This window comes from Stomoxys calcitrans, chromosome 1 (genome assembly GCF_963082655.1).
Source record: "Stomoxys calcitrans chromosome 1, idStoCalc2.1, whole genome shotgun sequence".
In the NCBI taxonomy this organism is placed as follows: Eukaryota; Metazoa; Arthropoda; class Insecta; order Diptera; family Muscidae; genus Stomoxys; species Stomoxys calcitrans.
Window position 1 is genome coordinate 177,590,283 of NC_081552.1, and position 72,089 is coordinate 177,662,371.

The 72,089-nt window shown below is 36.2% G+C and overlaps 2 protein-coding genes and 1 long non-coding RNA gene across 3 annotated transcripts; 1 reads left to right on the forward strand and 2 right to left on the reverse strand.

Annotated features, from left to right (window-relative positions):
- The first annotated feature begins 14,542 nt into the window (after positions 1 to 14,542).
- Positions 14,543 to 15,023, forward strand: LOC106093311 (uncharacterized). The gene has a single exon (XM_013260363.2). It carries the CDS (start codon positions 14,543 to 14,545, stop codon positions 14,936 to 14,938), a length of 396 nt encoding a protein of 131 aa, XP_013115817.2. The 3' UTR covers positions 14,939 to 15,023.
- Positions 15,024 to 43,286: 28,263 nt separating this feature from the next.
- On the reverse strand, positions 43,287 to 47,531 carry LOC131997276 (uncharacterized). The gene is made up of 4 exons (XM_059367957.1): positions 47,396 to 47,531; positions 47,050 to 47,334; positions 44,351 to 46,645; positions 43,287 to 44,193 (listed from the first exon to the last, which is right to left on the reverse strand). Exons 1-4 carry the CDS (start codon positions 47,529 to 47,531, stop codon positions 43,979 to 43,981), a joined length of 2,931 nt encoding a protein of 976 aa, XP_059223940.1. The 3' UTR covers positions 43,287 to 43,978.
- Positions 47,532 to 57,080: 9,549 nt separating this feature from the next.
- LOC131994055 (uncharacterized) lies at positions 57,081 to 59,196 on the reverse strand. The gene is made up of 4 exons (XR_009396401.1): positions 59,158 to 59,196; positions 58,863 to 58,920; positions 58,091 to 58,158; positions 57,081 to 57,196 (listed from the first exon to the last, which is right to left on the reverse strand). It is a non-coding gene; the product is annotated as an uncharacterized LOC131994055 (long non-coding RNA).
- Between the last annotated feature and the right edge of the window lie 12,893 nt (positions 59,197 to 72,089).

Genomic DNA, 72,089 nt, shown 5'->3' on the forward strand with positions numbered 1-72,089 from the left:
CGAAATCGATAAAAAAAATTAAGCTTTTATGGGCTTCACACCCTTTATCGGAAGATCGGTCTATATGACAGCTATATCCAAATACAGTCAAATCTGAACCATGTTTGGGTCGAATGTTGGGAGGCCTAAAACTACTCACTGTTTAAAATTTCAGCGAAATTGGATAAAACATAAAGCTTTTTTGGCTTCAGACCCTTTACCGGGAGATCGGTTTTTATGGCAGCTATATCCAAATATGGTACGATCAGATGTCGGAAGGTTCAAGATAACTCACTGTTTCAAATTTCAGCGAAATCGGGTAATAAATAAAGCTTTTATGGGCTTCAGATGCCTTATCGGGAGATCGGTCAATAGAGCAGCTATATCTTAATATAGTCCGATCTGAACCATATTTGTATCCGATGTCGGGAGGCTTATAATTACTCAACATTTTAAATTTCAGCGAAATCGGATAAAGAATAAAGCATTTAAGGACATTGGACCCTTTATCGGGAGATCGGACGCACAGACCCTTTATCGGGAGATCGGACGGACAGACACACGCACATCGTTAAATCGCCTAAGAATTTTATTACGATCCGTGGTGGGTATAAAAATGAGTTTGTGTTTGTTTGTTTGTTTTATATAGACTCAAAAACGGCTGAGCCGATTACCTCGAAATTTTCACAGATTGTGTAGGTTGGTCTGGAAGGAAACATAGGCTATATAATTTTTTCATAACGGAAGGGGGCGGACTAAACGTGTACCGATCAGGACATAAATGGTACCCAAATGAAAGGTATTCAGGAGTAGAGTACGAATTTCATATTGGTATTGGTATTGAACAGTAGAATACGAATATGGTATTAAAAATTGGGTTCAAATACCCAGGATGTCGCCCTAACTCCAAACCGACTTTCTTCAAATTTTCACAGATTGTGTAGGTTTTTGAATAAGGAAACATTAGTTAAATTATTTTTAGATATCGGATGGTGGCGGACCCTGCCCCATACCCCAAAAATGCCACCGAAAGTGAACTGATAGGAACAATATGGGTATCAAATGAAAGGTATAAAAGACTAGATAAAATTTTGGGTCCCAGTACCCAGCTCCAACCCCAAAACGCCTCTAAACAGAGATATTCGACGTTCCTATTAATATGGGACTCGAATCAAAAATATTCTGCAGTAGATTACAAATATGACATAAAAAATTACGTTCAAGTAATGGGAGGTCGCCCCACCCCAAATACCCCCAGCTGGGCATATCAGCCGACCATGGCTAAACGGGATTCAAATGAAATATATTTAGCAGTCGATTACGAAATTTACATTAAGATTTGCCTTCAAGTCTAAATGGCGCTTTTCCTCCTAAAAATACGTGGAATAGGTTAATTGACCCTTTATAGCAATGTGGGGCTCAAATCAACGGTTTTTTTTTAGTAAAAAACGAATTTGACATCAATTTTCAGCGCAAAGTGCTGGTGGCCGCGCCAGCCCTAAAACACTCTCCAAACGGTTCATGTTTACCGACCATGGCAATATAGGGTTCAAATTAAAGGAATTTGGGAGTGAAGCACGAATTCAATACCCATATTTGAGTGGAAATATCTCCCCTAAAAAGGACTTCTCAGAACTCCTATTTTCAAAAATACCAGATCTCGGAGATCTGTAATGTGATCCAAAATCCGCCAAATGGATATTTAGACCAATCACAACAATATAGAGCCATGTGTTTGGGTAGCCGCCCCATCCCAAAATACCTCGATATTATATAAAAGCTATTTGGTGTGGAAATTGATTGACTTTCTGTAATTTGATATTCAATTTCGGGACAAAGACTCTGTGATCCACCCCACCCTCAAACACAACTTATTTACCGATCATGCCATTATGGGACTCATATGAAATTTTTTGAAAGTAGAGCACGAATCTAATACTAACTTTAATAAGTAAGTAAAATAAGAAAAATACCCCCTAAACCGGAAATATTTACCAAGACGGTAAAATAGGACTCAAAAGAAAGGCATTTGGGAGTACAGTAAAATTTTGCCCGGAACCGAGCAGGGTACAACTTTTCATACATCCAGTAGTGCTTTTCGATTCAAGTTGAGTTTATCAATTATAAGGGACCTTTTTTATAGCCGAGTCTGAACGGCTTGCCTCAGGGCGACACCTCTTTGGGGAGAATTTTTTACATGACCATGCATGGCATGATACCTCGCAAATGTCCATTACCATTAAGAGGGGATAACCACTGCGTTAAATTTAGTTTGATGTTCTCGCCAGGATTCGAACGCAGGTGTTCAGCATAATAGGCGGACATAGGCTACAATGGCACGAATTCGATATATACATTCAGGGCGAGGTGTCCCCACCCCAAAAAGATATTAGAGAGTTAAAGAAGGCGCACCGGGGCCAGTTCGGTTAGTAGCACCATATAAACCGATCTCCCGATTTGACTACGTAAGCTCTTACAAGCCGCTATTTTTGACCGATTTGGCTATAGTTTTCCACATAGTGTTCTGTTATGGCTTTCAACAACTGTCTAAATCGGTACCGTCTAAATCGGTCAAGAACCTGATATAGCTGCCATTTAAACCGATCTCCCGATTTGACTGCTTGACACCGAGAAGCCGAAATGTTTGTCCGATTTGGCTGAAATTTTGCAGTTTTGATTTTCAACAACTGTGCCAAGTACGAAATAAATCGGTCTAAAGCCTGATATAGTTTCCATATCAACCGATCTTCCGATTAGACTTCTTGAGCCCCTGGAAGCCAAAATTTTTGTCCGATTTGGTTGAAATTTTGAACAAAGTGTTCTGTTATTACTTCCAACAACTGTTCGAAGTACGGATTAAATCGGTCTCGAACCTGTTATAGCTCTTATATAAACCGATCTCCCGATTTGACTTCTTGAGGCCGTGGAAGCCTCAATTCCGATTTGGATGAAATTTTGCGCATAGTGTACTGTTATGACTCTCAACAACTGTGCCAAGTACTGTCCAAATCGGTCTATAATCAGATAAAGCTCCCATATTTTAGCAGAATCCATGGTGGTTTTACTTTTTTATGTTAAAAATGTTTTCAACTTGTGTGTATGTTTGAAATACAGAAAATTACGACATAGTTGCACAATCGAAAATACAAATTGGTAGCAGATTAGGCGAAATCGAAAAAACACCCCTAACACAGCAATCCCAAAATGGTAAGAATGTGAAAATGAAAACATTTAATTACGTATGTGCAGGCGAAAAATTGAATTCGACATACACAAACCGAAAAAGGTTCGATTTCGGCGATTGTTATTTGTTTGTCTCGATTATTGTTCGGCATCCACAAACAGGCTATTAGTTTATATCAGGTTATGAACTGATTTAAACCACACTTGGCACAGTTGTTTTAAGTCACACCAAACTACCACGTGCGAAATTTCTGCCAAATCGGATTAGATTTGCGCCCTCATGTTTTGAGAACTATATCAAAACATGAATCGATTTGGCCCATTCACAATCCCTAACTGACCTACACTAATATTAAGTATTTGTGCAAAAATTTCAAGCGGCTAGCTGTTTTCCTTGGAAAGTTAGCGGGCTTTCGACAGATAGACGGACGGACATGGCTAGATGGACTTACAATTTCATGACGATCAGGAATATATACTTTATGGGGTCTCAGACGAATATAACGACGTGTTATAAACGGAAACTAGTATACCCCCATCCTATGACGAGGGTATAAAAATCATACCAATATCTTTGGCGGTTTAAAAATGACAATCTTTTCAATATGAAAATTATTTTTATACCCTACACCATAGGATGGGGGTATACTAATTTCGTCATTCTGTTTGTAACTACTCGAAATATTCGTCTGAGACCCCATAAAGTATATATATTCTTGATCGTCGCGACATTTTATGTCGATCTAGCCATGTCCGACCGTCTGTCCGTCTGTCTGTCGAAAGCACGCTAACTTCCGAAGGAGTAAAGCTAGCCGCTTGAAATTTTCCACAAATACTTCTTATTAGTGTAGGTCGGTTGGTATTGTAAATGGGCCATATCGGTCCATGTTTTCATTTAGCTGCCATATAAACCGATCTTGGATCTTGACGTCTTGAGCCTCTAGAGTGCGCAATTCTTATCCAATGGGAATGAAATTTCGCACGACGTCTTTTGTCGTGATATCCAACAACTGTGCCAAGTATGGTCCATAACCTGATATAGCTGTCATATAAACCGATTGTAGGTCTTGACTTCTTGAGCCTGTAGAGGTCGCAATTATTATCCGATTTGCCTGCAATGTTGCATGACATATTTTATTCTTACTTTCAACAACTGTGTCAAAAAAGGTTCAAATCGGTTCATAACCTGATATAACTGCCATATAAACCGATCTTGCATCTTGACTTCTTGAGCCTCTAGAGGTCGCAATTATTATCCGATTTGCCTGAAATTTTGTACGACGGATCCTCTCATGACCATCAACGTACGTGTTTATTATGGTCTGAATCGGTCTATAGCTTGATACAGCTCCCTTATAAATCGATCTCTCTATTTTACTTCTTGAGCCCCCAAAGGGCCCAATTCTTATTCGAATTGGCTGACATTTTACACAGGTCTCCAACATATAATATAATTGTGGTCCAAACCGGACCATATCTTGATATCGCTCTAATAACAGATCAAATTTTTTCTTATATCCTTTTTTTGCCTAAGAAGAGATGCCGGAAAAAGAACTCAACAAATTCGATCCATGGTGGAGGGTATATAAGATTCGGCCCGGCCGAACTTAGCACGCTTTTATTTCTTTTTTTTTTCAAAAATATTTCGTAAACTTTGATCATCAAAGCATAATAAATTATTTGTACCTTCATAAAAAAAAGGGTATTAAGAAAAGTTGAAGTCATTTCGATATCAAACTAAACTGAAATATTAAATTTTAAAAGATTTACACTGAAAAAAGTGTCACTGTGTTAAATTTCGGTAAAATTGGATAGAAATGCGATTTCTATTCATCCAAGGCCTTAAATAGGGCGATCAGAATATACATAAATATATATGGTCGACTAATCAAACTAGCCTTTTCGCGCTGGTTTGTGCTGAACCTAGTGAATTATGTTTGACTTTTTTCTTCGCCGTTTTTGCATGTTTCTTTCACAGAAAATTTTTCATATGATTTTTATACCCTCCACCATAGGATGGGGGGTATATAAATTTCGTCATTCTGTTTGTAACTACTCGAAATATTCGTCTGAGACCCCATAAAGTATATATATTCTTGATCGTCGCGACATTTTATGTCGATCTAGCCATGTCCGTCCGTCTGTCCGTCCCTCCGTCCGTTTGTCTGTTGAAAGCACGCTATCTTCCGAATGAGTAAAGCTAGCCGCTTGAAATTTTCCACAAATACTTCTTATTAGTGTAGGTCGGCTGGTATTGTAAATGGGCCATATCGGTCCATGTTTTGATATAGCTGCCATATAAACCGATATTGGGTCTTGACTTCTTGGGCCCCTAGAGTGCGCAATTCTTATCCAATGGGAATGAAATTTTCACGACGTGTTTTGTTATGATATCCAACAACTGTGCCAAGTATGGTTCAAATCGCTCCATAGCCTGATATAGCTGCCATATAAACCGATCTTGGGTCTTGACTACTTGAACCTCTAGAGAGCGCAATTCTTATCCAATGGGAAAGAAATTTTGAACGTAGTATTTTGTTATAATACCTAACAACTGTGCCTAGTATGGTTCAAATCGGTTAATAACCTGATATAGCTGCCATATAAACCGATCTGGGGTTTTGACTTCTTGAGCCTCTGGAGGCCGCAATTATTATCTGATTTGCATAAAATTTTGTACGACGGATTCTCTCATGACCATCAACATACGTGTTTAATATGGTCTGAATCGGTCTATAGCCCGATATAGCTCCCATATAAATCTATCTCTCTATTTTACTTCTTGAGCCCCCAAAGGCGCAATTCTTATTCGAATTGGCTGACATTTTACACAGGTCTCCAACATATAATTTAATTGTGGTCCAAACCGACCATATCTTGATATCGCTCAAATAGCAGATCAAATCTAAGAAAAGATGCTGGGAAAAGAACTCGACAAATGCGATCCATGGTGGAGGGTATATAAGATTCGGCCCGGCCGAACTTAGCACGCTTTTACTTGCTATACCCTCCACCCTACGATGGGGTTATACTAATTTCGTCATTCTGTTTGTAACTCTTAGAAATATTCGTTCCCATAAAGTATATATATTCTTGATCGTCATGACATTTTAAGTCGAACTAGCCATGTCCGTCCATCATTCTGTCTGTCGAAATCATGTTAACTATCGAAGGAGTAAAGCTGGCCACTTGAAATTTTGCACAAATACTTCTTATAAGGGTAGGTCGGTTGGAATTGTAAATGGGCTATATCGGTCCACGTTTTGATATAGCTGCCATATAAACCGATCTGGGATCTTGACTTCTTGAGCCGCTAGAGGGCACAATTCTTATCCGATTTGGCTGAAATTCTGCACGAGGTGTTTTATTATGACTTCCAACAACTGTACTAAGTATAGTTCAAATCGGTCCATAATCTGATATAGCTGCCATATAAACCGATCTGGGGTCTTGACTTCTTAAGCCACTAGAGGACGCAGTTATTATCCAATTTGGCTGAAATTTTGCATGGGGTATTTTGTTATGGCTTTCAACAACTGTGCTAAGAAGAGTTCAAATCGGTTCATAACCTGATATAGCTGCCATGTGAACCGATCTTGAGACTTGACTTCTTGAACCTCTACAGGGAGCAATTCCTTTCGGATTTGGCTGAAATATTGCATGACGTGTTTTGTTATGACTTCCAACAACTCTATTAAGAATAGTTAAAATCGGTCCATAACCGGATATTGCTGCCATATAAACCGATCTGGGGTCTTGACTTCCTGAGCCTCTAGAGGACGCAATTATTATCCGATTTAGATTTGAATTTGAAATTTTGAAATTTTTTTAGATTTGAAATTTTGTACAACGGCTTCTCTTATTACCTTTAACATACGTGTCGAAAGTGGCATGAATCGGTTTTAGCCTAATGCCGCTCTTCTATAAACCGATCTCCCTATTTTACTTCTTCAGCCCCTAAAGTGCGCAATTTTTCCGAAATGTACCATAACTTGATATTGTTCCAATAATATAACATATCTTTTCTTTTATCCTTTGTTTGCCTAAAAAGAGATACCGTGGCAAGAGCTCGACAAATGCGATCCATGGTGGAGGGTATATAAGATTCGGCCCGGCCGAACTTAGCACGCTTTTACTTGTTTTGCATTATTTTTTGTTCATTACTTAACATTCACCTACTTTTAATTATTTGGTTTTTGTAGTTTTTTTCATGCGAGTTAAGCTTTGGTTGGTAATTTTTTTGTTTTTCGCTTTTTTTTTTTTTGATTAAAAGTTTGTTACCATTTAATAGCCAAAAACTCATTAAGTGACCATTGATGGTGGTGATTGTTGCGGTGAGGGCTGCAGCTGGTGATGATGACGATGTCGTTGATGAATGTTGATCGCCATCACCATCATCATCGCTCATTTAACTTTACATGGTTTTGATTACGAAAAAGAGACTTTTTTCTGTGCTGCGAAGGTTTTTTCCGGTATGCAAATATCTTTGGCATGTAGCAAGCAACGCTTTTTTTGCCACCGTCATGACTTTTTCATATAGCCAAAGTGAATTTTATTGTATGGAGAGTTTAATCAAATATTAAATTGGGTGAAAGGGTAATTTTGTACAATTTAAGTCTTTGTATTGATGATTTCGAATTGCTTCAGATGTAGAAATGGAAATTTTTAAGCAAAAATACAGAAGGGAAACTAAGTAAAAACAGCGTTAATTGTAGGAGGGCGTTCTACATCTGCCAATATAAATACATTTGCAGAAATCGAACCACTTGTCACTGATCGTACTCCATATTGCTATATGGAAGAAAGGTTCTTTGCCCAAATTGGTTCTTTCCGTGTATTTCTTGTTATCGGGTCATGTGGTATATGTGAGGTTGCGTTGCAGGGGGGTTGTAGTTGTACCAAAGCCATCAATTTTATGTTTCATTCTTTGAAAAAAGTTTGTAATCAATTGCTTGTGCCTTTTACCCCCTACGGAATAGACGTTTTACCATCTTCTTTTACTCATTATCCAAATATGGTTCAGATCGAACTGCTTTTCGAAATAGCTGTCATAGAGATAAATCTGCCGATTAACGAACTGAAGCCCATTAAAGCTGCATCTAATATCCAATTTCGCTGAAATTTTAACCAGTTAATTGTTTTATCCCTCCCATCATCCGACCCAAATATGGCTCAGATCAGACTATATTTAGATATAGCTGCCATATATACAAATCTGCCGAGTAATGGTCTGAGATCCTTAAAAGCTTTATTTATTACCCGATTTCGATGAAATTTGAAATAGTGAGTTGGTTTGAGCCCCCCGACGTTCGACTCAAATTTGGTTCAGTTCGGACTATATTTAGATATATCTGCCATTGAGACCGATCTTCCAATTTAAGGTCTTCATCTCATAAAAAGCAGATTTATTGCCTGATTTCGATGAAACTGTGATTTGTTTAAGAGTTATCGGGATCTGAATAAAATATGATTCAGACCAGCCCCTATTTATTTATAACTATGGATATGGAGTAGTGTCATAAAAAAAACATACAAAGCGTGCTAAGTTCGCCCGGACCGAATCTTGGGAACTATTGGGTTGCCCAAAAAGTAATTGCGGATTTTTTAAAAGAAAGTAAATGCATTTTTAATAAAACTTAGAATGAACTTTAATCAAATATACTTTTTTACACTTTTTTTCTAAAGCAAGCTAAAAGTAGCAGCTGATAACTGACAGAAGAAAGAATGCAATTACAGAGTCACAAGCTGTGAAAAAATTTATCAACGCCGACTATATGAAAAAAAGAACTCGACAAATGCGATCCATGGTGGAGGGTATATAAGATTCGGCCCGGCCGAACTTAGCACGCTTTTACTTGCTATACCCTCCACCCTACGATGGGGTTATACTAATTTCGTCATTCTGTTTGTAACTCTTAGAAATATTCGTTCCCATAAAGTATATATATTCTTGATCGTCATGACATTTTAAGTCGAACTAGCCATGTCCGTCCATCATTCTGTCTGTCGAAATCATGTTAACTATCGAAGGAGTAAAGCTGGCCACTTGAAATTTTGCACAAATACTTCTTATAAGGGTAGGTCGGTTGGAATTGTAAATGGGCTATATCGGTCCACGTTTTGATATAGCTGCCATATAAACCGATCTGGGATCTTGACTTCTTGAGCCGCTAGAGGGCACAATTCTTATCCGATTTGGCTGAAATTCTGCACGAGGTGTTTTATTATGACTTCCAACAACTGTACTAAGTATAGTTCAAATCGGTCCATAATCTGATATAGCTGCCATATAAACCGATCTGGGGTCTTGACTTCTTAAGCCACTAGAGGACGCAGTTATTATCCAATTTGGCTGAAATTTTGCATGGGGTATTTTGTTATGGCTTTCAACAACTGTGCTAAGAAGAGTTCAAATCGGTTCATAACCTGATATAGCTGCCATGTGAACCGATCTTGAGACTTGACTTCTTGAACCTCTACAGGGAGCAATTCCTTTCGGATTTGGCTGAAATATTGCATGACGTGTTTTGTTATGACTTCCAACAACTCTATTAAGAATAGTTAAAATCGGTCCATAACCGGATATTGCTGCCATATAAACCGATCTGGGGTCTTGACTTCCTGAGCCTCTAGAGGACGCAATTATTATCCGATTTAGATTTGAATTTGAAATTTTGAAATTTTTTTAGATTTGAAATTTTGTACAACGGCTTCTCTTATTACCTTTAACATACGTGTCGAAAGTGGCATGAATCGGTTTTAGCCTAATGCCGCTCTTCTATAAACCGATCTCCCTATTTTACTTCTTCAGCCCCTAAAGTGCGCAATTTTTCCGAAATGTACCATAACTTGATATTGTTCCAATAATATAACATATCTTTTCTTTTATCCTTTGTTTGCCTAAAAAGAGATACCGTGGCAAGAGCTCGACAAATGCGATCCATGGTGGAGGGTATATAAGATTCGGCCCGGCCGAACTTAGCACGCTTTTACTTGTTTTGCATTATTTTTTGTTCATTACTTAACATTCACCTACTTTTAATTATTTGGTTTTTGTAGTTTTTTTCATGCGAGTTAAGCTTTGGTTGGTAATTTTTTTGTTTTTCGCTTTTTTTTTTTTTGATTAAAAGTTTGTTACCATTTAATAGCCAAAAACTCATTAAGTGACCATTGATGGTGGTGATTGTTGCGGTGAGGGCTGCAGCTGGTGATGATGACGATGTCGTTGATGAATGTTGATCGCCATCACCATCATCATCGCTCATTTAACTTTACATGGTTTTGATTACGAAAAAGAGACTTTTTTCTGTGCTGCGAAGGTTTTTTCCGGTATGCAAATATCTTTGGCATGTAGCAAGCAACGCTTTTTTTGCCACCGTCATGACTTTTTCATATAGCCAAAGTGAATTTTATTGTATGGAGAGTTTAATCAAATATTAAATTGGGTGAAAGGGTAATTTTGTACAATTTAAGTCTTTGTATTGATGATTTCGAATTGCTTCAGATGTAGAAATGGAAATTTTTAAGCAAAAATACAGAAGGGAAACTAAGTAAAAACAGCGTTAATTGTAGGAGGGCGTTCTACATCTGCCAATATAAATACATTTGCAGAAATCGAACCACTTGTCACTGATCGTACTCCATATTGCTATATGGAAGAAAGGTTCTTTGCCCAAATTGGTTCTTTCCGTGTATTTCTTGTTATCGGGTCATGTGGTATATGTGAGGTTGCGTTGCAGGGGGGTTGTAGTTGTACCAAAGCCATCAATTTTATGTTTCATTCTTTGAAAAAAGTTTGTAATCAATTGCTTGTGCCTTTTACCCCCTACGGAATAGACGTTTTACCATCTTCTTTTACTCATTATCCAAATATGGTTCAGATCGAACTGCTTTTCGAAATAGCTGTCATAGAGATAAATCTGCCGATTAACGAACTGAAGCCCATTAAAGCTGCATCTAATATCCAATTTCGCTGAAATTTTAACCAGTTAATTGTTTTATCCCTCCCATCATCCGACCCAAATATGGCTCAGATCAGACTATATTTAGATATAGCTGCCATATATACAAATCTGCCGAGTAATGGTCTGAGATCCTTAAAAGCTTTATTTATTACCCGATTTCGATGAAATTTGAAATAGTGAGTTGGTTTGAGCCCCCCGACGTTCGACTCAAATTTGGTTCAGTTCGGACTATATTTAGATATATCTGCCATTGAGACCGATCTTCCAATTTAAGGTCTTCATCTCATAAAAAGCAGATTTATTGCCTGATTTCGATGAAACTGTGATTTGTTTAAGAGTTATCGGGATCTGAATAAAATATGATTCAGACCAGCCCCTATTTATTTATAACTATGGATATGGAGTAGTGTCATAAAAAAAACATACAAAGCGTGCTAAGTTCGCCCGGACCGAATCTTGGGAACTATTGGGTTGCCCAAAAAGTAATTGCGGATTTTTTAAAAGAAAGTAAATGCATTTTTAATAAAACTTAGAATGAACTTTAATCAAATATACTTTTTTACACTTTTTTTCTAAAGCAAGCTAAAAGTAGCAGCTGATAACTGACAGAAGAAAGAATGCAATTACAGAGTCACAAGCTGTGAAAAAATTTATCAACGCCGACTATATGAAAAATCCGCAATTACTTTTTGGGCAACCCAATATATCAGGTTACCACCACCACGCGTTCTGTTAAAAATGTATGCATAATAATTTTATTCTGTATTCAAAACCTCTGCCAAACCAACAAAAATTAAAGCTTCTAGGAACCGAAAAAGAATTATCGAGTGACTGGTTTGTATGGGTGCTATATAAGGTTATCGACCGACTTGGGCCGTACTTGGCATAGTTGTTGGAAGACATAGCAGAACACCACATGCAAGCCAAATCAAACAAAAAGTGTGGCTTCCAGGGGCTAAAGAATTCAAATCGGAAGATCGGTTTATATGAAAGCTATATCAAGTTATAGATTGATTTGCGCAGTATTTCACTTGTTATTTGTTTTACCCATCACCGATGGGGGAAACAAAAACATATAGAAACTTAAGATGATCTAGCCATGTCCGCCCGTCCGTCTATCTGAGTGTCTGTTGCAATCAAGCTACATTCTTTAAAGATAGAAATATTGAGCTGAAACTATGCACAAATTCTTTTTTATTCATAGGCAGATTAAGTTGGAAGATGGGTTACATCAAACTATATCTTCATATAGCCTCCATAGAGACAGCTTTCCATATTTAAAGTCATAGGGCCATAAAAGCCACATATCTTATCCAATTTTGCTGAAATTTGTGACAGTGAGTTGTGTTGGACCACTCGACATTCTTTTTAAAATTGGCCCAAATTGGTTCAGATTTGGATTTAGCTGCCATATAGACTGATCTCTCAATTAAAGGTCGTGGCCCTATAAAAGTCGCATTTATTATCCGATTTCGGTGAAGTTTCGGACAGTGTGTTGTGTTAGGGCACTCAACATCCTTCTTCAATTTGGTCCAGATCGGATCAGATTTGGATATAACTGCCATATTTTCCGATCTCTCTATATTTGAATATACCTGCCAAAAAATGCCAATATTGTTCCAATTTTGAATAGTTACTTGTATTTGTTAGACCACTCAATGTCCATGCCGAATTTGATCCAAATCGGACCATATTTCGATATAGCTGCTATGGGTACATAAATAATGCATTTTTCAGCGGATTATGACAAAAGGTGGTTTACATATATGCCCGAGGTGGTTTGTCCCAGCCAAAATCAGTGTCTTTTTATCAAATCGGATCGGACCACAATCGTAAAACTTGCAGCCCCAACAAATTTTCGAAATACCGAGGTGGCCCTTGGTTGTACGGGCCTGCCGATTTTCTCCCACTGTGTGACGTCACTCATGAAGGAGCTGGAGTTTCTAGACAACTACACTACCGTGAGAAAATATATTAATAATTTACTTACTAAAGATACATTACGGCAGACTTGGAATCTGTAGATCTACAAAGGGGATCAACAGAGGATCGCCTCTAAGAGGTGTACTGGCTCCACTACTTTTTAATATAGCCATTGACAAAATGTTATTGTCTCTAGAAAACATGGCATGGCTTGAAGAACTGTCAACTAGATAGATGGCCTATATCTTGATATAGCACTCTTTATACCGATCGTATTTTTGCCCTGATTTCAATGAACAATCGTATCGAATTTGGATAAGGGAATCACCCGGCGTAAATGCGAATTTACTATCCATATTCGCTGAAACAAAGAGTTGCATGTACCCCTCAACAGTCGAGTATGGACCAGATATTTGTATGTAGCCTACTTATGTATGGCCTACTTATCGATTGTCATTAAACGCACAAAAGCCGTAATTATTACCAAGAATTTACAAAATTTAGAACAGATCCTTTAACACTCGTACGAATACACAGAAACGACACGAAGTGAGTTATTCCTTTATTATCTTCATACCCTAGAATTCTATGCCATGGCAAAATACATTTAAATGAAATTTTTAAAATTGTATGCCATTTTTTAGCTTTTCAAAGGTCACCCACAGCTGAAAGGAGAATCTTTAACGTATTGAATTGCAAGCAACGCAAATGGTTTCATTTGTCCCGGAAACGTCTGTCCGAGAGAAAAATCGCTAGTTTATCACAAAAGCAAAACTATGCTGTGCTGTTGTTGTTCAGCTTAAAAAAAATGCTAATTATTCACACCAATAAAAAAATGCAAATATTTGTACATCAGCAATTTGCACATTGCAATTTAATGCAATGTGTTTTTTTTTTTTTTAATTTTCTCTTGGCCTTTTTCGGTGTAGGCCACCAAGCCACATTTACACACACAAAAAACTTTATATGAGAAAAACGGTAAAACTGGTGTTCAAGGCAAAATCTTTGAGAAAAAACAAACAGAAGGTCAGCGAAAATGTGATTTACAGCGAATTTTTGTAATATGGCGAATCGCTTAGTTTATGGCTATGTAAGAGTTGTTTAAAAAGATTTCTTTTTTACCCATAATAAAAACTTACCAATCGGATTAGTTGAAGGTAATGGTAGTTTTTTGTTTTGCAACAGTACAAACAGTTTTTCTTATTCGTTTAATAGATATCCCTTTTAATCTCCCTTTACACTTAACACAACACTTGGTTAGCTACCCTAACTGGCCCTTAACAAAATTACCTGACTTCCAACAGGATTATGCACAATCCATTACCCTTTTGTACGAGGCTCAAAGCCCTTTTTAAAACACACATAGGTATTGCCTTCGAAAACAAATGTCTACCTGTTAACATATAAAAGCACTTTTCACATTGTCAGATCATTATCAGTATCCTTTGAACTATCAACGAGTGAACAACAGTGTCTAAATCAACTATTGCGCAATGCCTGCCAGGTCTATACAGAAAAAGGATTCCGTCAACTATGCATTGTTTCTGCATCGCGAAGAGCTAAGAAAAAGGCGAGCCTCCGCCTCCAGAGTTTCCCGCACCAAACTCCTACTAACCCACGAACTAATTTCGAAGACCTTGAAGAACATCGACAAGTGTTCACCCATGGATTTGTTGATCCTTGGCCGTGAGACAATTTTCAAAAAGAATCTTTTGCGACAGATGACCCATGAAAGACAACATCAACAAAGCAAATATAGAGGTCAACAGGAACAGCAGCGTCAACTTATGCAGCATGAAAACAGACGTCCTCTCCAAAGGACATCATCTTCTCTGGGCAAACAACAGCATTGGTATAACAACGGACGAAAACGATCTTTGAAATTCTAAGCAATTACAAAATTTTCACAACGGGTTTTATCTTAAAGATATTTTACTCAATTTTAAGTACCTTATTTTGATAAACTAATTATTTTTTTTGGAGCCTTATACAATATATTAAAAATATATAAACAATATACTTAAAATATATCTACATTGTGTTATATTTGATAATATTTTGTAGAGGGTACTGCTTATTAATACCACTCATGTTGGGTTAGGGTTATAGCTTAGTTTGGTTTAGGGTTTTAGATATTTAGCTCAATGTTCAGAAGCTTATTTTAAAAAACCAATTATTTTTTTGGAACCTTCAGTATTAAAAATATAAATTAGTCGGCGAAGTCTGGTGTATCAGTGACAGTTTTTTATAGGGAATGCTTTTCCTTGTGATTTAAAAATCTCCAGCAACACTTATACGTTTAAATACAGGATACAAACAGGCTTCCATTAATTTAAACTTTTTTACACAGAGAAAAATAAAATCGAGTTCAATCACGAAATTAATTGACTCAATTAATTTTCTAATTGAAACTGGTTCAATCACGAAAATGAAATATCGATCAAAATTTTGGAAAAGGTGATTAACAAATTTTTCATGAAAAAAAACTGCATATTCAATTAAAACTAGTAAAAAGGCGTTAAGTTCGGCCGGGCCGAACTTTGGGTACCCACCACCTTGGGTATATATGTAAACCACCTTTCGTCAAAATCCGATAAAAAATTCATACATTATGTCCCATAGCAGCTATATTGAAATATGTTCCGATTTGGACCAACTACCAACAAGTACAACTCATTGTTTAATAAACCGATCTAAACCATATACGACACGGATGTCGAAAAGCCTTACATATGTCACAGTGTAAAATTTCAGTGAAATCAGATTATAAATTAGCCTTTTATGTGGCCAAGACTTTAAACCGAGAAATCTGCACCGCTTTGGAACAAGTTGCTGAAAAATGTCGAAGAGCCTAACACAACTCACTATCCCAAATTTCGGTGAAATCGGTTTATAAATGCGCCTTTTATGTGCCCAAAGCCTTAAATCGAAAGATCGGTCTATATGGCAGCTATATCCAAATCTGGACCAATATAAGCCATAATTAAGAATAATGTTGAAGGGCCTAACACAACTCACTGTCCCAAATTTCGGCGATATCGGACAATAAATGCGACTATTTTGGTCCCAAGACCTAAAATCGAGAGATCGGTCTTTATGGCAGCTACATCCAAATCTGGAACGATCTGTGCCATATTGCAGAAAAATGTTGAAGCTCTTTACTAAAGTAATTGTCCCAAATTTCGGCGACATCGGACAATAAATGCGCCTTTTATTGGCCCAAAACCTTAAATCGATAGATCGTTCTATATGGCATCTATATCTAAATCTGGACCGATCTGGGCCAAATACAGTAAGGATGTCGAAGTGCCTAACACATCTCACTGTCCCATATTTTGACAAAATCGAACAATAAATGCGCTTTTTTTGGGCCCAAGACCTCAAATCGAGAGATCGTTCCATATGGCATCTATATCTAAATCTGGACCAATCTGGGTCAAATTGAAGAAGAATGTCGAGTGGTCTAACACAACTCTTTGTCCCAAATTTCTGCAAAATCGGGTTATATATGTGGCTTTTATGGGCCTAGGACCCTAAAATCGGCGGATTCTTATATATGGGGGCTATATCAAGATATGGTCCGATATAGCCCATCTTCGAACCTACCCTGTTTATGGACAAAAAAAATGAATTTGTGCAAAGTTTCAGCTCAATATCTGTTTTTAAAGACTGTAGCATGATTGCAACAGACAGACGGACGGACATGGCTAGATCGTCTTAGATTTTTACGCTGATCAAGAATATATACTTTATAGGGTCGGAAATGGATATTTCAATGTGTTGCAAACGGAATGACAAAATGAATATACCCCATCCTTTCGTGGTGGGTATAAAAATTGACAAATGCGATCCATGGTTGAGGGTATATAAGAATCGGGCCAGCCGAAGTTTGCACGCTTTTATTTGTTATACCCTCCACCATGGGATGGGGAACTGAAATATTACACAATGAATTCTATGAATTCAATGTTCAGCATTCATTTATGGTCCGAATCAAACTATAATTTGATATAGCTCCATTAGCATAAAGTTCTTATTCATTATTCTCTGTTTGCCTAAAAAGAGATACCGCGCTTAGAACTCGCCAAATATGATCTATGGTGGAGGGTATATAAGATTCGGGCCAGCCGAACTTTGCACGCTTTTATTAGTTATACCCACCACCGAAGGATGGGGGTATATTCATTTTGTCATTCCGTTTGCAACACATCGAAATATCCATTTCCGACCCTATAAAGTATATATATTCTTGATCAGCGTAAAAATCTAAGACGATCTAGACATGTCCGTCCGTCTGTCCGTCTGTCTGTTGAAATCACGCTACAGTCTTCAAAAATAGAGATATTGAGCTGAAACTTTGCACAGATTCTTTTTTTGTCCATAAGCAGGTTAAGTTCGAAGATGGGCTATATCGGACTATATCTTGATTTAGCCCCCATATAGACCGATCCTCCGATTTTGGGTCTTAGGCCCATAAAAGCCACATTTATTATTCGATTTTGCTGAAATTTAGGACAGTGAGTTGTGTTGAGCCCTTCGACATCTTCCGTCATTTTGGCCCAGATCGGTCCAGATTTGGATACAGTTGCCATATAGAGCGATCCTCAGATTTAGGGTCTTAGGCCCAACAAAGCCGCATTTTTTATCCGATTTTGCTGAAATTTGGGTCAGTGAGTTGCCTTAGGCCCTTCGACATCTTTCTTCAATTTGACATTGATCGGTTCCGATTTGGATATAGGTGCCATATAGACCGATCTCTCGATTTAAGGTTTTGGGCCCATAAAAGACGCATTTATTGTCCGATGTCGCCGAAATTTGGGACAGTGAGGTATGTTGGGCTCTTTGATGTTGGTCTTCAATTTGGCTCAGATTTGGATATAGCTGCCATATAGACCGATCTCTCGGTTGAACAATGACTTGTACTTATAAGCATTTGGTCTAAATCGTTTGATATATCTGTATAGCTGCTATGGGGCATAAGGTATGCATTTTTTACTGGATTTTGACGAAAGGTTGTTCACATATATACCCGAGGTGGTGGGTTTCCAAAGTTCGGCCCGGCCGAACTTAACGCCTTTTTACTTGTGTTTATTTTATTTTTTACATTTTCGAAAACTTAATTTGCCTACTCTGGGATTTGATCTACTAACCCTCTGTTTGATAAGCAGATGTGCAATCTCTGGGTACACCGAACCATGATGTCATCAAATGTGTTTGAAATGGACTTGCTTTTTATACCCTCCACCATAAGATGGGGGGTATACTAATTTCGTCATTCTGATTGTAACTACTCGAAATATTCGTCTGAGACCCCATAAAGTATATATATTCTTGATCGTCGTGACATTTTATGTCGATCTAGCCATGTCCGTCCGTCTGTCCGTCCGTCCGTCCGTCTGTCTGTCGAAAGCACGCTAAATTCCGAAGGAGTAAAGCTAGCCGCTTGAAATTTTGCACAAATACTTTTTGTTAGTGTAGGTCGGTTGGTATTGTAAATGGGCCATATCGGTCCATGTTTTGATATAGCTGCCATATAAACCGATCTTGGGTCTTGACTTCTTGAGCCTCTAGAGTGCGCAATTCTTATCCGATTGGGATGAAATTTTGCACGACGTGTTTTGTTATGATATCCAACAACTGTGCCAAGTATGGTTCAAATCGGTCCATAACCTGATATAGCTGCCATATAAACCGATCTTGGGTCTTGACTTCTTGAGCCTCTAGAGTGCGCAATTCTTATCCGATTGGAATGAATTTTTGGCACGTAGTATTTTGTTATGATATCCAACAACTGTGCCAAATATGGTTCAAATCGGTTCATAACCTGATATAGCTGTCATATAAACAGATCTGGGGCTTGACTTCTTGAGCTTCTAGAGGGCTCAATTTCTATCCGATTTGGCTGAAATTTTGCAAGACATTTTTTATTGTTACTTTCAACCACTATGTCAAATAAAGTACAAGTTGGTTCATAACCAGATATAGCTGCCATATAAACCGATCTGGGATCTTGACTTCTTGAGCCTCTAGAGGTCGCAATTATTATCCGATTTGTCTGAAATTTTGTACGACCGATTCTCTCATGACCATTAACATACGTGTTTATTATGGTCTGAATCGGTCTATAGGCCGATACAGCTCCCATATAAATCGATATCTCTATTTTATTTCTTGAGCCCACAAAGGGCGCAATTCTTATTCGAATTGGCTGACATTTTACACAGGTCTCCAACATATAATTTAATTGTGGTCCAAACCGGACCATATCTTGATATCGCTCTAATAGCAGAGCAAATCTTTTCTTATATCCTTTTTTTGCCTAAGAAGAGATGCCGGGAAAAGAACTCGACAAATGCGATCAATGGTGGAGGGTATATAAGATTCGGCCCGGCCGAACTTAGCACGCTTTTACTTGTTGTTTGTATTTTCTTTTGTTTACTTGTGCAAAGGCATGATGAACTCAATGCTAAGAATTGCCATCAGAAAAGTTGCTTTTGAACGAAGTGAAAAGATTCGATACAAAATAGTGGTTGCTTGAGATGGAATTATGGGTCTTATGGAAGGTTTCTAAATGTAGGTCCTTCTCAAGTTTCCCGCTGGGTGCCACATGTCTTGGTTCGATTTGTCCCATTGACAATACCAGGATACCAGCATCATTACTGTACAAAATTTGAAACAGATACCTAAATTCGCTAATACGATAGCATGTTTTTGACAGACGAACACAAACGCACCGACTGATACAATTTGTAATATTTTACTACATAGTAGTTTAATGATGATTTTCTAATTCTAATTTCCTTCTCTTTACAGGTAAAAATTTCATTAATCAAACATTTTTAACAATCCATAGACGGTGATTTCGGTAAGTTTATCCACAAAAAGCTTGTACTGCTTAGCTGACGCGAAATGTGAAAAATTCAAATTCACGACCACATTTTTATATGGGAAAATATTTTTTTATACCCACCACTATACAAATATACTAATTTCATTTGCAACACCTCGAAATATTGATCTTAACTCCATAAAGTATATATATTCTGGAACGACTCGATATTCTGAGTCGATCTATCCATGTCCGTCCGTCCGATAGAAGTAAAACGCATAAAGCCAACGGCTTGAAACTTTGAACAGATATTTCTTTTTAATGTAGGTCGATGGGGATTGCTCATGGGCCATATCGGTTCAGATTTGGATATAGCCCCCACAGAAACCCAACCCCGGATTTGAATTCTTGAGCCCTTAGAACCCTCAATTTTCATCCGATTTGGCTAAAATTTGGAACAATGTCTTCCAACTTCCATGCTAAGTATGATCTGAATCGATTCGTAAACAGATATAGCCCCTATTAAACCGATCCCCGGATTTGACTTCTTCAGCCCTTAAAAACCTAAATGTTAAACTGATTTGGCTCAAATTTGGCCCAAAACCTATCTTATGACTTGTAACATTAGTGCTAAGTTTTATCCGAATCGATTAATATGGTGATATTGGCCCCCCTTAGTATCGATATCCCGATATGTCTTCTTGAGAACAAAGTAATTGAAATACAAACACTGTTAATAAGGGCACATTTTTAGCTGAATCCATGGTGGTGGGTACCCAAGATTCGGCCCGGCCGAACTTAGCACTATTTTATTTCTTTTGGATGACAGAAATGTGAGAGTGTTACCAAAATTTCATTACTTTTGCTCTATAAAAGCAACTTTTGGTCTGACCATTGGTCCGAGTAGGTCAAAAACGCGTTTCAAGCTGTACAAATGTACCGTGCCAGTATTTCAGTCCAATCCGGAACAATGGCTTTCTACAGCGCATCCATACTGATATATTTTTATAGCATCCATACTTGATCGCCGTGACTTTTTAGTTCGACGTGGCCATATCTGTCCACCTGTCAATCCATCCGTATGCTTTCTGTCTGTAGGAAGCATGCTAACTTTCGAAGGAGTAAAGTTACGCGCTTGCGATATTGCACAAACACTTTCTATTAGTGTAGATCGGTTGGGATTGTAAGTAAGCCATATCGGTTCATGTTTTGATATAGCTTCCATATAAACCGATCTCCCAAATATTCTTCATGAGACTCTAGAGAGCGCAGTTGTTATCGAAATTTTGTAGTATGACGTTTTGTACGACATTTGAAAGATGTGCCAACTAAATGCGAACCCCATTGCACATACACTAATTTAGTCGATTTTTGTCCGCTCCTTGCAGCATATCAATCGGTATGTTGGCCCTGGCGTCCAGGGATTTGGATATCATATAAACCCATAAAAAGAAATAGCTCGGACTTAAATCGGGGGACCGTGCAGGCCATTGGAGATCGCCTCTGAGAGAGATGAGGGGGTCAGGGAAATATAGTCGCAACAAGAAAATGAATGATTTGCTTGTTGACCCAGCAGGAAATTGGGGATCTCAAAGTCGACTTTCAACTAATGGATTAGTCGACTTTAGGTGTAAAAAAGTTGCAAAGTCGAAGTCGACTTTCAATAATTAAAAAGTCGAATAATCGATTCTGAAGTCGAATAGTCGGAAAGAAATCTGGCCAGAGCTACAAGTTCCGCTTTGCTTATTTTGCTGCTAAATAGTTAAAAAAGATTTGTTTTCAAATTATATATATATATATAAATATAAATATATATATATAAATATATATATATATATGTATGTGTACTGAGACTTTTGGGGACACTTTTCCTATCTACCGGTACTTTTGAGAACATTTTGGCTTTTTGGGGACAGTCCTCAAAAGTTTTGTCATGTACCGTGACTTTCGGGGACACTGGACTTTCGAGGACATTTTAAAAAAAAATTTGTTTATTGGTTCGTTTGAAAGCTCTATTATTATTAATTATAAAATTATTATTTTTTTTCATATGTACACGCTATTTCCATCCTTTTTTTCCATTTTAAAATTATTTTTCTCAACCCAGGGTTGCCATCCTCGTTACTAATTATCACGGGTACAACGCCGTTGAACTACAAACATTTCATGTGGCTTTGTACTCAAGTGTCCTCATAATACCCGATACATTGCAAGGAAAAATGTCCCCGATTGTAACGGAGTACATATATATAAATATGTATTCATAAATATTAATTGCGACATGGACGACAATGTTCTACTCATTTACTTAGTGGTCGATTTTAGAGGAAACGATTATGGTTATAAAGACACAGCTAATTAAACATATTAACATTTCTATTTGTGTTTAAAATGTCAAAAAATACATTCTTGAAAGGATAGACAAATAGAACACTATAAGTGTGTTCGCGTACTTTTCAATATTGGTAGGTCACTATAGGTCAGTTCGCGTATTGTTTCAGTAATATTTGCAGAAGAATGAATGCGACCTGTACCTTGATTACAAGAAAACATGGACAAACAGACAAACGCACATAGTTAAATCGAATCAGGAAGTAGTTCAAGCCAATCGGTATGCTTAATGGTATTTTTTTAGCTTTGCAAATAAAAGCACTAAGTTATAATACTCTGTTCCACGGTTGTGGTGTGGGGCTTAAATATTTTAATATGTATACTTAAAATTGCTTTGTCATGGATATTATTTAAGAATCCCTTACTTAACTAAATTGTGTTGTGGAAAAAATTTTGGTTTTTAGGTGGGTATTAACTTCGTTCACCAGGGAAATTTTTCACAAAACGTTGTTTCACTATTTGTTGAACCTCAATGAAGTCTACTCTCATTTTTGATCTCATATGAAAACACCGTCAAACATATGATCCACCACCAAAATTTACTTTGCTAAACTGTATTGTTTGTGTAGTTATATTATAAAAAATAAAAATGTAAGAGCTATATTTGCCAACAACAACTGTTTATTGAAACGACAATGATCGAAAAAGCGACTAAAACTCTTTTGTTATCATGTTGTCCCAAGTTGAAAAACGCTTCGTCCACGCTTTTAGAGAAAGCTAGTTTTTCACTCAATAAAGAACTTAGTAGCACAAATGAAAATGTTTTCACAGATTTTTTTCACTATTTTTTTTTATATGGAGTTTCACTGTGAAAACTGAAGTTAATACGCACCTTTAGAAAAAAATTCCTACTAAAACATACACAAATGTCGAAGCGATTTCAATTTTTTTAATTGCAAATCACTTTTTAGTAGTCTTTTCATTTTTCACTGCAATTTTTGCTTGTATTTTCACAGTTTCTTTTGGGAACTTCTCGATTTCAACCCCCTTTTTATATATTTCTAATTTGACAAAGAAGTTTCATTGTCTTTTCTCAATATCCAAAATCCCATCAGTTTCTTTTCGTCTATAGGGGGCTATACCGAAATCTGCACCGATCTGGGTCAAATTAGGCTAGGATTTTGAGTGGCCTTATATACAGTTATGTGCAAAAAAATAGGGACAACAGATAGACGGACAAATAAAGGATTCCAAAGCGAGTAAAACGACAGCTAAATCGATTCTTTATAGAATTTTTTTAATGCACCGCCATTGCAAAAACGATTTTTGTTACGAAAATGTCAAACATGTACTGATATTTAACAAGAAAGCTCTATTGCTACAAGCAGTCCAATTTTTAGTTGTGCAAAATAATAGGAACACTTCGGGTTTTAAAACAAAAATCACAAAACTAGAAAAAAGGAAGGCAAGTTTTGAGTTACAAGTGCAGCCAAATTGTGTTCTAACAGCGTTGTTGTAACTTAACAATCTCTTGTGCTTAATAAAGGCTTGGACCATCCTGGGCATAGAGTCGGTTCAGTTCAGGCGAACCGAAACTGATATAATTAACTGCAAATGCAAATTTTGCCCATGAACACTCCATTGAGGAACAGGGGCAAACTTCTCACATATCAATGAGTGCAGTCTGATTCAAGTTTAAGCTCAATGATAAGGGACCTCCTTTTTATAGCCGAGTCCGAACGGCGTGCCGCAGTGCGACACCTCTTTTGGTGAGAAGTTTTTCATGGCTAAGTACCTCACAAATGTCGCCAGCATTAGGAGGGGATAACCACCGCTGAAAATTTTATGATGGTCACGCCAGGATTCGAACCCGGGCGTTCAGCGTCATAGGCGGACATGCTTACCTCTGCGCTACGGTGGCCTCCAATAATTAACTACGGAGCTAAAATGGTTAACCAAAATTCATGGGAATTGAAATGAAGTATTCCCCTTATATGAGTTTTAATGATATACCAAACATTTTCAATCGAATTTAGATTCGGAGACTTTGGGGGCCACCACAGAACAGACATTTTATTGCTTCTATACCTAGGTTGTCTATAGTAAGAAGTGTGCTTAAGGCTCTTATCCGGTTGGAAAATTTATCCGACTTGCCTACAGTCTTCAAATAATCCAAGGACACAATTCTGTAAATTTTCAAAATAATTTGTAGATATAACGATATCCTATATACAATACAAGAGGTCCACTTTATTGTATAGAAACATTCCCCTAACCACGATAATTCTACCGAGATGTTTGATAGTTTAAACGGTGTACTTGGGGTTTGCAGAGGCTTGAGCCGGTCTCATTACATGATATTATCCCCTATTTAGGCTATTCAAAATAATTTTTATTTATCAACCAAAAAATATTGCGCCATCCTTTTTGTGGCGAGTTGAAAATATCATATTTGATATATCCGATATATCAACCTTTGTTGAGTAATCTATTTTGACAACATAGGCGTCATTTTTATTCATAAACTTTTAAGAAATTAGAGTTTTTCGAAGAATTTAAGTAACAACTTTTACATTTACCAAAGTTTTTTTTTTTTTTGTTTAGACGATGTAAACAGTTTTTTGTTCTAAAAGTTCAACATTCCGCCTCATAATTTTCGGTTTCTTGACGCAAGTTTCTAATTTGAGGATCCATTTCACAGCATTTTCCACAAGAATTTGCGAAACCGTATGCAATTCTGCAACTTTATGGTTGTAATTTATCAAGTTTAGTAACTTTTGAATATTTTTTCTTGTAACTACGTTACAGTACCTCGTTCTGCCTATATTTGCCTAGGGTCTTCTTTATGGTCTTCAGCCCATAAAAGCCGCAATTTTTGTCCGATTTCGCTGAAATTTGAAGCAATGAGTTGTACTAAGAACTTTGGCATCCGGTCTGAATATGGTGCATATCGGTCTATATTTACATATAGCTGCCATATAGACCGATCTGCCGATTTTGGGTCTAAAGCCCATAACAGGCGCATTTATTGTCTGATTTCACTGAAATTTGAAACAGTAACGTTTAGCCTTTGGATATTCAGTTTTAGTTTGGCTCAGATCGGTCAGGATTTGGGTATAGCTGTCATCTAGACCGATCTCCCGATTTACTGCTGATTTAAGGTCTTGGGCCCATAAAAGGCGCAATTATTGTCCGATTTCGCTGAAATTTGAAACAGTGAGTTGTGTTAAGTCAGTTGATATCCTTGTTTAATTTGGCTTAGATCGGTCCAGATTTGGATATAGCTGCCATATAGACCGATCTTCCGATTTAAGGTCTTGGGCCCATAAAAAGCGCATTTATTGTTCGATTTTACTGAAAATCTGGACAGTGAGTAGTCTTAGGCCATTTAGTATCTGTTTTTAATTTGGCTCAGATCGGTCTAGATTTGGATATAGCTGCCTTATAGACCGATCTCTCGATTTAAGATCCTGGACCCATAATAGGCGCATTCATAGTCCGATTTCGCTGAAATTTGAAACAACAAGTTGTGTTAGGTATCATGACATCATTGTGCAATTTGGCATAGATCGGTCTGGATTTGGATATAGCTGCCAAATGATCGATGTTGTTGTTGTAGTAGCCACATTTGCATGTGGAGATGGGTGGCGATCCTCGTCAAGCTCTTTCAAGATGAGCAAGCTCGTTCCGGTCCAAAGGACCAATCGCCGCGGGAACACAAATAGATCGATCTCTCAGTTTGAGGTCTTGGCCCCATAAAAGGCGCATTTATTGTTCGATTTCGCTGAAATTTAGTTTAATTTAATTAATTTAAATTTAATTTTAGCCTTTCGACATCCTTTTATCGGTCCATATTTGGATTTTGCTTCCAAAAAGACCCATTTTGTTCTAAAAATGTCCGTGTCAAATTTGGTCCAAATCGGACCATATTTCGAAATAGCTGCGATGAGTGCATGAATTATGAATTTTTCACCGGACTATTACGAAAGGTTGTTTAGTTATATACTCGAGGTGGTGGGTATCCAAAGTTCGGCCCGGCCGAACTTAATGCGTTTTCTCATTGTTTTGTGTTCTTTCTCAAATCTCAAGCAAATAGCCATTGAGCTTGTTCTACAGGTGTCATTGTATAACATAAGATTAATAACCATAACAGCAGTGAACACAAACATCAATTTATAAAATGTTTATTTTGAAGTTTACATTTTTGTAAGGCGAATTCAAAAACTAATTGACATAAAATTTTATCAGCTGGGTTGATGAGACCATCTGATAAATACACCTAGGATGATTCTAAATGTTTATTTCGATATCGACTTTCGCCTAATCGATTAGTTGACTTTGTGTAAAAAAATCGAAGTTCACTATCACTGATTAAAAAGTGGAATAATCGATTTATAGGTCGATTTGGTCTCATAACAATGTACCCCAATTTTTTGCCAAAATTATATCGCTAATGGGAGCTTTAACAGTTTTTGGACAAACTCAATGGCAAAACAGAATGAAGACCGAAACAGAATGAGCGCAATGAGTATTATTTTGAGTGTCGCGTTGCAAAAATGCAACGCTGCAAAAAAATTTCAAAAAATCTACTCACAAAAGTTGAACAATTTTTAACATTGACGACTACAAACACTACTTCACGTGTGCCAGCAATAAATGATGACCATTTTCAAGCGCCAAATTTTAAAAAATTTTAACTTTACCCCGTGACTGTGGTCTAGGTGTAAATCCGTGTAGACAGAAGTAGTTCTTTTCAGCTGGAGATACAAATTGTCCGCGTGTCAAGGCAAAGCGTGCCTCCTAGAAGCTTTTCTGCGAACAGATCGATAACGTTAATGATGCCTTCAAAATGAAAAAGTTTATTTCAAGAACCTATGTCTATACTGAAACGTTGGTAGACGACATGGAAGTGAGAGCAGAGACAGCGGAGTATATTTTGAGGCTTTTGGTGAAAACCCATTTTCCACAGTATACTGAGAGTGATCGAAGGATCATCATCACAAAATTTATGGTAAAGAAATCCCTGAGGAGCTTTAAACCATTTAAATCACCCGGACCTGATGGAATATTTGCGGTGTTAATACAGAAGGAGGCTGACTATCTGGCGCCTCATCTGGCCAATATTTTCACAGTGTGCCTAAAGGTACGTTCAGATTGATCAAATATTTGATCCATCTTGCATCTTGTTTTGTTATTTATGCCCAAAATATGTCAAATTCGATAATTCTTGCTTTTGCATTTATATTAAAGTACGTTTACCATGGTCACTAAATCCGGATTTAAGGCTCTCATCAGCTGATTTTATTAAGGGAAAACAGGTGATCGAGCCACTAAATCCGGATTTAGTGGCCAATGTAAACGTGCTTTTAGACACATTTATTTAACACATTTTGTTTGTTCAAAAACGAATCAAATAGCGTTAAGGTACGTTCAAATTTATCAAATATTTGATCCATCTTGTTTTGTTATTTATGGCCAAAATATGTCAAATTCGAAAATTCTTGATTTTGCATTGATATTAGACACATTTATTTGACACATATTGTTTGTTCAAAAACAAATCAAATAGCGTTACCATTAAATACAAAAATGCTTTTAAAAGTACGTTTACATTGGCCACTAAATCCGGATTTAAGGGAAAACAGGTGATCGAGCCATTAAATCCGGATTTAGTGTCCTATGTAAACGTGCTTTTATATATAAACAAAATTAGATTACACATATATCTTGAGCTAAAATATCGTCTTGTTTTGTTTCTAAGTTAAATACTTTGCGTATCTGGGTCGATTCGATGCCAAGTATTGTCAAAAATTCAAAAAAAAAATTTATGTCGGCTGATAGCTTAAGCCGCTTTTACACGGAATGTAAATGTCTTATGACCTGTCACTTTTTGTACTCACATGTAATTGAAAATGTCTGTTAAAATTTGTGAATTTACATATGATTCATAATTTTTGCTATCACACATGCATTTTATGTCCGTATGACATAACCTAAAAATTTGATCACAAGCTGATTTTTTTATGCGTAAAAATTGTTAAAGTTGTGGAAAAGCTGGTTAATTTATAAAATTGCGAAAACAATTTAATTTTGAGTTACTTTCATTCGACTGATATCAAAAACCGCTGATTTCTTTATGTTTTTGTCAGAAGGAATAGGGGGCGCTCTAATCGAAAGAAATTACATGGGCTATTTTGAAAAGTGATTCTCGTATATTAGTTTTGTTTGTATCACACGGCATGTACAACTCTGCATGTGCTAAATTTGACATGTAAGACAAATACATGCCGTCTAAATGAGCCTTTAGCTTAACCTTATTCAGTGAACCCTGGCATTGAGGATGTCAACTTGTTCTCTTTGTAAATTAATTCTTTGTTTAGATTTTCTCCTATTTTTGTCATTTTCATTCGGCACGTATGACATCCTTAATGATGTTAATGGGGCCTATCCACTTTATGTTTTCGAAAATGACCTAACCTTCTATTGGTGAATCCTGCCCCTGTCCTATGGTGATGGGTTTAAAAACAACAAGTGTGAAGGGTTCAGATGTTTTCCAAAGCAAAGCGAGTTAATGCAGATACTGCATGGCAGTAAATCGAAACAATTGGAAAGTTTAAACTCAAGCAAATTAAAGCCCCAATTAGACGAGCCGACAAGTCATACGACATGCCACTTTCTGTAATCATAAGACTTGTCTTATGTAAGTCAAATACGAATAGAGCGCTCTCTAATCGCCATGTATTGTCGTATGTATTGCACTTTTTTTTATAGACATGTGTCTACATGTATGTTCGATGAAATAGAAGCTCGATTTAATCGAAAAAGTTGCATATTTATTCCAAAATCCATTTGTCATATTAAATTTTTCTTACGTATCACACGATGTGTACAATTTTCAGCGTGGCTATTTTTGAAATTACATATGACTTGTCGGCTCGTCAATGGAGGCTTTAGTTAAAAGTTTTTAAAATACCTACTCTAAACAAAAAAACTTTTACACTCGTATTCACAAAACTTAAAACAGCTTTATAATGGGTTTATTTGACAGTTCTATAAAGGAAATCTGTCAAATAAGCAGAGTTTAACACTATTTTAAGTTTTGTGAATATGGGCATTAGTTGTGAACTTCCCTTCATAATTTGTTGAAATTGACAGGGTTGCGTTTTTAAAGCAAAATTTTGATCTTTGCCATTGTTGCATTCGGGAATGCATTGAAATCATTGCTTCAACAAACTTCACTTGTTTCCGCTATTTTTAATGCGGTTTAAAATTTGGGTACCTTTTAATCCGGTATATGAGTTTCGGTACTTTGTACTTTGAATCATTTGGTTTCAAATATTATGGGTCGTTTTACATAATGGCTGTGCATTATTTAAGTATGTACTATATGGTGCATTGCAATGAAATATGTATGAAAATGACATCAATCCAGATTGGCAACTAATGCTAAAGCAGAGTATTTTATTCAGCTTTCGGATTCGTTGTGAAAAAACAAAATTTTTTGTTTAACATAATTACTTAAGATGCCTTTAGACGAGCAGACATGTCATAGGTTATTTCAAAAATAGCTACTCTGAATGTTGTACACATGATATAATCACCAGGTAGCGTACCGTAAACAGCTGAGTACAATTTTTTTCTCGCGAAGTACACAATCTATCAACGAGTGTGTGTGTGTGTGTATTATAGTTAAGAACCATAGCACAAACAAACAATGAAAAATGGAGCGAACTAGTAACATGCTCAAAATCAGGGTTGCACTAATCACTGATTTTGACAAATAGTGTACTCAAAATTTTGTTGTTGGGCAACTGCCACTACCTGTAAATAAATATGTCTTGGTTGTGAATTGATAGTGAATTCAGGTGTGAGACTTGATAGTGAATTCAGGTGTGATATGTACGAAAAGTGTAATATGACAAATGGATTTTGGAATAAATATCCAACATTTTTGAGTGTCGCGTTGCAAAAATGCAACACTGTAAACAAATGCCAAAAAATCAACACGCAAAACTTGTTATCTTTGACGACTAAAAACAATATCTACATGTGGCAAAAAATATAACTTTACCGGTTTTTTTTTTTTTTTTTGGGGATTTGTGTGCAGAGTTGCATTTGCCTGCAATGATGCTAGATATGACAAGACGAGTTATTGATGCCTTTAAATAACCAATGGCCATCATGTTCTGGCGGCGATCGGTCCTTGGGAACGGAACGAGCTTGCTTACCTAAAGGAGCTTGACGAGAATCGCCACCAACCTCCACATACAAATGTGGCTAAGTCATTTTAATTTTATATAAATGTTTCTCGGGGTTTATAATTGCGATTTCATTAAAGTTCTAAAGCCCCGTTTACATTGGCCGCTAAATCCGGATTTAAGGCTCACGTCAGCTGATTTTCTAAAGGGAAAACAGGTGATCGAGCCATTAAATCCGGATTTAGTGGCGAATGTAAACGGGGTTTAAGCAATTTTTGAAATCCAGAATGTTTAATCATTGAATAAATATGTTGCGTTCTGCCTCTTTTAGTTTTGTCATTCAGATTGAATGATAACACCATAAGTTTTGATAAGCGGCGATAAGATTGGCCACTTAGCTAATCGGGGATAGCATTTTTCGCCATACAAACTAAGCGGGGAAAATCCGCTTAATGGCTAAATAAAACAAAGCTACTATTACTCATGGCCGGTTACAAAGCACTAAATGATTCAACAAAAAAATTTCGACGAAATTCTGTCATTCGCCAATCTTGTTTTCAGATTATTTGCATTGGAAGAAATATATATAAAACAATTTTATACTATATTTCATACCGATTATTTATAACATGTGAAGATCGAATAAAAACAACATACATAATTATTAAGTATGAACGACCCATTAAGTTTAAAGCAAATTAATCAAAGTACCAAGTACTCAACTGTGGTGGAGTGAGTAACTAGACAAAGAAAAAAACAAATCAATGGCAATTTGTAATGTAATAAACATAAGAAAACTCGTGCGCTAGCCCAAGGAAAATTAAAATAGCATTGCAGCTTATATTAAGTGAGAGTTTTAAAAGGTGAACATCTCTCTAAATGCCACATCAAATTTGCTATGCAATGAAGGAAAGTGTATTGCATAAGGGCGATCTGCATCGATCGTAACAAAAGGTGGTCAGAAAAGGGAAAGCCTCAGCACAATATTTTGTTTAATTATGAAATACCACATTATTCATGCAGCGTAACGCCTTAAAAATATGTATTTTGATATTATAATGTTAATTTTAATTAAGTGTCAAAATTAAACAAAGTGTGATAATTTAATAAAGTGTTATGCAAATGTATCATGTTTTTCTTAATCGATTTTTTTATTATCAAGGTATCTTAGAAGGATTCAGTGAGCTTTATTGGACATTACCGAAAATACAATTGAGATGTTCGGATAATATAAACACTTCTACCATTTAAGGTCTTGAGTTCATAAAAGGCACATCTCTTATCTTACTACTCTGAAATTTGTACATAGTCTTGTATGAGACTACACATTGGATGGGGTCATATATGGATATATGCAGCTGCCAAATAGACTGATCTTCAGATGTAAGGCCGCGAGTCTACACAAGTATATATATTATTGGTATCTCTGAAGTTTAAAATAAAATGTAGTGGATCATTCGATGCGCATTTCAAGTACAATCCAAAATTGTTTAAATATTTCCTTATATGTAAAATAGTTGCTCGTATTGTATAGGATAACAAACATGATATATCCAAAATTTGGCTCAGCTATACTTTATTCGTTTGTATGCTCAATTATGTCATTTCGTTCGCATCACATATCTATTTCTTTCACTACAAAGTGTAATATTATTATTCCGCGTTAAACTTTATGACGATATAGCCATGTTTCTCCATTCTTCTGTCTGTTGAAATCACGGCACAGCTTAACGATATTGAGCTGAAACTTCGCAGACAATCTTTTTATACCCATCACCAAATATCAATATCCGACCCTATAAAATATATATATTCTTGATCGTCGTAAAAGTATAAGACGACCCAGCCATGTCCGTCCATCTGTCTGTTGAAATCAGGCTACAGTCTTTAAAAATAAAGATATTTAGCTGTAGCTTTGCACATATTCTTTTTTTATCCATAGGCAAGTGAAGTGGGCTATATCGGACTATATCTTGGTGTAGACCCCATATAAAACGATCTGCCGATTTAAGGTCTTAGGCCCATAAAAGCCGCATTTATTACCCGATTTTGCAGAAATTTGAGACAGAGTTGTGTTCGGTCACTAGACATCCTTGTTTAATTTGGACAAGATCGGTTTAGATTTCGATATAGCTGCCATATAGACCGATTTCTCGACTTAAGGTCTTGGGCCCATAAAAGGCTCGTTTATTGTCCGATTTCGCTGAAATTTGGGACAGCAAGTTGTATTAAGCTCTTCGACATCTTTTTTAAATTTGGACCAGATTGGTTCAGATTTGGATATAGCTGCTTTATAGACTAATCTCTCGATTTAACGTCTTATATTCATAAAAGTCGCATTTATTGTTCGATTTCGCTGAAATTTAGGGCAGTGAGTTGTGTTAGGTCACTCAATATCTTTCTTCAATTTGGCCAATACCAGTCCAGATTTGTATATAGCTGCTATATAGACCGATCTCTTGATTTGAGGTCTTGTGCACATGAAAGGCGAATTTATAATCTGATTTCGCTGAAATTTGGGACAATGAATTGTGTTAAGCACTTCAAAATCTGTTTCCAATTTGGCTTAGACCGCTCTAGATTTGAATAAAGCTGCCATAAAAACCGATCTCTCTATTTTAGGTTTTGGGCACATAAAAGGCGCATTTATTGTCCGATTTCGTTGAAATTTGGGACAGTGAGTTGTGTTGGGTCCCTCAATATCTTTTCAATTTCAATTTTGCCCAGATCGGTTCAGATTAGGATATAGCTGCCATATGACCGATCTCTCGATCTAAGGTCTTGGGCCCAATTTACTATCTGATTTCGCTCTAATTTGACGAAGTGATTTATGTTTGGCTTTTCGACATCCAGGGGTTATATGGTTCAAATCGGCATATATCTGGTTATAGCTGCCAACAAAATCAATATTTTGTTATTCAAAATTGAACATTGACTTTTATTTATTACACCAATCAATGTCCGTGCCGGGTTTGGTCCAAATCGTACATAGCTGCTATGGTTGCACAAAATATGCATCTTTTATCGGATTATGACGAAAGGTGGTTTACATATATACCCGAGGTGGCTGGTATCCAAAGTTCAGCCCGGCCGAACTTAATGCCTTTTTACTTGTTTTATTTATGCAGGCTATAAAAATTGAAAAAATTAGTTGAAACGATCCATGCCAAATATGTAAACATCGGTATATTTAAGATATAGCTGTCTGTATCGGGTCGCATTCGGCTATAAAAAGGAGGCTCTTTATCATTGAGCTTAAACTTGAATCGGACAGCACCCATTGATATGTGAGAAGTGTGCCCCTGTTCCTTAATGGAATGTTCATGGGCAAAATTGCAATTGAGTTGGCCTTTCTATATTCCTACCGAGTATGGCTAAGATGCAAATGCAAATTGCAAATTTGCCCATGAACATTCCATTAAGGAACAGGGACAAACTTCTCACATATCAATGAGTGCAGTCCGATTCAAGTTTAATCTCAATGATAAGGCACCTCCTTTTTATAGCCGAGTCCGAACGGCGTGTCTCAGTGCGACACTTCTTTCGGGAGAAGTATTTTCATGGCAAAGAACCTCACAAATGTTGCCAGCATTAGGAGGGGAAAACCACCGCTGAAAATTTTTTGGGATGTCGACGCCGGGATTTGAACCCATGCGTTCAGCGTCAAAGGCGGACATGCTAACCTGAGCTACGGTGGCCTCCATTATTTTGAATATAGCTGCCATTAATACTGATCTCTCGGATAAAAGCAGAGTTTATTGCCCTATTTCGCTGGAAGTTTGCACAGTAAGCTTTGTTAGTCTCTTCTACATCCGTTTTCTATATGGCTCAGATTAGTCTATATTTCGACAATGCTGCTATATAGACCAATATCCCAATTTGGGGTATTGGGTCCTAAAAGTCGTATTTTTTAACCCATTTCGCTGGAATTCGCTACAGTGTGCTATGCCAGGCTTTTCGACATGAGTGCTCTATATGGTTTAGATCGGTCTATATTTGGATATAGCGGCCATAGAGACCGATCACCCGATTTAAGTTTTTGGGCCCATAAAAGCTGTATTTTGTTGCCGATTATTCTGAAGTTGGGTACATTGGGCTGTAGTACACCTTCACATATCGTCCTGAAAATGGTAAAGATCAGGCTATATTTAGATATAACTACCACATAAACCAATATTCTGTTTTACCATTTTGAACGGTGAATTGTATTAGATTGCTCGACGTCGGTGTCGAATCCAAATGGGACCATATTTTGATACAGCCTATAGGTTCATATTTGTGAATTTATTCACAATATATATTTAAATCAACTTCACAAAATAAATCATTCAAAATCACATTTACTTCCAATATTCAATATGTTTTCTTATTTCTTTTTTATATTTGTTATGAGGCAAAATTTCATCACAATAGCTGTTGTCCTCGAAAAGTAGTCAAAGTCGGTAGTCCTAAAACAACGGCGATGCGTAGAAATTGAAAATAAATTAAGCAGCGTTGGCAATCCTGTTTTACTTATATACAGCGTGATATTCAAGGACGCGTCCTCGAAAGTAACGATACATAAAGTAATGTACTCAAAAGTACCGGTAGGTAGTAAATCTGCGATAAATAGGCCCCAAATAGGGCAAAAAAATTTTTTTTTATATAGAAAGGCTTAAAAAGTCGGGAGATAATTTTTAATCGGTCAAAACTCCGAAAATTTTTTGGTCCCCAAAAGTCACGGTACACATACATATATATATATATATATATATATATATATATATATATATATATATATATATGTATGTGTACTGAGACTTTTGGCGACACTTTTCATATCTACCGGTACTTTTGAGAACATTTTGCCTTTTTGGGGACAGTCCTCAAAAGTTTTGTCATGTACCGTGACTTTCGGGGACACTGGACTTTCGAGGACATTTTAAAAAAAAATTTGTTTATTGGTTCGTTTGAAAGCTCTATTATTATTAATTATAAAATTTTTATTTTTTTTCATATGTACACGCTATTTCCATCCTTTTTTTCCATTTTAAAATTATTTTTCTCAACCCAGGGTTGCCATCCTCGTTACTAATTATCACGGGTACAACGCCGTTGAACTACAAACATTTCATGTGGCTTTGTACTCAAGTGTCCTCATAATACCCGATACATTGCAAGGAAAAATGTCCCCGATTGTAACGGAGTACATATATATAAATATGTATTCATAAATATTAATTGCGATATGGACGACAATGTTCTACTCATATACTTAGTGGTCGATTTTAGAGGAAACGATTATGGTTATAAAGACACAGCTAATTAAACATATTAACATTTCTATTTGTGTTTAAAATGTCAAAAAATACATTCTTGAAAGGATAGACAAATAGAACACTATAAGTGTGTTCGCGTACTTCTCAATATTGGTAGGTCACTATAGGTCAGTTCGCGTATTGTTTCAGTAATATTTGCAGAAGAATGAATGCGACCTGTACCTTGATTACAAGAAAACATGGACAAACAGACAAACGCACATAGTTAAATCGAATCAGGAAGTAGTTCAAGCCAATCGGTATGCTTAATGGTATTTTTTTAGCTTTGCAAATAAAAGCACTAAGTTATAATACTCTGTTCCACGGTTGTGGTGTGGGGCTTAAATATTTTAATATGTATACTTACAAGTAAAAGCGTGCTAAGTTCGGCCGGGCCGAATCTTATATACCATCCACCATGGATCGCATTTGTCGAGTTCTTTTCCCGGCATCTCTTCTTAGACAAAGAAGGATATAAGAAAAGAGTTGCTCTGCTATTAAAACGATACCAAGGTATGGTGCGGTTCGAACCACAATTAAATTATATGTTGGAGACCTGTGAAAAATTTCCGCCAATTCGTATAAGAATTGCGCCCATTGGGGCTCACGAAGTAAAATAGAGAGAACGATTTATATGTGATCTGCATCGGGCTATAGACCGATTCAGACCATAATAATCACGTTTGTTGATGGTCATGAAAAGATCCGTCGCACAAAATTTCAGGCATATCGAATAATAATTGCGACCTCTAGGGGTCAAGAAGTCAAGATCCCAGATCGGTTTATATGGCAGCTATATCAGGTTATGAACCGATTTAAACCTTATTTGACACAGTTGATGAAAGTAAAAATAAAATACGTCATGCAAAATTTCAGCCAAATCCGATAGGAATTGCGCCCTCTAGAAGCTCAAGAAGTCAAATCCCCAGATCTGTTTATATGACAGCTATATCAAGTTATGAACCGATTTCAACCATACTTGACACAGTTGTTGGATATCATAACGGAATACTTCGTGCAAAAATTCATTCAAATCGGATAAGAATTGTGCCCTCTAGAGGCTCAAGAAGTCAAGACCCAAGATCGGTTTATATGGCAACTATATCAGGTTATGGATCGATTTCAACCATACTTAGCACAGTTGTTGGGTATCATAACAAAACACGTCGTGCGAAATTCCATTCCAATCGGATAAAAATTGCGCCCTCTAGAGACTCAAGAAGTCAAGACCCAAGATCGGTTTATATGGCAGCTATATCAGGTTATGGACCGTTTTTAACCATACTTGACACAGTTGTTGGATATCATAGCAAAACACGTCGTGCAAAATTTCATTGCAATCGGATAAGAATTGCGCACTGTAGAGGCTCAAGAAGTCAAGACCCAAGATCGGTTTATATGGCAGCTATATCTAAATATAGTCCGATCTGAACTATATTCGGGTCGGATGCCGGGAGGCTTAAAGCAACTCACTATTTCAAATTTCAGCAAAATCGGATAATATTGCGGCTTTTATGGTCTTAAGACCCTAAATCTGCAGATCGGTCTATATGGCAGCTATATCTAAATATGGTCCGATTTAGCCCGTTCACGAACTTAACCTGCGTGCATCAAAAAGACGTATCTGTGCCAAATTTCAACTCAATATCTCAATTTTTGAAGGCTCTAGAGTGATTACAACAGACGGACGGGCAGACGGACAGACACACAGACATCGTTAAATCGTCTTAGAATTTTACAACGATCCGAAAGATATATACTTTGTAGGGTTGGAAATAGATATTTCGATGTGTTGCAAACGGAATGACTAAATGAATATACCCCTATCCTATGGTGGTGGGTATAAAAATGGAAATCACCGAGTGAGGTAATATATGATGACTTCAATTATTTACAAAAAACCAACTAAAGTTAAAAAAAAAAACCTAGTAAAAAAATGACTTAGAACTTTAAAAACCGGTGAAACCGGGGTTTTGCTAACTAACCGAAAACCGTTTTTTGCAGAATATCAATATTTTTGTTGTTGTTTGATATCATAACAAAACACGTCGTGCAAAATTTCATCCCAATCGGATAAGAATTGCGCACTCTAGAGGCTCAAGAAGTCAAGACCCAAGATCGGTTTATACGGCAGCTATATCAGGTTATGAACCGATTTGAACCATACTTGGCACAGTTGTTGGATATCATAACAAAATACTACGTGCAAAATTTCATTTCAATCGCATAAGAATTGCGCACTCCAGAGGCTCAAGAAGTCAAGACCCAAGATCGGTTTATATGGCAGCTATATCAAAACATGGACCGATATGGCCCATTTACAATACCAACCGACCTACACTAATAAGAAGTATTTGTGCAAAATTTCAAGCGGCTAGCTTTACTCCTTCGGAAGTTAGCGTGCTTTCGACAGACAGACGGACGGACGGACGGACAGACGGACGGACATGGCTAGATCGACATAAAATTTCACGACGATCAAGAATATATATACTTTACGGGGTCTCAGACGAATATTTCGAGTAGTTACAATCAGAATGACGAAATTAGTATACCCCCCATCTTATGGTGGAGGGTATAAAAATTGCTTATCAGTTAAATATATAAAATAATTGCAAAGTATACCTATCAACGGTCCCCAATATGGTGCATATATGGACGTCAAGGATATCGAAAAACATATAAGAAAAGCAGTATTTCTACGAAACGGCATTTAAAACAAATAAGTAGAAGCAAATACGATACCAGCAAGGAAAACAACTCTGAAAACGAAAACAGTAGCACTGATTAAGCTGCTGGACTACTACACATTTTCATATATGAAAGACCGATATTATAAATTCGCTGATATTATATTTTTATACCCATCAACGAAAGACGGGGGAATACTCATTTTGTCCCGCTACAGACTTTAAAAATAGTGATATTGAGCTGAAACTTGACACAGATCCTTTTTTTGTCTATAGGCATATTAATTTCGAACATTGGCTATATCGGACTATACGTTGATATAGCCCTATATAGACCACATTTATTATCCGATTTCGCTGAAATTTGGGACAGTGAGTTGTGTTAAGCCTCTCGACATCCTTCTTCAATACTATCCAGATCGCTCGATTTAAGGTCCTGCGCCTCTAATAGGCACATTTATTGCACGATTTCGCAGAAATTTGAGATAGAAAGTTGTGTTAGGCCGCTTGATATCCCTGCTTATTCGGCTTAGATCGGTCTAGATTTGGATATAGCTGCTATATATACCGATCTACCGATTTAAGGTTTTAGGCCATAAAAGGTTGTTGTTGTAGTATCCACATTTGCATGTGGAGGTGGGTGGCGATCCTCGTCAAGCTCTTTAAGGTGATCAAGCTCGTTCTGGTCCAAAAGACCGATCACCGCGGGAACATGATGGCCATTGGCTATTTAAAGGCGCCAATAACTCGCCTTGTCATATCAAGCATCATAGGCACTCAGTATTTCAACAAGCAAGGGCCGGTGCCGCCCGGCCCCTCACTGAGACTCTCTACTCGATACCGCTGATTGTCCGCGACTGAAGTTGCAGCTACTTCGTATGGAGCATTCCACTATCCGCAACCTGTGGACGCGCGTGGTAGCTCGCAGCTAAGCTTCTCGTGACAACCATGGACACCACACAGATCATTTCGCTGAAATTAAGAATAATGATTTGTGTTAAGCCCCCCGACATTTGTACAGAGTATGGTTTTATAACACATTCATTGGCTGGTAAAAGTATTCTTTAAAAAAACTTTGAATTTCGAAGTATCGACTTTAGGAATTAATTGAATTAATGAATTCACTCAGTTGGGACATATATATCTTGTAACGAATATTTTGTTACATATCCTAGTTCTGAACTTTTAGTATTCGTTTTGGGATGAGTATGCTGAGGATAGGAACTAAACTTGTCCTTTTCGAACTGTTCCAGGACCCATCCTACGGTGATATGTCACCTCGAGCGACAAACCCTTATAAAAGTGATATGTTTTTTACATATAAGGGGACGAGAACTGGGATATGTCCCTATCACCAGGGGACCTATCCCGTGATAGGTTTGGGACCTGTCCCATTTCCCGTAGGGATTAATATAAACCATTCAGCCTGCACAGAAATCGACTCGTTCGACTTTACAATTTTTAATGGCAATCCGAATTCAACCACGTGAAAATAGGTTTAAATAGATTTCAATATTGTTCTTTATAAGCACAGTCCCATGTACTGTCAAACAGTACAAAAATCCAATGGACATTTTAAGAGAAAAATAAAAAACAATAAAATTTCTTCCATTAAATGGAGTTTGGGAAAAATCTCAGCTGATATGAATGATTCAGATGTTTTCTGAAATCAAATGAACTAAACGAGTCAATGTAGACATAGAATTTTATAAGAAAATTAATGAATGAAAAATTGTTTTAATTTTTATTTGATAAAAATGTAACCTATATTCATTATTCAAATAAAAATAATTGGTTAAACATATTGTATCTTTTGATTCAACAAGGTTGAAAAAGTATATTTCATCTGTTTTAATTCTATTAACATATTATTTAACATTTACATAAAATGTATTTTTGTTCTTTGTGTTTATTTGAAAAAAAAAAAAAAATATAATTAAATATAAAAAATACGAGTGAATAAAATTTAAGTAGAAATGACTTCCCACTTTAATATGTGTAGTTTTCAAAGTATATCGGGTGTTCTGGGTTTCACTTTTCCCCTAATATTAATTGCTTATTATAACGTTAATAAAGTTTCAAAATTTCCTAAATTTTCATTCATGAAGTTTCTTAGATAAAACCAAAAACGTATCTTACAACAAATATTTGATTTCCGCTATTTGTTTGCTTGATAATAGAAAATTGATTTTAGAGGAAAAGTGAAACCCAAAACACACCCGTATATTTACATTTTGTAGGAGTGTATTCTAAGTTTTATATAAAAAAGGAAGAACAGTTTTTCCTTTAATTGAAGTGTTTTAATAAAATCTATGTAAACTATATTAATTAAAGAAAAATTACTGAAATGTATGTTTAATTGAGTAAATAAATGCTTTTTGTTGATTTTTTTTTTCTTTTTTTACATAAAAAAAAATTTAGTTTTGACCCACTCCAAGCTATGAGTCAGCTATAAAGTAAAGTATAATCAAGTTACAGCTTTTTTTTGGATTTTTTTTTTGTTGTTTATGACATACAAAGTCCTCTTTTAATAGAAAACAAAAAGCTTTTAATCGATATGTTTGTTTAAATAAACACATTCTTTCTTTTGCTTCAACAAGGTTGAAAAAGTACATTTCATGTGTTTTGATACTATTAACATATTAATTAATCTTAGAACAATTTACATAAAATGTATATTTTTTTTGTTTTTGTGTTTATAACACACAAAGCCTCTTTATTTAAACATAATATATATATAATTAATATATAAAAAATGCGAGTGAATAAAATTTAAGCAGAAATTACTTAAAAATTTTCGAATTATTTATATTTTAAGACCCCTTATTTCCCCACTATACTTTGTATAGTTTGGAAAGTCTATATTTAGATTTAGTAAAAGTGTATTCTAAGTTTTTATTAAAAAAAGGGAGAAAATTTTTTTCTTTAATTGCAGTGTTTTAAAAAAGGCAATAAAAAAATAGTAATTAAAGAAAAATGACTGAAAATTATGTCGTGTTTGAGTAAATAAATGCTTTTGTTGGATTTTTTTCTTTCTTTTATATAAAAAATATTTAGTTTTGACCCACCTTACGCTTTGAGTCAGATATAAAGTAAGTTATATAATCAAGTTACAGCTTTTTTTGTAAAATTTTTTTTATGAGATATAAAGTCCTCTTTTAATAGAAAACAAAAAGCTTTTAATTGATATGTTTGTTTAAATAAACACATTGTTTCTTTTGCTTCAACAAGGTTGAAAAAGTACATTTCTTATGTTTTAATACTATTAACATATTAATTAATCTTAGAACAATTTACATAAAATTTATATATTTTTGTTTTTTGTGTTTATAACACACAAAGCCTCTTCATAAAAAAAAAATATATTTAATTATATATATAAGCAGACATTTTTAATTATTTATGTTTTAAGACCCCTTATTTTCCCACTATACTTTGTATAGTTTGGAAAGTCTTTATTTAGATTTAGTAGAAGCGTATTCTAAGTTTTGATTAAAAACAGGGAGAACATTTTTTTCTTTACTGACGTATTTTAATGAAGTCAATATAAAATATATTAAAGTAAAAAATACTGAAATTTACGTTTTGTTTGAGTAAATAAATGCATTTTGTTGGATTTTTATATATATATAAAAAATTGTTTTGACCGACCCTACTCTATGAGTCAGATATAAAGTAAATTATAATTGTTATATATTTTTTTTTTGTTTTTTGTAAATTTGTTTTTTTTTTTGTATTGTTAATGACATATATGTATGAGGCATTCTCCCAAAAAAAGAAAACACTTTAAAAAGTGCTTACATTTTTTTAGCACATGTAAAAACAAAAAGAAAGAGTATCAATTTGGGTCCGTATGATGTAGGATTTCCACACTATCAGGATTCAAACTTTTTATCAGACAAAATTGTTCAAACCACTATAACTTTAAAACATATAAATGGATTTAAAAACACCCAAAGAATTTTGTGCAGAATTTCCTAAATTTTAAACAATAAAAAACTATTTTTTTTTTTAGAAAAAGTTTTGTGATATATTGTTTTATTTATTTATTTCATTAATAAATAAATAAATAAAACAATATATCACAAAACTTTTTCTAAAAAAAAATTAGTTTTTTTTTAAACTTAATTCCCCCATCGATTTTTTATTAATTATAAACCCCGTTTATATTGGCCACTAAATCCGGATTTAATGGCTCGATCACCTGTTTTCCCTTTAAAGAATCAGCTGGCGAGAGGCTTAAATCCGGATTTAGTGGCCAATGTAAACGGGGTCATACCTCAAAATGTTCCTTATTTTGTCACCTTTCTACCCTACAAGGGAAATTCTGGGACAGCTATATTTGTAAGAGATACAAATAAATTAATCTGGCCACCCCCACTTTCTCAATATTGGTCCGATTGTTATAACATAGTCATTTGTCAACCTATTTTCACGAAATTTTGCACGACAGATTTTCTTACGACTCTCAACATAACTGGTGAATATCATATAAATCGGTTCAGATTTAGATATACCTCCCATATATATGTATCGCTCGCTTTGGATTTATACGTCGGTAATTCGGTAATTTCTTAGCCGATTCTCTCGACAATATTTATGAACGTAGAGAAAGAAAGGGTGACCAGATTAATTAATTTGTATCTCTTACAAATATAGCTGTCCCAAAATTTCCTTTGTATGGTAAAAAGAGGGCAAAATAAGGAACATTTTGATGTTTAACTGAAAAAAATCGAAGGGGGCATAAAGGCTTTAAAATTAAAAATATTTTTTATGAAAATAATTTTTTAAAAAATTTTGTGATACATAGTTTTAAAATTTAAGAAATTCTGTAAAAAAAACTCTGGGTGTTTTTAAATCCATTTGTTTTAAATGTATAGTGGTTTGAAAATTGTTCTGCTAAAACATATATAGTTTCCAAAAAAATATGACCACTTTTTTAAAGTGGTTTATTTTTGGAAGAATGCAAATGCAAATTTTGCCCATGAACATTCCATTAAGGAACAGGGGCAAACTTCTCACATATTTTTGGAAGAATGCCTCATATAAAATCCTCTTTTAATAGAAAAAAGGGCTTTTAATCGATATACAGTACAGTGCAGAAATTACGTTTAAAGAATGTAGAAGAAAAAAATAAATAATTGTTACTTAACGTTTCAAAAAAAAATTACTGCATATAGAAATATAGAAAACTAGAAGAAAAGAATAAAAGCTTTACTATAAATTGCTACTCCAATATAAAGCTATTATAGATTGCTACTCCAATATAGTTACGTTGCTAGCAGATGAAATTGTACGTGGTAATCCAACAGAAATTGGGTTGCAATCCGTAATCGAGCCATTAGAATTTTAGTATGAATGCTAAGCCATATTAATCAAATTTGAACGCAAATTCCTTGGGAGTTCAAAACATAAAACAGCTTACTTTAACTTAAAGGCTAAGAGTCCAGCTCTTCCTTAGGCGACAACCTATATATATATCAGGTACTTTGGTTTCACAAATGAATGAGTTTTAAGACAACACCTGCTATTGTAATAAATTAAAAGCAAAAATATAGAAAAAGTACTTTAACACAGTGACAAACTAATTCCGACGATTTTTTTTCAATTTGTTGTGAATCCATGATTTTAATTGTGCAGGTGTACGATGCTGTAGAGAAGTATATTTGTTTATAGCCGACTGGCATGCTTGCAATGATGGAAGATTTTCCAAAAGGTCGATTTCCCCAAATTCCTCTTCCATATCCATTATTTCGTGAATACTCCATCGAGAGCGTGAGGCCTTTCCAAAGGAAGAAGCTTAGTAAAATAAAACAAATAAAACAAACAAAACAAAAAATGATTAGTACGAAAATAAATAATGAATGAAGTGAAAATTTTGTCATGGATTGTTAAAGAAAGGCAGAAATTTTATTTGTTAATGTGTGATGGAAAACATCTGCAAAATGGAACTTACAATTTCTTTTTTGATTTGATTCTTGTTTCTCAAAATCATTATCAGAGTCCGAATCAGATTTATTTATTGCATTGCTCATGGTCTCGTCTTTCGTTTCTCCATCACTGTCTCCATCACTGTCTCCGTCACTGCTTCCAACACTGACCGCATTTGCGACGCTTTCGTTGTCGGACTCATCGTCCTGGTTATCTATGTGAATCTCTTCATGTTCGTCGTTATCGTGTTCATCTTGGTCGTATCCTGCTGCTGACTCCAGAAGTTTAGAAACTGTAGTGATTTCCGCCACTGGCACTGGAAGTCGATAATGGCTCTTATGGATGTCTTTGTGATGGCCAAGGAAGTTTGCTAGAGTTTCTACTGAAGATTCCCCAATATTTAAAAGTGAGGTGTGTGTAGCTATATGTTTTCGCAGTACAGTTCCCCTCAATGTATTTGGCATTTCTGCACCACATTCAGTTGCGAATTTTCTCATCAACGGACAAGCCCTATAATACTTTTTCTGCAAATTGGATTTTACTTTCCGGGAAAAAATGTATGGATTTTTCTTGATTCCGGCTTTTTTGCGATATTTTAATATGGTCTCAATGGAATTTTGACATAAATCGTCAAGCAAAACGGCTACACCTCTATCCAGTTTTCCAGTTAAACATACTCTCACGAATTTTTTAGCATAGTCCATTGCTTCTTTTGATATAGTTTCAGTTAAATCTTCCGTCATGTCAGAATCACAGATACTGGTTTTCAGTTTATAATTTTCTACCAACAATCGTTCGGTCTCCCCTGCTCTTCTGCGATTAAACATTTGTATATACACCAATGAAGTCTGAACTAGTGTTTTCCATTCATAATATTTAAACTTCGTTGACAAGGCTTTTAACGCACTTCTCATTTTTGTTCTTAAATAAGTGGTCATCTTTGATATATCGTTTTTACTCGGTAGAGTTATCTGTTTTAATCTTTTCAATTTTTGTTGATCCAATATTGCTCTACGATTGATCTGTATGGGAGTGTCCTCCTCCCAAAGAGTCATAAAGTCGTTGAGCTGGTCTTTTAAATCAGAGTTCTGGCATTTTACAAATTCGGATTTCTGTGTATGTCCGCACTTTTTTATAAGGGTTGAAAGACTTGATGCTACCGAAGGGGTAGCAAAGCCAGTGTGCATATTCCATTTTGCTGTATTTCTCAAAGCTAGAACAGCATTGTCGTATAGATATGGCTTATATATGTCTTTTAGTTCTTTAACGTCCGGTGATATTTTTTTCATTTCTATAACAAATCGGCCCAAAAGTCTCATGTTGGCTCTTACTTGGTCATGTTGATGCTGTGGCACAAGTTTTTCCGCTAATTTATTTCCAAACTTAATTATCAGTTCATCGTATCGAATCTCCTTTACCAAATTGTCGTTATTAAGAACCGGAAAAATTTCTAATTTTAATAAATCACTGGCTGCTGGGTGAATATATTGAGTAAGTTGACGTCCCTCAATTAAATTCTTTCTATTCCCCTTATTCCCAGGACCACAACATTTTTTCAGATGCTTACGGATATTTACTATTTTAAAAAAGCCTTTACATTTCTTGCAACAAGTGTAATCATCCGGAGTTTCGCCAGATTTAAGTTTTTGTCGAGTAGTTATCAAAATTCCAGAGTTTTTACTTTGATTTGTGTTGTGGATAAAATCTCCCTTTTTGCGAAGCGTCTCTAATATCTGCAAACGTTCTGAACACTTCTTTGGCATTGCCATTGCTCGTTTTATTTGTTTTTCTGATTTGTGTTTCAAAAAGAAGTGCCTTGCCAGTTTACTTTGCAACTTATTGCAAAAAATGCAAAAATGCTGCTTTGTCTTCCGATTGGGATTTTTTAACAATAATTTGTTTAGTTTAACGGGATCCTGTATTGGCTTTGTTGGTTCGGTTAAAGTCTCTAAAGGGTTTGAATCAAGAAGTAACGAACTAGGCTCATATTCTGATACTATGGTTTCACCTACAGTGCTTATTGTTTTAGCTGTTGATTCGTTACCAATTTTTGTGAGACTTTTATTAACAATTTGTAATGGCTCAGCTGCTGATCCGTTGATGTTGTAAGTGGTGTTCAATGGAATCGTTGCATCTTCATTTATTTCTAGTTCTGAGCTTTTCTGATTTTCTGTACACTTATTTGATGTCCATTCTTTGATGCTGGAAATATCCACAGAGAATGTAGCATCTAAGTCTCTATTAGAGCTATTTTGAATTAGAGTTTGGTCGTTTTCATATGGAGGGACAATAACGTCAATTTTTAATATTTGTGGTAACTCTGGATAAGAGTTAAGATTCTCACAGTCCGGGTTTTTGTCAATCTGACCTTCACAGAACATACGGCTATTTGAAGAAATTGGAGTACTGGTGTTTTTTTTATTAAACTCAGTTGTCGGCTGGACAGAAATATTAGCATCTTGACTATCGTTGATTAATGATTTAATAGATGGACATGGAAAATTATCTTGTATATTTTCTATATATTTTTCGGAAATCGATAACCTGCAAGCTGTGGTAGTAGCAACGACGGTAGAAGCAAAATCGGTGTTTTGTTTTTCTTTTATTTTATTTTGCAAAATTAATTTGTCGGCTAAGACGCGCAACGTAAGTTAATCAAAAAAAAAAAAAAAAGATTATTTGAAATTCGATCTCGTTAAAATAAATGTAGATTTCACTACTCACCATTTTCGGCAATAAATGTGGCAGAGTAACAACATCCTTTATATTTCGCTATACATTGATTTCCCTCAGTAATTTTAACTTTTTTCGAGTCCAGAATATAAAAATCGTCGTTTTCAAATAGGACGAGACAAAAATTTTGAGATCTCTTTGTATTTAAAAAGATTTGCTTGGTTGCAGGGGATTCGATGCTAGGATCTTCGATTCCAACATCTCTTTGTAAATCGCCATGATTAGCTGTTTCCGCGTTTTTTTTGGATTTTATATTTTCGAGGTATAATTTATCATCTAATATGTGGGATGTCCAAATGTAGTTCTAAGCAAATAAGTTTAGGATTTCCTAACTTACCGTTTTTTTCAATAAAAGTTGCTGAGTATTTGCATCCCCTATATTTTGCAACGCAACTCTGTTTGGTTATAAAATCAATGCATTTTGTATTGACTACATAGTAGTCGTCTTTCTCAAATTTAACTAGCGAAAACATGTTTTTTATGGAAGAAAAATTACAAAATTTAACACAAAAATGACGACAGATAAAACGACGACAGAGAAAACGGTTGCCGGAACATCTATTGATTGTAAGAGATATTTTCTATCTTTATAACTGATTTTACCTACAATACAGAAAGAAATAAAAATCGGTTTAAATCACGAAATTAATTGATCCAAATTATATTTTTAATAATAGAAACAAAGGCTACAATGCAAAAGCACAACAGAAAATATTGCCATCTATTGGAGAATAACCCCATCATTTATCTAGAATATGATATATTTATATCGATGGTGAAAAAGCCGTTATCCCATTAATATGCATATTTTGATCAAAAATCAAGAGATTTGCGCTTAGAAATTTCATAGGTAGTCGTAAAACCTATTTGTATGTGAGTTTTATCTTAGTTGTTCTTTTCCACTCATTTAGACGTTTTCATCCATTGTGATATCATAGGAACAGAAGAAGGAAAATCTCTTCTAGTTCAGAAGGTGGTCTATAGCCCTTCTTCCTAGATGTTCTCAAAGCTTCTGCAAAAGTCGTTACCTTCAGTCTGGCAACATGTTTTCCGATTAGACCAAAGAGCATGAAAATACAAGAGAAATTTTTACGCTCTCAAAATTTGACAGCAAACGTCAAGCTTATATGTAGGTGTCAGTAAATTTTTATTTTATTTATTTTTTCTTCAAAGCAAGCAGCTCTGCCGAAAAAATTTAAAATATCAAATTTACAGCAAAAACAAAAGAATTTAAAACAAGTAAAAGCGTGCTAAGTTCGGCCGGGCCGAATCTTATATACCCTCCACCATGGATCGCATTTGTCGAGTTCTTTTCCCGGCATCTCTTCTTAGGCAAAAAAGGATATAAGAAAAGAGTTGCTCTGCTATTAAAACGATATCAAGATATGGTCCAGTTCGGACCACAATTAAATTATATGTTGGAGACCTGTGTAAAATTTCAGCCAATTCGTATAAGAATTGGCTGAAATTTAATTAAGAATTTTACTTAAATTAAGAATTTTACTTCGTGAGCCATTGGGGCTCACGAAGTAAAATAGAGAGAACGATTTATATGGGATCTGTATCGGGCTATAGACCGATTCAGACCATAATAAACACGTTTGTTGATGGTCATGAGAGGATCCGTCGTACAAAATTTCAGGCATATCGGATAATAATTGCGACCTCTAGGGGTCAAGAAGTAAAAATCCCAGATCGGTTTATATGGCAGCTATATCAGGTTATGAACCGATTTGAACATTATTTGACACAGTTGTTGAAAGTAAAAAAACAAAATACGTCATGTAAAATTTCAGCCAAATCGGATAAGAATTGCGCCCTCTACAGGCTCAAGAAGTCAAGACCCAAGATCGGTTTATATGGCAGCTATATCAGGTTATGAACCGATTTGAACCATACTTGGCACAGTTGTTGGATATAATAACAAAGCACGTCGTGCAAAATTTCATTTCAATCGGATAAGAATTGCGCACTCTAGAGGCTCAAGAAGTCAAGACCCAAGATCGGTTTATATGGCAGCTATATCAGGTTATGAACCGATTTGAACTATACTTGGCGCAGTTGTTGGATATCATAACCAAACACGTCGTGCAAAATTTCATTCCAATCGGATAAGAATTGCGCACTCTAGAGGCTCAAGAAGTCAAGACCCAAGATCGGTTTATATGGCAGCTATATCAAAACATGGACCGATATGGCCCATTTACAATACCAACCGACCTACACTAATAAGAAGTATTTGTGCAAAATTTGAAGCAGCTAGCTGTACTCCTTCGGAAGTTAGCGTGCTTTCGACAGACAGACGGACGGACGGACGGACAGACGGACGGACATGGCTAGATCGACATAAAATGTCACGACGATCAAGAATATATATACTTTATGGGGTCTCAGACGAATATTTCTGGTAGTTACAAACAGAATGACGAAATTAGTATACCCCCATCCTATGGTTGAGGGTATAAAAATAAAGGCACACATAACGGAAGCTAAGACTGCCGAAACACTATATACGCGCATTAAACCATAGTTTCGTTTAGGGGAAAGGAAATAATGGACATCTACAAAATGGAAACGACGCAAACTGCATAGTATTGAGAACAGAATTCTGCTTGCTGCATGTTCTCTCATGTATCTATATTCACAAGCGCCTTCAACCAGTCTGTGTGAGAACTTCAAGTTCCTTATCTTAGAGATTTATTCGCTGATTTAAAAGAAAATCAATTGAAAGATACTGCGTGGCCTAAAAAAAAAAAGAATCGTAGAAATCCGTTGTGAAACAAAAAAGTTATGCCTGTTTTAAACCAAAAATCTACGAAAATGTCTTTTGGTACATTTGGCGTCATAAAATCACTTAACGAAGTGATTTTATGAAGCTAAAATCTGCTTCTGCCCTTAATCCATTCTCCTATGGCCTAAGTCTCATAGCCGCAGTGGCTGCCTCACACTTAATCTGTATGTCTATGAGTCGGATATCTAGGATAGTCTCCAGTGCCCTAGTGGGCTGTACCTCACCTTTCCGCCTATGCCAAGACATGTTCTCTGAACCTGTTGTATTTTTCTTACGTTGTACTTTTTCTCCATCGCAGTCCACCAAACTACTGAAGCGTAAGTAAGTATTGGTCAAATCACGTTTCTGTACAACCAGTTAGCTCGGATTCAGGCACCATTCCGATCCTACGACACGTCTACATAGTGCCCAACATCTGTGAGCCTTTTGAATACAATCCTTAATGTGACACTTCCAATTCAACTTTCTGTTCAAGATCACATCTAAGGATTTGACCTTGTCAGATATCGAATTCGTTCTATTGAGAAATCGTGGTGCGTCAAATTGGGCCACCTAGGTCTTCCTCGTGAACAAGAAAATTTTAGTCTTTTCTGGGTTGACATTGAGACCCCTAGGTTTAGCCCAGTCGTACACCATCTGCAAGACCTTTTCTGCCCTTCTGTATAGTTGGCAGATCGGTCTATATGGCAGCTACATGTAAATATAGACCGATATGCACCATATTCAGACCGGATGCCAAAGTTCTTAGTACAACTCATTGCTTCAAATTTCAGCGAAATCGGACAAAAATTGCGGCTTTTATGGGCTGAAGACCCCAAATCGGCAGATCGGTCTATGTGTCAGCTATATGTAGATATAGCCCGATGTGCACCATATTCGATTTGGATATTGGGGCCCGAAGAACAACTCATTGCTTCAAATTTCAGCGAAATCAGACAAAAATTGCGGCTTTTATTGGCTTAAGACCCTTAATCGGCAGATCGGTCTATATGGCAGCTATCCAAATAAAGTCCGATTTGGCCCATTCAAGAACTTAACCTGCGTATAGAAGAAATACGAGTCTGTGCAAAATTTCAGCTCAATATCTCAATTTTTAAGGACTGTAGAGTGATTACAACTGACGGACACACGGACATCGTTAAATCGTCTTAGAATTTTACGACGATCCGAAATATATATACTTTGTAGGGTCGGAAATGGATATTTCGATGTGTTGCAAACGGAATGACTAAATGAATATACCCCCTATCCTTCGGTGGTGGGTATAAAAATGTACGGCAGTACAATGCCCGACATTAGAATGAAGAAGGTAAGCAGCAAAGATGCATAATAATAATGGGGGTCAGGTAGACTGAAGATGTTCTTTCCAATCTGCCAATTCAAGCCCCTATAGTAGTTAAGAATGGGAAGGGACTATGCGCATGAAGGAAAAAGGTGTTCGTTTAGTCATAATCCTGCACCTATCCCGCAATCGAAGGGCACTGCAAGAATAGATCCTAACCGTGTAAAACTCCTCTCCACAAATCCTGCGTTAGTGCAACTCTCTATGTGTCCAACACGACGTCAAAGTCCCGACTGTAATGGCTTGTCACGACCACTACCAGTGGTCCTGTTAAAGTTAAAATTAAAAAAAAAAATTAAAAAAAAAAATAAAAATAAAAAAAACAGTAAAAACGTATTAAGTTTGGCCGGGCCGAACTACCCACCGGGCTACCCACCACCATGGATATATTAATCATCCTATTTTATTATAAATCCACTACCATATCCATAGTTATATCAAAATAGGGGCTGGTCTGGATAATATTTCATTCAGTTCCCGAGAACTCTAATATAAGTCAGTTTCAGCAAAAACCCAAATTCCAATTGAAATTGAGAAAAGCCAATGCATTAGAAAAGCCAAAAAATTGAGCTGATAGAAATTGATGTGCCTGAAAATAATTTAAAGAGGAAAACAGGTTTCGTTTAGCCGTAATCCTACACCTACCCTCGCAATTTCAAGGCAGTAGCGCAAGAGATGCAAATTGCAAATTTTGCTCATGAACATTCCATTAAGGAACAGGGGCAAACTTCTCACATGCTCAAACTTATATTACTTCTCATGCTCAAACTTATATTACTTCTCATCCTCACAAATCATGGAGAGGTCCCCCGAAGACAGCAAGTTACCTCATACGAGTATTGGCTAATCTTGACAGCATACTACATGCAATCTTAATGGCCACACACCAATATAAAAAAATGTCATCCTCGTAACCAACAAACTTTAACCCCTTGATTTTCAAATTACCTGAAAATCTCACAAATATTCATTAGCCTCAAAAGGGTAATCGTTCTATAGCGATTAGGTTCTAATAGTCACAATATTCATCTTAGTGGTTTTGTTGGTAAAGCCTCCGGAGCTAAGGGTAGTTTTGAACATTTTCAAGAACTTTACAAATTCGATCCATGGTGGAGGGTGTATAAGATTCAGCCCGGTCAAAATTAGCACTTTTTAATTGTTATATTAAAAATTTTGTTCTCTTCGTTTAACTTCAATTTTTGGTTTTCCTCAAACCCAGTCGGTTTTTTTATACTTTTCGGTTTTTATTTTTTAGTTTGATTTTTGAATTTTAATTTTGAAAGGTCATGTCAATTTGACATTAAGAAGCGACAATGCAACGTCGAAAACCAAAATAGTTAATAAAGTGTTATTGAAACCGAGAGGTCCCAATTGAAGCTATGAAAATGCAAACGGAAACCGAAGTAAAACAGCGAGTGGTTCATAAATACGGCTTGAAATTTGTAATTCAAAATTGAAATGAACGTGTACATGAGTCTCCTCCATAAGACTTTTTACTTTCCAACGCCAAAATTAGAAAACCAAATTGAAAAGTAAAAAAAAACCGACTGGATTTGAAAAAACCCAAAAATTTAAATTGAACGAAGAGAAAAAAATTCTAAGTATAAAGGCCTCTGGGGCTCGGTTTTCTTTCTATGAAAACATGAAATGAAAAAAATATTTTCATTTTTGGTTTTCATATAAAGACATTCTGTCAAAATGCCTTTTTGTTTTTGTGTTTTCACAAAACAAGAATCAGAAATGCCATGGCAACGTGAAAACTTTTCATTTCATGTTTTCATAGAAACAGAATCGAGCCCCTGGTTATGCTTTCGTAAATGTATGAAAACTTGTCAGCTGTTTTTTGTTGTTGTTGTATGGAAATACACGCAAACGACTATCGAACGTCTGCTATCCTTAAATGTAATGTAGAATCCATAAAAAAAGAACAAGATTGAGGACAGTGAGGTTGAAGTGGATAGCGGAGTGTGTTGAATCCTTGAATAGACTTCGGTTTCCCAACATAGTGCTAAGATGGATTGGCGGATACGATTACGCCGTATTGGCGCTCACCCCCTACTCTCTTCTTCTAATTTCTTATGTATTTCTTCTTATTTATATATGGCGTTGGAAGTAGGAAAGTTATGTCAACTTGCTTATTGATTTTTATATTTAGAAATTTTCTTCTCTTCGTTCAATTTCAATTTTTGGGTATCTTCAAATCAAATTGGTTTTTATACTTTTCAATTTGGTTTTCTAGTTTTCGAGCTGGAAAGTAAAAAAGGCTTATTGAAATTCATGTACACGTCTATTTCAATTTTGAACTATTAATTTCAAGCCGTTTTTAGGGAGCTCTCTCATTTTCACTTCTATTTCCGGTTGCATTTTCATAGCTTCAATTGGAACCTCTGGATTTCAATACCATTTTACTAAATTTCTATATTGTTGTTAACATTTCATTGGCTTTTCAGAATTTCAATTGGGATTTGGTTTTTTGTTTTTTAATTTTAACAGGAATTTATAAATTTTAAATTGATTTTTGAATTTTAGTTTTGGAAATTGAAAGGTCATGTCAATTTGACATCGAGGAAAGACAATGAAATATCCAAAGCCAAAATAGGAATTTAGAAAAATGTAATTGAAATCGAGAGGTCCCAATTGAATATGTGAAAATGCAATCCGAAATCGAAGTGAAAATTGAAAAGATTCCTAAAAACTGCTGGAAATTAATAAATCGAAATTGAAATGAATGTTTACATGAGTATAGCTGTATACGTATATACATATCTACTACCAAATATAAGTATTATTATAACATATTTTTTAATGATAACAAAGGCCGGTTAAGAAATATGAATTGGTATCGATATTTGACATTGCTTGTTTCTTTGTTTTACTTGATTTTTATGTTTCGGTTCCTCTGGCAATATCATGACTCCGTCATCTGTAACAAATGTACATGGTGGCAGTGGGAATGAATTGTATCGATGGTTAACGCAACTGGTGAATGTGTTTGTAACCGATTGACCAGCTAGATATAACGTCATCATATTGCCCCTATACTGCCGCACCATAAATGTTTGTATATTAAATATCTTGGTACCACAGGGTGGGCGATAAGTAAAAACACATGGATTCAATGAAAAATGTATATGTAAAGGGTGATTTTTCTGAGGTTAGGATTTTCATGCATTAGTATTTGACAGATCACGTGGAATTTCAGACATGGTGTCAAAGAGAAAGATGCTCAGTATGCTTTGACATTTCATCATGAATAGACTTACTAACGAGCAACGCTTGCAAATCATTGAATTTTATTACCAAAATCAGTGTTCGGATGTGTTCATTCACCGTAACGTTGCGTCCAACAGCATCTTTGAAAAAATACGGTCCAATGATTCCACCAGCGTACAAACCACACCAAACAGTGCATTTTTCGGGATGCATGGGCAGTTCTTGAACGGCTTCTGGTTGCTCTTCACTCCAAATGCGGCAATTTTGCTTATTTACGTAGCCATTCAACCAGAAATGAGCCTCATCGCTGAACAAAATTTGAACACATTTCAAACCGAACACTGATTTTGGTAATAAAATTCAATGATTTGCAAGCGTTGCTCGTTAGTAAGTCTATTCATGATGAAATGTCAAAGCATACTGAGCATCTTTCTCTTTGACACCATGTCTGAAATCCCACGTGATCTGTCAAATACTAATGCATGAAAATCCTAACCTCAAAAAAATCACCCTTTATAATAACTAGTTTGATGGGGATGATTTTTTTTTTTATATTTATTAGTTTTGATTGACAATATTTCAGATATAGGAAATACTTATACCGAATCAAACAAATTTAGCATGGCATAAACATCGGCCATGCAAAACTTTTTGTGTGCCCACCATCAGGAATCTTTTACAAGGTTTCAATAAAAAATGTCTATCTTAGTGGGGATAATTTTTTTTTATTATTTATTATAAAATTATATTAGAATACATTGGTTGACAATATCCAATTTAAGTTATTAAATTTAATAAGTTTTATAAAAACTTAGTATAAAGTTATTTCAAAACTTAATAAAAATAAAAAGTTCTCTGACAATGGTAAGTGCGCAAAGAACCCAAAAATACCATTTGGTTATAACGACTAAATAGTAATACTAAGTACTCATACTTATACCTAATATAACTTTTTAATTTTTAATTGAGTGAATAGTTATGGCTGGGGAGCCAATTAAATTACCTTATTTGAATTGGATTATGTATAAGTTTTGTATATAAATGTAGGTATGTATAAGTTTTTCTATTTGGGAATGTGTGAATCCACAATGACCAACTCTTAGGCGAACAATAACTGTCTGTTCTCTCCTCGATAAACCCCTATCGTCTTTGAGGTAACTTACTAGAGAATTCTTGTCCACGTTACATGCCTTGTACCAATCAGAGGTCGTTTCCCAGACGATGTTCTGTCTTTCAAAGAGGTTCGAAGTAATGAACTTCCTGATGTCAGAGGCCGATAGATTTTCGGACATTAAAAGTGGTCGTCTAATAGCTGACTTGGCTATTTGATCAGCCAATTCATTGCCGGGGATGGCACTATGCCCTGGTACCCATATAAGTCTACATTTCGGATTAAGTTGGATTAAAGTATTCCTGATAGCAATTGCATAAAAATCATTATTGTTCAAGTTCGCAATTGAGTCTAGAGCTGATAAAGAATCTGAAAAAATGGCGAACCTTCTCCTGCGTTGTTTCGCAAGTCTCACAGCTTCGTAAATGGCAATAATTTCGGATGTAAAACTAGAGGTATAGCAAGGTAATAATGAAACCCTCAGTACCTCGCTATTATCGACTAAACTATAGCTCACATTCCCGTCAGTCTTGGACTCATCCGTGTATAGGAAGGTATAACCATTTAGTTTATGCATAATGCAACGCAGTTCCTGTTTGTATATTCATGGGTGTGTAAAATCCCTGCCGTGTGCACGAAGAGAAGTGTCAATAAGCGATGAATCAAACTGAAAAAATGACTGGTCATTTCGAATCGTGTTCCTGCTGTATGGCAAGTCCCAAAGGTCGCATAGTGGAACTATGCGACTGAGAGCCGAGTCAAACTTTCTAAATTTTTTAGCTCTTCTTGCCTTTATAAGGAGTTTAGAAAGAGGAGATCCGTTGTTTAATAAAATAGTCTTAAAAAGTTTAGCGGTATGATGGTCCCTATAGTCTTCTATTGTCGAAAGTCCGGCCTCATATAGCATATTCGATATCTTCGTCGTACGGTGTGCACCCAGTGCTATGCGTATGGCAGAGTTATAAACGGTTCTTATCTTGTTGAGATTGCTTTTAGCGGTATACCCATATAGGAATATACCGTAGAAAATTTTGGGTAAAATTACAGACTCAATAATCGAAATTAAGGAAAAGGTGTTGCAGTGAAACTTCTTATTAGACAGGCATTTCAAAATGTTCAATGGGCTATTGAGAGAATTCGTCAACCTCTCAATGTGGGACAATAATTGTAATATATTAATACTATTCTTATATAATAATTAATAAAAAACCAATTAAAAAACCACCAAGAAATAAAAATAGACAATAGAAATAAAAAAATAGGCAATAGACTAAAACCAAACATACCCAACAAACTAAAACAGTAAAATAAATAGCCAAAAAGTAAAAAAAAAAAAAAAATAGTTAAAAAGTAAAACAAAAAAAAAATAGCCAAAAAGTAAAACAAAAAAAAAAAAAATAGCCAAAAAGAAAAACAAAAAAAAAATTGCCAAAAAGTAAAACAAACAATAGCCAATATAGCAATAAATCGTTAATAAAGCAAAAAATGACCAAAAAATCAATAAATAGCAAATAAAACAATAAAAAAAACCAAATTATTTTCAAATAGACTTCAGAATACCTTTTATAATCGGTCAAAAACTGTCATACCTTCGACTGCTAGGCGGACATGACAATGTCGGCTTACCTTCAGCACTTAACTGAGCCAAAGATCCCTGTTTCGACGTGTTACAAACTAAATGCTTGCAAAATAAACAAACATATTTTTACAGTTTTTTACAAATATTAACAACCTGAACCGATTTCTTTAATAAACTAAAACCCCGTTTACACTGCTCATTAAATCCAGATTTAACGGCACGAATATCTGTTTTCGCTTCATAAAATCAGCTGATGAGAGCCTTAAATCCGGGTTTAATGAGCAGTGTAAACGGGGTTTAAATAACCTTTTTAATGAATCAACCTAGTTATTATGGTATCTTCTAAGACAATAAAGTGCAGTTTATGGAGAAAATTGCAAAAAAAAAATCAATTCTTCGTATAACCCTAATAAATTGACCACAGGAACACGAATATAAATTCCGTCTAGTGGGCCAGTCCTCTGTGTCTCTTTCACTACGCAAGTTAAAGGAGCCAATGTGGACAACATGGTGGCACTTCAAAATTGGAAGCGGTTGCTTTATTTCACAAAGAGCTTCAACTGTCTTTTTTTTTTCATTTCGCACATTTTTAATTTCTTCAACATTATCTTGTTGGAGGCATACATTTAACATTTGAAGGCCACCTCTTCTAAGCAAATAATCTCCTCTTCTAAGCAAATAATGTGTTTTACTACATACACACCCACTCTACAAATATTTTCTTTCAGATTTATTTTAAATTATCCGAAATCCTGAAGATTACCTCCACAGCTATTCTTTGCCATTTTCGTGGACTCCCCATAATTTCTTTTAATTTGAGTACCATTTTGCCTATATTTTGGAAGTTTTCTTTGGTAGGGTAACTAATGGTAGAGCCTTGGGGTTTCTACGGTCCCCCCCAAACATATTTGTGATCTTGGCGAAAAGCAATTGTTTTTTTGCCATTTCTCAGAAAACTGCACTTTTTCCAAATATTTGTTTTTGCTTTGTACATACCATAATATTCGATACCGGACCGGCGGGTGTGGTCTGCCAAATATAATTTTGTCTCGATGCACAAAAATCTAAAAATATATAAGATAAATTAGTATAGAAATCTAAAGAATATGTGGGACAAAATCAAGACATTTCAATGAAAATGTTTCAATATACGTAACGTATATATGCATGTATTTGGAATAAAAATGGCTCTATAACAAAATTTCAATTGAAATGTCTCCAAAGACAAAATTTTAATGAAATTTTCTTTAAAGACAAACTTTCAGTGAAGTTTTCTCTAAAGACAATTTCAAAGAATTTTTTTCTAAAGACTAAATTTCAATGACATTTTCACGAAAGACAAAATGTCAGGGAAATTTTTCTCTAAAGCCAAAATTTCAATGACATTTTCTTTCAAAAAACAAAATTTGTAATTTCTGGGAAAAGTCCACTTTTGCTAAAAGTTTTGCCAAGCTTCTGCAAATTTGCCCATGAACGGGGCAAATTTCTCACATATCAATGAGTGCAGTCCGATTCGAGTTTAAGCTCAATGATAAGGGACCTCATTTTTATAGCCGAGTCCGAACGGCGTGCCGCAGTGCGACACCTCTTTTGAGAAGTTTTTACATGACAAAGTACCTCACAAATGTTGCCAGCATTAGGAAGGGATAACCACCGCTGAAAATTGTTTCTGATGTTATCGCCGGGATTTGAACCCAGGCGTTCAGCATCAAAGGCGGACATGCTAACCTCTGAGCTACGGTGTCCTCCAAGCCAAGCTTCTACTTACCATTAATATGTATACTGGACTCGCTACCTGGTGTTATTATCTTCCCATTCACTGAAATCTAAAGCAATAGACAAAATAGAATGAAATAATTTTTTGAATTAACCGTAGTTCTCAAAGTCATAATAACCACCACTGAAATTTTCTGTGAACGCAAAATATCAATAGTTTTCTACTAAACAAAATGTTAATAAAATTTTACATCACAACAAAATTTCAATGAAATTTCCTCTGAAATAAAATTTAAATTTTATGAGAAAAATCCGCATTATCAACACGTGTTTTAGTTTCTACTTACCGACAATGGCAGCTAGCCGCTTCGACGATCGGATTAAAAAGGACGGAAACACTTGAAGTTGGTCGCGATGCCACCATTTCGATGCAATCCCGAATGCAACCATGGCAGAGATCAACAATGTTGCTTTAAAAATGCAACCATGTCAATCGTTTTAATATATATAATGGGGTGTGCACAGTTAAAAATGTTTTGGATTTAGATATATAAGCCGGTATTCACATAACTTAAAAGCACGTTTACATTGGCCACTAAATCCGGATTTAATGGGTCGATCACCTGTTTTCCCTTTATAAAATCAGCTGACGAGAGCCTTAAATCCGGATTTAGTGGCCAATGTAAACGTACTTTAAAACAGCCTTATAGTAGGTTTATTTGACAGTTCTATAAAGAAAATCTGTCAAATAAACCTTATTGTTTATAAACGTTTAAAGCACGTTTACATTGGCCACAAAATCCGGATTTAAGGCTCTCGTCAGCTGATTTTATAAAGGGAAAACAGGTGATCGAGCCATTAAATCCGGATTTAGTGTCCTATGTAAAATTGCTTTTATATATAAACAAAATTAGATTACACACATATCTTGAGCTCAAATATCGTCTTGTTTTGTTTTTAAGTTAAATACTTTGCGTATCTGGGTCGATTCGATGCCAAGTATTGTCAAAAATTCCAAAAAAAAATTGTATGTCGGCTGATAGCTTAAGCCGCTTTTACACGGAATGTAAATGTCTTATGACCTGTCACTTTTTGTACTCACATGTAATTGAAAATGTCTGTCAAAATTTGTGAATTTACATATGATTCATAATTTTTGCTATCACACCTGCATTTTATGTCCGTATGACATAACCTAAAAATTTGATCACAAGCTGATTTTTTTATGCGTAAAAATTGTTAAAGTTGTGGAAAAGCTGGTTAATTTATAAAATTGCGAAAACAATTTAATTTTGAGTTACTTTCATTCGACTGATATCAAAAACCGCTGATTTCTTTATGTTTTTGTCAGAAGGAATAGGGGGCGGTCTAATCGAAAGAAATTACATGGGCTATTTTGAAAAGTGATTCTCGTATATTAGTTTTGTTTGTATCACACGGCATGTACAACTCTGTGCTATTTTGACATGTCGTAAGACAAATACATGCCGTCTAAATGAGCCTTTAGCTTAACCTTATTCAGTGAACCCTGGGATTGAGGATGTCAACTTGTTCTCTTTGTAAATTAATTCTTTGTTTAGATTTTCTCCTATTTGTGTCATTTTCATTCGGCACATATGACATCCTTAATGATGTTAATGGGGCCTATCCACTTTATGTTTTCGAAAATGACCTAACCTTCTATTAGTGAATCCTGCCCCTGTCCTTTGGTGATGGGTTTAAAAACAACAAGTGTGAAGGGTTCAGATGTTTTCCAAAGCAAAGCGAGTTAATGCAGATACTGCATGACAGTAAATCGAAACAATTGGAAAGTTTAAACTCAAGCAAGTTAAAGCCCCAATTAGACGAGCCGACAAGTCATACGACATGTCACTTTCTGTAATCATAAGACTTGTCTTATGTAAGTCAAATACGAATAGAGCGCTCTCTAATCGCCATGTATTGTCGTATGTATTGCACTTTTTTTATAGACATGTGTCTACATGTATGTTCGATGAAATAGAAGCTCGATTTAATCGAAAAAGTTGCATATTTATTCCAAAATCCATTTGTCATATTAAATTTTTCTTACGTATCACACGATGTGTACAATTTTCAGCGTGGCTATTTTTGAAATTACATATGACTTGTCGGCTCGTCAATGGAGGCTTTAGTTAAAAGTTTTTAAAATACCTACTCTAAACAAAAAAACTTACACTCGTATTCACAAAACTTAAAACAGCTTTATAATGGGTTTATTTGATATTTCTATAAAGGAAATCTGTCAAATAAGCATACTTTAACACTATTTTAAGTTTTGTGAATATGGGCATTAGTTGTGAACTTCCCTTCATAATTTGTTGAAATTGACAGGGTTGCATTTTTAAAGCAAAATTTTGATCTTTGCCATTGTTGCATTCGGGAATGCATTGAAATCATTGCTTCAACAAACTTCACTTGTTTCCGCTATTTTTAATGCGGTTTAAAATTTGGGTGCCTTTTAATCCGGTATATGAGTTTCGGTACTTGGTACTTTGAATCATTTGGTTTCAAATATTATGGGTCGTTTTACATAATGGCTGTGTATTATTTAAGTATGTACTATATGGTGCATTGCAATGAAATATGTATGAAAATGACATCAATCCAGATTGGCAACTAATGCTAAAGCAGAGTATTTTATTCAGCTTTCGGATTCGTTGTGAAAAAACAAAATTTTTTGTTTAACATAATTACTTAAGATGCCTTTAGACGAGCAGACATGTCATAGGCTATTTCAGAAATAGCTACTCTGAATGTTGTACACATGATATAATCACCAGGTAGCGTACCGTAAACAGCTGAGTACAATTTTTCTCGTACACAATCTTTCAACGAGTGTTAGTTGTGTGTGTGTATTATAGTTAAGAACCATAGCACAAACAAACAATGAAAAATGGAGCGAACTAGTAACATGCTCAAAATCAGGGTTGCACTAATCACTGATTTTGACAAATAGTGTACTCAACATTTTGTTGTTGGGCAACTGCCACTACCTGTAAATAAATATGTCTTGGTTGTACATATCATAAGCAATCAGCCGACATACAATTTGTGAGTTTTGACAATACTCGGCATTGAGGATGTCAACTTTTTCTCTTTGTACATTCATTCTTTGTTTAGATTTTCTCCTATTTGTCTCATTTTTATCCTGCACCTTCCTTAATGATCTTCATAGGGCCTATCCACTTTATGTTTTCGAAAGTGGCCTAACCTTCTTTTAGTGAATTCAGGTGTGATATGTACGAAAAATGTAATATGACAAATGGGTTTTGGAATAAATATCCAACATTTTTGAGTGTCGCGTTGCAAAAATGCAACACTGTGATAATTTAATAAAGTGTTATGCAAATGTATCATGTTTTTCTTAATCGATTTTTTTTATTGGCAAGGTATCTTAGAAGGATTCAGTGAGCTTTAATGGGCATTACCGAAAATACAATTGAGATGGTCGGATAATATAAACACTTCTACCATTTAAGGTCTTGAGTTCATAAAAGGCACATCTCTTATCTTACTACTCTGAAATTTGTACATAGTCTTGTATGAGACTACACATTGGATGGGGTCATATATGGATATATGCAGCTGCCAAATAGACTGATTTTCAGATGTAAGGCCGCGAGTCTACACAAGTATATTTATTATTGGTATCTCTGAAGTTTGAAATAAAATGTAGTGGATCATTCGATGCGCATTTCAAGTACAATCCAAAATTGTTTAAATATTTCCTTATATGTAAAATAGTTGCTCGTATTGTATAGGACAGGATTCACTAATAGAAGGTTAGGTCACATGCAAAACACAAAGTGGATAGGCCCCATAAACATCATTAAGGATGTCAAATCTGACGATTGAAAATGTCATCATATAGGAGAAAACGTAAACAAAGAATGAATGTAAAAAGAGAACAAGTTGACATCCTCAATGCCAAGTACTGCCAAATATTAAAAAAAAAGTATATCGGCTGATCGCTTGGCTTAACCTTATTCAGTGAATCCTGTGTATAGGATAACAAACATGATATATCCAAAATTTGGCTCAGCTATACTTTATTCGTTTGTATGCTCAATTATATCATTTCGCATCACATATCTATTTCTTTCATTACAAAGTGTAATATTATTATCCCGCGTTAAACTTTATGACGATATAGCTATGTTTCTCCATTCTTCTGTCTGTTGAAATCACGGCACAGCTTAACGATATTGAGTTAAACTTCGCACAGACAATCTTTTTATACCCATCACCAAATATCAATATCCGACCCTATAAAATATATATATTCTTGATCGTCGTAAAAGTATAAGACGACCCAGCCATGTCCGTCCATCTGTCTGTTGAAATCAGGCTACAGTCTTTAAAAATAAAGATATTTAGCTGTAACTTTGCACATATTCTTTTTTTATCCATAGGCAAGTGAAGTGGGCTATATCGGACTATATCTTGGTGTAGACCCCATATAAAACGATCTGCCGATTTAAGGTCTTAGGCCCATAAAAGCCGCATTTATTACCCGATTTTGCAGAAATTTGAGACAGAGTTGTGTTCGGTCACTAGACATCCTTGTTTAATTTGGACAAGATCGGTTTAGATTTCGATATAGCTGCCATATAGACCGATTTCTCGACTTAAGGTCTTGGGCCCATAAAAGGCTCGTTTATTGTCCGATTTCGCTGAAATTTGGGACAGCAATAGCAATAGCTGCTTTATAGACTAATCTCTCGATTTAACGTCTTATAATCATAAAAGTCGCATTTATTGTTCGATTTCGCTGAAATTTAGAGCAGTGAGTTGTGTTAGGTCACTCAATATCTTTCTTCAATTTGGCCAATACCAGTCCAGATTTGTATATAGCTGCTATATAGACCGATCTCTTGATTTGAGGTCTTGTGCACATGAAAGGCGAATTTATAATCTGATTTCGCTGAAATTTGGGACAATGAATTGTGTTAAGCACTTCAAATTCCAATTTGGCTTAGACCGCTCTAGATTTGAATAAAGCTGCCATAAAAACCGATCTCTCTATTTTAGGTTTTGGGCACATAAAAGGCGCATTTATTGTCCGATTTCGTTGAAATTTGGGACAGTGAGTTGTGTTGGGTCCCTCAATATCTTTTCAATTTCAATTTTGCCCAGATCGGTTCAGATTAGGATATAGCTGCCATATGACCGATCTCTCGATCTAAGGTCTTGGGCCCAATTTACTATCTGATTTCGCTCTAATTTGACGAAGTGATTTATGTTTGGCTTTTCGACATCCAGGGGTTATATGGTTCAGATCGGCATATATCTGGTTATAGCTGCCAACAAAATCAATATTTTGTTATTCAAAATTGAACATTGACTTTTATTTATTACACCAATCAATGTCCGTGCCGGGTTTGGTCCAAATCGTACATAGCTGCTATGGTTGCACAAAATATGCGTCTTTTATCGGATTATGACGAAAGGTGGTTTACATATATACCCGAGGTGGCTGGTATCCAAAGTTCAGCCCGGCCGAACTTAATGCCTTTTTACTTGTTTTATTTATGCAGGCTATAAAAATTGAAGAAATTAGTTGAAACGATCCATGCCAAATATGTAAACATCGGTATATTTAAGATATAGCTGTCTGTATCGGGTCGCATTCGGCTATAAAAAGGAGGCTCTTTATCATTGAGCTTAAACTTCGGACAGCACCCATTGATATGTGAGAAGTTTGCCCCTGTTCCTTAATGGAATGTTCATGGGCAAAATTGCAATTGAGTTGGCCTTTCTATATTCCTACCGAGTATGGCTAAGATGCAAATGCAAATTGCAAATTTGCCCATGAACATTCCATTAAGGAACAGGGACAAACTTCTCACATATCAATGAGTGCAGTCCGATTCAAGTTTAATCTCAATGATAAGGCACCTCCTTTTTATAGCCGAGTCCGAACGGCGTGCCTCAGTGCGACACTTCTTTCGGGAGAAGTATTTTCATGGCAAAGAACCTCACAAATGTTGCCAGCATTAGGAGGGGAAAACCACCGCTGAAAATTTTTTGGGATGTCGACGCCGGGATTTGAACCCATGCGTTCAGCGTCAAAGGCGGACATGCTAACCTGAGCTACGGTGGCCTCCATTATTTTGAATATAGCTGCCATTAATACTGATCTCTCGACGTCGGTGTCGAATCCAAATGGGACCATATTTTGATACAGCCTATAGGTTCATATTTGTGAATTTATTCACAATATATATTTAAATCAACTTCACAAAATAAATCATTCAAAATCACATTTACTTCCAATATTCAATATGTTTTCTTATTATACCCTCCACCATAAGATGGGGGGTATACTAATTTCGTCATTCTGTTTGTAACTACTCGAAATATTCGTCTGAGACCCCACAAAGTATATATATTCTTGATCGTTGTGACATTTTATGTCGATCTAGCCATGTCCGTCCGTCTGTCCGTCCGTCCGTCCGTCAGTCTGTCTGTCGAAAGCACGCTAACTTCCGAAGGAGTAAAGCTAGCCGCTTGAAATTTTGCACAAATACTTCTTATTAGTGTAGGTCGGTTGGTATTGTAAATGGGCCATATCGGTCCATGTTTTGATATAGCTGCCATATAAACCGATCTTGGGTCTTGACTTCTTGAGCCTCTAGAGTGCGCAATTCTTATCCGTTTGGAATGAAATTTTGCACGACGTGTTTTGCTATGATGTCCAACAACTGTGCAAAGTATGGTTCAAATCGGTTCATAACCTGATATAGCTGCCATATAAACCGATCTTGGGTCTTGACTTCTTAAGCCTCTAGAGGGCACAATTCTTATCCGGTTTGAATGAATTTTTGCACGACGTGTTTTGCTATGATATCCAACAACTGTGCCAAGTATAGTTCAAATCGGTTCATAACCTGATATAGCTGCCATATAAACCGATCTTGGGTCTTGATTTCTTGAGCCTCTAGAGGGCGCAATTCTTATCCGATTGGAATGAAATTTTGCACGACGTGTTTTGCTATGATATCCAACAACTGTGCCAAATATGGTTCAAATCGGTTCATAACCTGATATAGCTGCCATATAAACCGATCTTGGGTCTTGACTTCTTGAGCCTCTAGAGGGCGCAATTCTTATCCGATTGAAATGAAATTTTGCACGACGTGTTTTGCTATGATATCCAACAACTGTGCCAAGTATAGTTCAAATCGGTCCATAACCTGATATAGCTGCCATATAAACCGATCTTGGGTCTTGACTTCTGGAGCCTCTAGAGTGCGCAATTCTTATCCGATTGAAATGAAATTTTGCACGACGAGTTTTGTTGTTATATCCAACAATTGTGTCAAGTATGGTTCAAATCGGTCCATAACCTGATATAGCTGCCATATAAACCGATCTTGGGTCTTGACTTCTTGAGCCTCTAGAGGGCGCAATTCTTATCCGATTGGAATGAAATTTTGCACGACGTGTTTTGTTATGATACCCAACAACTGTGTCAAGTATGGTTCAAATCGGTCCATAACCTGATATAGCTGTCATATAAACCGATCTTGGGTCTTGACTTCTGGAGCCTCTAGAGTGCGCAATTCTTATCCGATTGAAATGAAATTTTGCACGACGAGTTTTGTTGTTATATCCAACAATTGTGTCAAGTATGGTTCAAATCGGTCCATAACCTGATATAGCTGCCATATAAACCGATCTTGGGTCTTGACTTCTTGAGCCTCTAGAGGGCGCAATTCTTATCCGATTGGAATGAAATTTTGCACGACGTGTTTTGTTATGATACCCAACAACTGTGTCAAGTATGGTTCAAATCGGTCCATAACCTGATATAGCTGCCATATAAACCGATCTTGGGTCTTGACTTCTTGACCCTCTAGAGGGCACAATTCTTATCCGGTTTGAATGAATTTTTGCACGAAGTATTTCGTTATGATATCCAACAACTGTGCCAAGTATGGTTGAAATCGGTCCATAACCTGATATAGCTGCCATATAAACAGATCTGGGGATTTGACTTCTTGGGCTTCTAGAGGGCTCAATTTCTATCCGATTTGGCTGAAATTTCGCAAGACATTTTTTATTGTTACTTTCAACAACTATGTCAAATAAAGTACAAATCGGTTCATAACCTGATATAGCTGCCATATAAACCGATCTGGGATCTTGACTTCTTGACCCCTAGAGGTCGCAATTATTATCCGATGACCATCAACAAACGTGTTTATTATGGTCTGAATCGGTCTCTAGCCCGATACAGATCCCATATAAATCGTTCTCTCTATTTTACTTCGTGAGCCCCAATGGGCGCAATTCTTATACGAATTGGCTGAAATTTTACACAGGTCTCCAACATATAATTTAATTGTGGTCCGAACCGGACCATATCTTGATATCGTTTTAATAGCAGAGCAACTCTTTTCTTATATCCTTTTTTGCCTAAGAAGAGATGCCGGGAAAAGAAGTCGACAAATGCGATCCATGGTGGAGGGTATATAAGATTCGGCCCGGCCGAACTTAGCACGCTTTTACTTGTTTCTTTTTTATATTTGTTATGAGGCAAAATTTCATCACAATAGCTGTTGTCCTCGAAAAGTAGTCAAAGTCGGTTGTCCTAAAACAACGGCGTGCGTAGAAATTGAAAATAAATTAACCTGCGTTGGCAATCCTGTTTTACTTATATACAGCGTGATATTCAAGGACGCGTCCTCGAAAGTAACGATACATAAAGTAATGTACTCAAAAGTACCGGTAGGTAGTAAATCTGCGATAAATAGGCCCCAAATAGGGCAAAAAAGTTTTTTTTTATATAGAAAGGCTTAAAAAGTCGGGAGATAATTTTTAATCGGTCAAAACTCCGAAAATTTTTTGGTCCCCAAAAGTCACGGTACACATACATATATATATATATATATATATATATATATTATGGCAAAGCCATAATCTCATAGCGGCGATTTATATATATATATATATATATATATATATATATATATATATATATATATATATATATATATATATATATATATATAAATCGCCGCTATGAGATTATGGCTTTGCCATTTCACCACTTCTTTTATTGCAAGGTCAGGTAACCGTCTCGATCTAACCAGTCCTAGTTCTTCAGAGTAAACCCCAAAGCCCGCCTGGTCGGCAGTTTGGATTCATCCGTTCTCCAATCGGTTCTATCAGGAATAGTGGTACAGTATCCAAAATCAGTTAAGGCAATGGGCAATTCACAAAGCCTGGAACATCTGCCGTTGTATTTTAAAAAAAACACAGTGTTTGTAGCCGAGACAAGGCAAAAGACAAAGCTGCCTAAGCCTTACAACAGTGCTCGCAGCAATTTGTCTAACCACAATGGCCAGAGGCATTAAGTGTAGAATACAATTCAGTAATCAGTGATTCTGTGATACACACACAGACCATCCTTTGGATTCGGCAGAGTATTGAACGGTAGGTGGACTTTTCAAGCGCCGTCCACCTGACCACAACACCATATAGCATTACAGGTCTTACAACTACAGTACATACCCAATGCATGACGCGTGGTTCAAACCCCCAACATTTACCAATGGCTTTCTTATAGGGCAGGTGTTCACCAAAAAAACCCGGGTATTTTGCGCTTTCTGCAAATGAAACATTCTCTCCTCCCAAGGAGACTGGTTCCACTGTAGGCAAATTGTATCTCCTACTGCATTCGGTAGCCCACTTCGCTGTTGCACGTAGAGCTTCCTGAAGTATATATCTTAAAGTGCTGGAAAACTTACCCCTAACCGTAATTGCCACGTCATTAGCATACGCGACCACGTTTAACCCTTTTTCTTCCAGAGACAATATCATATTTTTAATGGCTATATACCAAAAAAGGCTGTACACCTCCTTGAGGTGTTCCTCTGCTGACCCATTTATTGAGATTCAAACATCCCAAGTTGAAGTTATTAATAAACCTTCTTGATGCCTAGAAACTCCAACTTCTTCATGATTGACAACGGTTTTACATTATTGAAAGCACCTTCAATATCAAGAAATGCTACCATTGTATATTCCTTGACAGCGTAAGAACCCTCTATGTGTTCAGTGGTTTTGCTTTTATTATATGCATGCTGCTGCCGCGACAGGCGATCTCCAGAGATCTTTGTTCTAAGATATATTTCTATCAACCTCTCAAAAGTCGTCAGCATAAAAGATGACAGACAAAAGTCGTCAGCATAAAAGATGACAGACTAATAAAACGAAATTTTTTTCGCCTTCGTGTGGTAGGGTTTTCCTGCTTTTTGAATGAAAATGACCTTCGGGTGCCTCCATCCCACTGGATATATAACATTCTAATACAATCAGAGTATACCTCCCTAAGCCAAGGAACCAGTCTATCAGACACAGCTTGTTATTAAGCCGATGATACATAATCAGGGCCTGACGACGTAAATGAGTCGAAACTCCTTATCGCCCAAAGGATTTTCGGCTCAGACACAATTTCCCTAACAACCTCCGACAAATGCATACCAGTGACAACCTCTTTTGCGTCACGTTGTCCGTTGGAGAATTTCCGGGATTTCCGGGATATGTGTATCAACGAGTAGTCCTAGTGTTTCCTCACTAGACTCTGACTTCTGAATATACCCCATCGTAATAGGTCTTGAGGGCAGAATCTTCCTTAGTCTAGAGGCCTCAGATGTATCATCCACGATGCTCCAGAATTCTACCCAGGATTTGTTCTGAGCCTTTCTCAGTTCGCCCTTATATTTTCTTAGCTCAGCTCTTTAGATGTCCCAATTGTGTGGTTCTCTTGTGGCTTTTGCTCTATTGAAGAGTTTTCTGCAGTCCTTTTCTAGACCAACCAGCTCTGGGGTTCACCATGGCGGTCGATGTTTGCCCCTTGGCTTGGCACTGGGACATGCTGACACAAGCGAGTCATTCAGTGCTTTCGTGATCCGCTTGACCACTATGTCTATACCCTCCGTTTTTTTCCAATTTCATTTCTGGTCTAGAAGGGATAGACGTAAAGAGTTTGTGCCGAAATTTATCCCAATGCGCCTTTCTTCTGTTTAGCCGAGGGGCGCTTTTGTAGTATTTTTTCCAAGGCTGAACCATAAAAGGCATAAAATTCAGTACATCAGGTGGCTCGTCCTCGGTGAGGCTGTGATGCACATACAAACCATGCTTTGGATTCGGCTGAGTATGGAACGGTAGGTGGACTATTGAAGCGCAGTCCACCAGACCTCAACACCGTTTAGCATTATAGGTCTGACAACTGCAATATATACACTATGCATAACAGGCGATTTAAACTCTCAACTTTTGCGCTATCAGTAGAGAAAGACGATTGGTTGTACTAAGTGTAACAATCTGTTTACTAAGTTTGAAAATAGCCAAGTGTAAGGAATGAACAAATGGATGAAAAAGTTGCCTGTGATGTCGAGCGCGAATTCTTCAAGTGCAGGAGCGCAGACGTGTCCCTTCGCCCTGCGGGCGGCGAAGAAGCGTCTCTCAGAGCAATTCTAAAGAGAGTGATCTCTGACAGAAGTGACCTGGAATGTTCCTTCGTCTGATCGGGCGGCCTGGATGGTGGGGCGGTAAACATGGTGTGTGTCGGTTCGGTCGAGAACGGGAAAAGCTTAATTCCTGTGTTCAAGCTAAGACAAGGGGTCTCGCCTAGTGTTTTGTGATCTATAAGCAAATTGGTTCGTCGCTTTCGGGCATGTCGCCTTTAAAAAGTGCGAGAACAGTTTTGCCACCAGGTAAAAGAGCTTGAACTCTACCAATATAATCGAGTATATGCTCCTACGATATCGGAAGAATTGTTTTTGTGCTATTACGGCTCCGGGAAAATCGGATTTAAGGTCGGACGTTTGTTAAACAACCGAACAATATCTCTCTACTGGTACGACAGCACGTGGGAAGACTCGAAGACACAAGAAGAATCGATGTATGGGTGCTTACGGGTACATCACCATGTTAGATAACACAAATACACCGCTTGAATCAATGATATGTTGCTTACGGGTACGTCAGATCCGTCTTCACCGGAAAGTCAGTAGGCAGGTGAAGAATCGATGTTAAGATGGCTTGGGTAACTTGTATCTCCGCCAAAAAGCACAACTTTCATCTTAGACGGATTTACGCCTAGACCAATTTCGTTAGCTCGCTTCGCTGTTGTATGCAGAGCATACTAAAGAATATCTCTAAGAGTGCTTGGAAACTTTTCTCTAACCACAATCGCAATGGATTCAGCATACGCAACCACTTTTATACATTTTTCTTCCAGAAAAAACACTATATTGTTAATGGCCACACTACAAAGTAGAGGAGACAGTAGAAACTCCTGCTCCGTCATGAATGACCCTTGCATCTATTTATTGAAAGCACCTTCAATGTCAATAAATGCTAACATTGTGTATTCCTTGAAAGCGAGAGAACCTTCTATGTAGCCGACCAGGTCGTGAATCAACTTGCCCATACTACATGCATGTTGTTGTCGACATAGGCGATCTCCAGGGAACTTTGCCCTAAGATATGTTTCCATGAACCTCTCTAGAGCCTTCAGCATAAAAGATGACACACAAATAGGACGAAACAGGTGCAATATGAACTTCAGAATAAGGTTTTTTTATTATAAAATTGGAAAAATTCCTCTAAGTTTCAAATCACTAAGCCCAGATCCGACATTTTGTTTTTTTTTACGTTATATGTCCCCTAAACACATGAAAAGAATTTCTGGTTCAAACCATGTTTCTAGCTTTTACAACCAGTTTACAAAAAATGGTGAATTGGAAACCATATTTGCCTGAAATGGGTAAATTTTATTATACCCTCCACCATAAGATGGGGGGTATACTAATTTCGTCATTCTGTTTGTAACTACTCGAAATATTCGTCTGAGACCCCATAAGGTATATATATTCTTGATCGTCGTGACATTTTATGTCGATCTAGCCATGTCCGTCCGTCTGTCCGTCCGTCCGTCCGTCCGTCTGTCTGTCGAAAGCACGCTAACTTCCGAAGGAGTAAAGCTAGCCGCTTGAAATTTTGCACAAATACTTCTTATTAGTGTAGGTCGGTTGGTATTGTAAATGGGCCATATCGGTCCATGTTTTGATATAGCTGCCATATAAACCGATCTTGAGTCTTGACTTCTTGAGCCTGTAGAGTGCGCAATTCTTATCCGATCGGAATGAAATTTTGCATGACGTGTTTTGCTATGATATCCAACAACTGTGCCAAGTATGGTTCAAATCGGTCCATAACCTGATATAGCTGCCATATAAACCGA

Bases quoted from the DNA above. Each gene is read 5' to 3' on its own strand.
- LOC106093311 (XM_013260363.2), top strand. From the start codon at position 14,543: ATGCCTGCCAGGTCTATACAGAAAAAGGATTCCGTCAACTATGCATTG.
- LOC131997276 (XM_059367957.1), bottom strand. From the start codon at position 47,531: ATGTTTTCGCTAGTTAAATTTGAGAAAGACGACTACTATGTAGTCAAT. The intron at 47,335-47,395 runs GTAAGTTAGGAA...CCCACATATTAG, and splicing joins AACTTTTATTGAAAAAAACG to ATGATAAATTATACCTCGAA. The intron at 46,646-47,049 runs GTGAGTAGTGAA...ACTCTTATCCAG, and splicing joins CACATTTATTGCCGAAAATG to AGTTACCACAAATATTAAAA.